At 50.4% G+C, this 69,355-nt stretch overlaps 3 protein-coding genes across 3 annotated transcripts; 1 reads left to right on the top strand and 2 right to left on the bottom strand.

Annotated features, from left to right (window-relative positions):
* The first annotated feature begins 25,843 nt into the window (after positions 1 to 25,843).
* ZBTB47 (zinc finger and BTB domain containing 47) lies at positions 25,844 to 32,894 on the top strand. The gene is made up of 5 exons (XM_062493357.1): positions 25,844 to 27,205; positions 30,443 to 30,590; positions 31,115 to 31,230; positions 31,620 to 31,764; positions 32,527 to 32,894. The coding sequence occupies exons 1-5, from the start codon at positions 25,919 to 25,921 to the stop codon at positions 32,892 to 32,894; spliced, it is 2,064 nt and encodes a 687-aa protein (XP_062349341.1). The 5' UTR covers positions 25,844 to 25,918.
* Positions 32,895 to 40,809: 7,915 nt separating this feature from the next.
* Positions 40,810 to 49,872, bottom strand: KLHL40 (kelch like family member 40). Its single transcript, XM_062493346.1, has 6 exons — positions 48,727 to 49,872; positions 45,155 to 45,315; positions 43,696 to 43,803; positions 42,444 to 42,629; positions 41,716 to 41,862; positions 40,810 to 40,921 (listed from the first exon to the last, which is right to left on the bottom strand). Exons 1-6 carry the CDS (start codon positions 49,870 to 49,872, stop codon positions 40,810 to 40,812), a joined length of 1,860 nt encoding a protein of 619 aa, XP_062349330.1.
* A 5,305-nt stretch (positions 49,873 to 55,177) lies between these two features.
* On the bottom strand, positions 55,178 to 69,124 carry HHATL (hedgehog acyltransferase like). Its single transcript, XM_062493332.1, has 11 exons — positions 69,016 to 69,124; positions 68,387 to 68,454; positions 67,960 to 68,073; positions 67,015 to 67,209; positions 65,753 to 65,962; positions 62,429 to 62,600; positions 60,296 to 60,440; positions 59,935 to 59,970; positions 59,052 to 59,253; positions 57,011 to 57,152; positions 55,178 to 55,302 (listed from the first exon to the last, which is right to left on the bottom strand). The coding sequence occupies exons 1-11, from the start codon at positions 69,119 to 69,121 to the stop codon at positions 55,178 to 55,180; spliced, it is 1,515 nt and encodes a 504-aa protein (XP_062349316.1). The 5' UTR covers positions 69,122 to 69,124.
* Between the last annotated feature and the right edge of the window lie 231 nt (positions 69,125 to 69,355).

The raw sequence follows: 69,355 nt of genomic DNA, 5'->3' as shown, positions 1-69,355 counted from the left end.
AGACCTGTGCTATTACAGAGATTATTGGGAATTTCTTCTCATTGTCTCATTCTAACCCAGTCCTCTTTCAGTTTAAAGCCATTCCCTGTGTCCTGTCCCTCCATCCCTTGTCCCCAGTCCCTCTCCAGCTCTCCTGGAGCCCCTTCAGGCCCTGCCAGGGGCTCTGAGCTCTCCCTGGAGCCTTCTCCTCTCCAGCTCTCAGCCTCACTCTGGAGCAGAGGAGCTCCAGCCCTTGGAACATCTCCGTGGCCTCCTCCAAGAAGGCATTTAAAGGGAATTCTTGTGAAGTTTCGATTTCTTGCACGTTCTGGGAACGGCCATGGAGGTGAATTTGATGTGGAATGAGCTGCATTAGTGATGCAGAGCAGGAGAGCTGGGTACCTCGTTGGTGGATTTGGGATGGTGGGGGAGCCATCCTGGAGGCTCTGAGGACAGAGTCCTTGTGTGGATCACAGAATCCCAGAATGGATTTGGGTTGGAAGGGACTTTAGAGCCCATCCAGCTCCACCCCGTACCATGGGCAGGGACACCTCCCACTATCCCAGGTGGTTCATCCACCCTTCTGATATATCCTATTATTTTCCTACAGTGGAGGATTTAGGGATAGGGAAGCTCAGCCCAGCCTCTCCCCTTTCCCAGCTGGATGGAACAACGTGGGCTGGTTTTTCAAATCTACAGAGAAAGGAACTGGCAGCCCAAACTCCAGGCCCTGAGAGCTGCTCCTGCAGCTCCAGGTCCCTCCTGTGCTGGGACCCCAGAGCTGGACACAGCGCAGCAGGGTGGGGTGAAGGGGCACAGTCCCCTCCCCAACAGGGTGTTAGAAGTAGTCACCAACCTTTTTTTTAAGCACACAATGTTTTTGATGCTTCCAGAGCTGTATTCCCTGCAGGAGTCCACCCTGGGGATGCCAGGGCTGCTCTCAGGTGCTGCTGCTGTGGAGGTCACGCTGTCACCTTGAGCTGGCTCCAGCAGCAGGCTGGAGGCAGGGCTGGAGCAGTGCTGGGTAAAAATAGAGCGGTGACACCTGGGTACAGACTGCTCAGGATTGAAACAGGCCTGAAATCCTGCGGTGAAGTGAAATTAGTGTTCAATTAGGAGTGATTTCATCCAAAAGAAAAAAAATTTCAAAGCAAGGCTTGGTGTGCGGGTCTGGGGTTGTTTTGGGAATAGGTTATCCACAGGATATTGTGGAGTGGCTCTGTCTTCAGTTGCAGGTGAGCACCTTGTCTCAAATAAGACAATATTAAATGAACCCTCTGCCTCTCCAACAACTACTTATAAATTAGATTTACAAAGCCACAGCATAAACACACTTTCCCTGCAGTATCTCTGTGCCAAGAGATTTCCTTCCCACCCTGTCACTTCCAAACCAGGGCTATTTGTGTCCTTGAACTCGAGGGGAAGGAGCATTCCCAGTGCTCTTCCCGAGGGTCCCTGGGTCTGTGGCCGTGGGTTAAATTTCTGCTCTGGCTTTGTGTGGTTCCTGATGATCCCACTCACAGTTCAGAGCAGAGCACAGTGTTTGGATGACCTTGAGCTGCACCCTGGAATCCCATCTGGTGTCATTCCCAAACGGAATGCTGCCTGGGATTTAAATCAGGAGGAGATCAAGCTCTGCCTGCCCCACCCCTGCTTCACATCCACGTAAATAATTCTTTTTTAGGTGGTGGTGAAACAGGAATGATTTTCCACCTGGTACATTAAAACTGCTTACAAATCGTCTGAACAATTAAAGGGACTCAGGCCTGGATTTCATCATATCCATGTAATCCCTGGGAAGGGGAAGGAATTGCATGAGTGATATCAGAGGGCCTGTGGCAGGTTTGGGGAGGTTTCTTAATGAAGGTAATAAATTTATGCATGGTGGATGCACAAAGAAGGGATTGGCATAAATTTGGGATTAATTGATATTTCTGCCATGTCTGTGTCCTTGTGAAAACAGGGTGCAGTCCAGGGAAAGTGGCATCCTTATCCCAGGGATTCTCTGACTTTGCACCTGGAATTTTGTGTGCCATCTTGGGCCCCTCACCACAAGAAAGACATTGAGGAGCTGGAGCGTGTCCAGGGAAGGGAATGGAGATGGGGAAGGGTCTGGAGCACCAGGAGGGGCCGAGGGAGCTGGGAAAGGGGCTCAGCCTGGAGAAAAGGGGGATCAGGGGGGACCTTGTGGCTCTGCACAACTCCCTGACAGGAGGGGAGAGCCGGGGGGGATTTGGGACCTGCTCCAGGGAACAGGGACAGGAGGAGAGGGAATGCAAGTTGCACCAGGGGAGGTCTGGATTTGATATCAGGAAAAATTTCTTCATGGAAAGGCTGGTCCGGCATTGGAGGAGGCTGCCCAGGGCAGTGGTGGAACCACCATCCCTGGAAGCACTCAAAAGATGTGTGGATGTGGCACTTGGGGACAGCGTTTGTGGTGAACACGGCAGTGCTGGGGAAATGGTTGGACTCAGTCTTGGAGCTCTTTTCCAAGAAGCTGTGATTAAGGATTCTGTGATTCTGACACGGAGAGTTCTGAGCTCAACACAGCTTGTGAACACTTGTAGCTCCCACTCTGCCATTATGTCCTAGTCCTGGCCTCAGGCTGCAAAATTCCTTAATTAATTCCTTCAGTCAGGAAGGGGCTGCCCTTCCTCTTGGGGCTGCTTTTTCTTCCAGCTCATAGTGCACCCTGTGAGGGAGGATGAGGAAGATCCTTCCCTTCTCTTGGTGCCTTCACCACCCACTTGGGCAGCATCCACATAAATTTACCCCAGTGAATTTTGGTGAATGGAAAAGCATGAGGAGGTTTGGGAAGGTCTTCATCAAGGGGAGAGGGAAAGGATTGCTGCACTTCCAGAAGAAAAATCTGGCTCTTGGGAATGTGAGGTGAATCAATGAGCAGAGCAGGACCTTCAGAACCAGGACATTTGAGAAAGAATGAGAAGAATGAACCCGTTCCATTGAGAGGGACGTGAGTTTTGGCATAAAGAAAGATTTTTTTAAAAGAAACTTTGTGAAGCCATGTCAATTTTATATATTATACCCCCTGTCACTTCATCTCCCTTATGCCCAGTGTGTCCCCAGAAGGGCCAGGTGAGTCCCTGTGTTGTCCTGTGATTGGAGCTGTGCAGGGCTGTCCCCAAGAGCTGCTGGTGTCACCCGGTGTCACCGGCACAGGGCAGCTGCTGCTCCCCAAGTGGCCTCACTGCTTGGCACCCAGGAAAGGCTCCAAGGACTGGTTTTGCTCAGCCTGGAGGAGAGAGGCTCCAGGGTGACCTCACTGTGGCCTCCCAGCACCTGGAGGAGTTCCAGGAATGATGGAGAGAGACTTCTCAAGGGTCTGGCGTGGCAAGATGAGGGACAATGGCTTCAAACTGAGAGAATAGGTTTAGATTGGATTGGATATTAGGAATAAAGCCTTGGCTGTGAGGGTGGTGAGGCCCTGAGAAAAGTTTCCCAAAGCAGCTGTGGCTGCCCCTGGATCCCTGGTAGTGCCCAAGGCCAGGCTGGACATTGGGATTGGAGCAGCCTGGGACAGTGGGAGGTGTCCCTGCCATGGCAGGGGTGGCACTGGGTGACCTCTTAGATCCCTTCCAACCCAAAGAATTCTGAGATGCTGTGATGATTTTAGGGAACATGTTAGAGATCTCATATTCCACACAGACCTATGGGTTCTTCTCCTCTGGCTAATTAGGAGTCACCCTCAGCCCATGAGCTCTAGACCCTGGGCCTTACCTCTCCCCTCTTCAAAGATCAGATCTTTCCCTTATGACCGACATTTGTTCATTTCAAAAATGAAAAATTGCACAAAAAACCCAAGAGAGAGGGAGGATATCAAGGACTCGACGTTCTCATCTGTGGGAAGCAGGGCTGGTGAGTGGGAGCCCTTCCAGAGACTTTGAGGTGCATGTTGGTTTCTCTGTGCCAGCAAAGCCACCAAATATCATCTGGGACAATTCTCTGCTCCTGAGAGCTCACAGGTTGCTGTGAAGATGTGATTTCCTTCTGGGCTTGGCAGGATCAGTTATTACAGAAGTGAGAGCTGTCTAAGGAGAATTTGGTCAACAGCAGGGAATCTGGGAATATGAGCTCACATCATCTCAAACTCAGGCTGCCTGGTTGTGTCTCTGGTGTGATTTTTGATTTCAGGAGTCCAGCAATACACCTCTCTTCTATTAAACCAGGAGGGAAAACAAAGCAAAAAAAAAAAAAAATCTGTTTTATCAAAACCGCTCTCTGTAACAAAACCCACATATTGATGGAGGAATCCAGCTTTAGCAATGGATTTCCTACTGACTTTCTGCAGGAAGCTGTATAGATTCCATGCTCATCTTTCATTTCCACGAATAGCTCTGAACTGACACCTTTCACAAGGAGTTTGTGCCAGGGAACATGGCAAAAGGGGACCTTTTCAGCTCTGCACAGTTTCCTCCTTTGCAGAGTCAGGATCAACTCCAGCTGTATAAATCACAGCAGTTCTTATCCAACCAATCTACAAAAAAAAAAAAAAATCAGGGCTGATATTGAGCAGTTGGACTGCCAAAACAAAAATTGCCTGAACTACACACTCTGTTAAAAAGAAAAAAAAAACCAGAAGAAAACCAACCCAAAAAACAAACCAAGACAAAATTTTCCCCTTTATATTCTTTTTCTTTGTCTCAGTTAAATCTCCTTTTCTGTTGCATAAGCCCATCACTGCTGGTCACAGAGAGGAAGAGAACGACCTGTTTCCTTCTAATAAAACTGGAGAATCTCTGAATGGTTTGGGTAGGAAGGGATCTTAAAGCTCATCCAGTGTCACCCCTGCCATGGGCTGGGAACACCTTCCACCATCCCAGGCTGCTCCAAGCCCAATGTCCAACCTGGCTTTGGACACTTCCAGGGATCCAGGGGCAGCCACAGCTGCTCTGGGAATTCTGTTCCAACCCCTCAGCACCCTTCCAGAGAAGAATTCCTTCCCAATATCCCATCTAACCCTGCCCTCTGGCAGTGGGAATCCATCCCTGGCCCCTGTAATCCCACTCCAAGCCCCTGGAAATATTTAAATAGAAGGGAGCAGACTGCCTGCCTTAAATGTTTGTAAAAGGTCTAAGGTAGCAAGGTAGCTCTTGCCCAAACCTGGTCTTCTCTGCAGTAAATAACTCCAAATCCTTTGATTTTTTGGGGGGGAGCTTGAGGGGGTTTTGGAGTTTGGGTGAGTTTGTTTTGATTTCTTTTTCCAGCTTCTGTGATTGATCAACCCCTGGGAGTCCAGCACCAGCCCACAACCTCCCCAAATCCCCATATCTATGCAGACAACCCACTCGTGGATCCTTGGAGCCACACGGCTCTAAATCCCCACCCCCCGTGTCCTGCAGGCAGCATTCACCTGCCCTCACCTGTGGCTTGCTGCTTTTCACTCAGAACAAGGAGAGCTGCTCATCCCAGGCAGGGATGCAACTCCTCTTCCACATCCCTGCTCTGCAGCCCAGCTCCTCTTATACAAGCAGCATTTTCCCTTTGTTTCTCCTAAATTGCAGACTTTTTTTTTTTTCTTTTTTTTTTTTTTTTCTTTTTTGCCAGGCTAATTCTCTACTGCGTCAAGATTGTTTTGAAGTCCCAGCCCATCCTCCAAAACCCTTCGAGTCCCTCCCGGCTCGCTATCATTTGCAGCTGTAAGAAGCAAATTTTCTATTCATGCAAGTAATTATTAAAAAAATATTTTGAGCAGTACCAGGCCTGGGACAGATCCCCAGGGAGTCCCAGGCTGTGTATCATAAATAACTCCTGTGAGCAATGTTCCCTCCTTGCAGCACTGCTTTCCTTCGTGTCATCTGTCCCTGCCATCCTCCCTGTTCCAGCTGTGCTGGAGCTGCAGGGATGTGAGCAGGGAGTCTTAATTTAATCTGAACTTCAGCTTCTCTGACTTCAGCTTCTGCATTTGGGTCTCACAAAACCGTGGCTGAAGGTGCCCGTGGCTTGTTTGCCATACCACCCTCTGTGTTTCTAAATCCCCCTGGAAGTTTATCCTTAAAAAGTTGGGTTTTCTGCCCTGAGACACCTCTTTGAGGACTTCACTCCAGCCCTATGTCCTTAGGATCATAGTATTATGGAAAACCTTGTGTTGGAAGGGACCTTAAAAAGTCATCTACCCCTACCCCACTGCCATGGGCACAGAACCTTCTCTGCTGAATATTTCAGCACAAGCACCAGCAGTTAATGGGATTTTTGGCACCAATATAAATCAGACTATTTCTGTGTGATCTTCATCTTGGATTTTTTCTTCTTTTAAATTTTGGGTTTTTTTGTTGTTGTTTGGTTTGTTTTTAATTGGGTTTTTTGGGGGGGTTGTGGGTTTTTTTGGTTTTGTTTCTGGTTTTGGTAGGGGTTTTTGGTTGTTTTTTTTTTTTTTAGTTTGGGGGGTTTTGTGGCATTATATAACATAGCTTAGGCAGGGGAGGAAAATTCACTGGGTATTTCCTGTATATGAAATATTTAGAGATTAAAATGGTTTCTTGTCCTTCACGTTACCAATTTCACAGAATCACAGAATGGTTTGGGTTGGAAGGAACTTTAAAGATCATTCAATCCCAACCCCCTGCCATGGGCAGGGACCCCTTCCACTATCCCAGAGTGCTCCAAGCCCTGTCCAACCTGGCTCTGGACACTTCCAGGGATCCAGGGCTGCTCTGGATACTCTATTATGATGGGTTGTTCCCTGTGGATTCTAAAAGCCAGAGGGGAGAGAAGGGGCTGTAAAATTATTTCAGTTCCTATGTATCTGCTTTGCAACTCCAGCATTTCCCCCAGCAGCCTTAAAAATCAGGATTATCTAAAGAAGAAAAAGTAAGAATCTGTTCCAAGAAAAAAGGTAAAAGGCAGGACTGATAATGGGGGCTTTGAAATGGGGGGTTTCATTTGGCAGTGCTACATCCCTGAACAGAAACTCCTATCTGGGGCAAAGTTTCCCCAACTCCCTGGAGGCTCTCTTGAATATAAATGCATCTCTGGGTATTTCCTGTAATTCTTGATAATTATTTCAATCAAGGTATCAATTTATAACTTCCTGACTAATGAAAAGCTGCTTCTTACTGCATTCTCCTTTGATATGCAAAGCTGCCTTTGAGCTGCCAGCCCCGTGCTGGGCAGCCCATGCAGATCCACACCTGGCAAACCTGGGGGTGACACCAACGCCCTTCGGAGCTGTCACAGGAATTCAGTCCTCAACTCTGCACAAGATAACACAGGAACCATTTAATCCACCTTGGGACTGCGTGTCGGGTGAGGGATGAAGTTTATTGCTCCTAATTGATGAAGTCTGCAGGCGGCGAGCAGTGATCCAAGTGCATCTCGCTGCATTTTGGAGAGTCTGGTCCTGTAACTGCCCCATTTTTCTGTGACTTTATCAAACCTATCGGTCTTTTCCAGAAGCCAAAGGATGTGACACTCCAAGACCAGGTTTGGAGCAGCCTGGTCTAGAGGGAGCTGTCCCTGCCCATGGCAAGGGGTGGAATGGGATGAGCTTTAGGGTCTCTTCCAACCCAAACCACAGGATTCCGTGATCTCTGTAATTTGATCAACAATCTCACATTCTCTGACCTCATCGCCTTCAGGATTTGCTGCCCCTGGTTCATAAGCTCCCAAGAGCCTTCCCTTCTCCAGGCTGAGCAATCCTGAGCTGCCATCTCACCTCGTGAAGCAGCTGCCCCATCCCAATGTCACTGACTTGTTCTTTCTTCATCTACAGCACCACCACGCTCCCCTTGGAGATCAGGGCTACAGAGTGATGGAAACGAGGATCCATCAGGATTTCCTGCAGCAGCAAAGTGATGCCTTGAGCATTGGATGTGCACAGGGAAGGCTGAGAAATAACAATTTCTTGTCTCTTTTTAGCTGCCACCTTGAACACTCCTTGGCCACACACACTGAGCCAGTGATTTCTGGGGGCAGTCCAAGATCTCAGCTCATGGTGCCAGCCCCAGCCTCGGCATAGCTCAAGAATTGCTCAGATCTTTTTTTCTCCAGATGCTTTATCTATTCCTACATCAAAGTTTATTTGAATTTCTTCCCAGAGCCTTTTGGAGTTTCTTGCCCTCAGTGTGGCACTTGTTGCCCTCAGAAGGGTGTCTCCTGCAGAAATGGAGGTGTGGGGCTGCTCTTGCTCCTACAGGTTGTGGGTGAGGATGTTGAAAACCCTCAATCTCTGCTGCATCACACCCTGTACTCATTTCCATCCCAGAAATGACTGTTGAAACCTCTCACTTTCTGTCTTTTTCACCAATTTTCAAGCAACAAAAAGACCTTCTCTCCAGTCGTGTGACAACATAGTTTCTTTAATTGTATTGAGAAGGGCTTTAAAAAAAAATGCTTAAAATCCTGTCATTTTCCCACCCAGATCACAGAATCCATATGCTTTATCAAGAAAAGGTTAAAATTTACTAAATTTACTTTTGCCCAGTGCCCTGAACATCATAGGGGTTAAATTGTTCGTGCAGGAAAGCAGTAGCCAATAACATCTGGAGAAAAGCCTGGTGGGAGAATAAAAATATTTCTTTCCCCAAGATGTTGAAACTGCCAAGTCGAGTTGTTAATAGAGATTGTTCCTCCAACACAACAGCAGTGAGGACAACTTGGCTTGAGCTGCTTGGCTCGGCTTGCTAGGTGCATGCAGAGCACAGACCTTGGTCGTAAAACCTGCTCTTAAATAACTCTCAAAATAAGCCCTTTTCCACCCAAAACGAAGACCCGGCAATGCTCTGCTGTAACTCATCCAAAGGGATGAGCAGAGCCAGCTCCAAAAGCAGGGTCATGGCTGCTGCTCCACGATCTCCTGGCTTGTGACACATTTAGGTGACCCACCTGTCCCATCCCTGGCAGCGCCCAAGGCCAGGCTGGGCAGGGCCTGGAGCACCCTGGGATAGTGGAAGTGTCCCTGCCCATGGCAGGGCGTTGGAATGGGTTGATCTTAGGGTTCCTTGCAGCCCAAATCATTCTAGAATCCCATGAAAACGTCCCCCAAGGCCCCAGTTCTAACGAGTCTCGCTGCTAACGAGTCGATGTCTGCCAACATCTACACAGCTGGGGATGTGCAGACACTGAAGCCACGCTGAGCCAGGCCGAGTGCAGAGACACAGCACAGCCTCACCTGCCTCCAGCTCTGGTACCCAAGAAGTACTTCTTGAAGTCCAACAGCTGGGCAGATGTTTGGGCTGTGATGGATGCAGCTCCAGCACGGGCCAGGAACCTGTTCCAGCATGGGCTCATTCCTCCACAGACGCACAGGTCCCGCCAGGAGCCTGCTCCAGCCTGGGCTGAGCATCCCCCAGCTCCAGCATGGGCTCCTCCATGTCCTGCAGGTGGATCCATGGGCTGCAGGGGCACAGCTGCCTCTCCACGGGCTGCACCATGGAATGAATCTCAGGGGAATGGCAGCTCCAGCGCCTGCAGCAGCTCCTGCCCTTCCTCCTGCCCTGACCTGGGGCTCTGCAGGGCTGTTCCTCTCACATATCCTCCCTCCTCTCTCAGCCTGCAGCTCTTTTCCCCAGAGGTGCTGCCACCATCTCTGATGGGTTTGGCTTTGGCCAGCGCTGGGCCAGTCCTGGAGCTGCCTGGAGTCGGCTCTGCTGGACACAAGGGAAGCTTCCAGCAGCTTCTCATAAAAGCCAGCTCTGTAGCCCCCACTACCAAAACCCAGTCACCAAACCAAATTCACTCCCCCAAGCATTTTTTTCATTAATTCTTGGATCTTCTCATTGCTGTGCTATAACACAAAGGTTAAAATTTCCTAATACTGGTGCTACCAAATATAAAATTAAACCTGATGATTGCAAAATTGGTTAGAAAAAATGGCCTAGAATCCAATATGGGCTCCTCTGAGAATTAAAACCTGGTTGCTGCCAGATCCAGAAGACACCCGTGGGTGAATAAATTCTTGGGTGCATGAAAAATACATAAAATAAAAATTCACTGGGGTTTCTAAGAGTCAGGGTCTTACTTGCAGTGTGGAATCCCCTCCCTGCCTCAGCCAAGCAGAGTCAAAAAGTTATTCCTGATGAAAATACCACCTGCCCCGGGGTAGAGTGGCTTTTGCAGCTTTGGGAGGCGGTGGTTCCCTCCCAGGCAGCAAAATTGTGGATGAGCCAGGGCTGGGGTGAGCAGCAGGGGATGGATGGGCTTGGCACACAGCATCGTGCTTGAGAGTGGAGTAACAACGTCTTCCCTGCTTGGATCCCAGCCCTTCCACGGCCCTTCCAGGGCAGGATAAACACCGGTACAGCCACTGCTCTGCTGCCTGCAGGGAGGGGAGCAGCTCAGGGGGTTTCACCCACCTCTTCCCCCAACCCTCCTGAACCTGCTCCCCACCCCGTGATGGGAGGGTCTCACCTGGACCCAGCCAGCCCTGCCTGGATCATCACTTTTCTTCTTAAATGTTTAGGTTTTCTGTTGGGTTTGTTTGTTTGTTTGTTTTTTCTCACCACCCCCCCCCCCCCCCCCCCCCCCAGTTTGGAGGCAGAAGTGAGAATTCAAAGAGGGAGGAAAAAAAAAAAGTTAAAAAAGAAGAGAAGAATTGGGGTCAACACGAGCAGCAGTATTTCAGTCGTCCTTTGAGAGCTTGTCTATACTCACTGTGGGTGTTCTCCTTGCAAACACTGAGCGGGAGATGTTTTCCCTTAGTAGGGCAGGATCCTTTGCTCGGCCCTCCTTGCCTGGCCATAAAAGGGCAGCGTTTTCTGCAGGACCCCCGGATCCTCCGAGAGCTGACGGGTTTTTGGGAAGGGGCCTGCCCCGGCACTGCTTGCTTTGGACCTCACAACCCTCGTGTTAGTATTATTTTGGCTCGTTCTTTCCTTGTGCCTTTTGTTTTGTCTCTCTGCTCCTCCTGCTCCTCTCAGGAGGCTGGAGGGAGAGAGGCCAGAGAGCCTCCAGGAATGTTCTTGCTTCCCCTATTTTTTATTCTTTCTCTCTCCCTCCCTTGGCCTGATTTGATCCCTTCTTTTCCATGATCCTGCTCAGAAAACCAGCTGCTGAGTGAAAACCACTGGCCAAGCCCAGGACATGTCCCCAAAGGGCTGACCATGTCCCCAGCCTCCACCCTGCGTCCCGAGGGAATCTGGAGGGCTCTTCCCTCCTGCTCTGCCCAAGCCCTGACCCGCTCAACAAGGGTGGACGCCACAGAACCTCCTCTCACCATCTCCTGGAGCAGCTCTCCATGGGAATTCCAGCCTACAGCAGATGCTCAGCAGAGCACAGCTGTAAAAGCAGGGAATTGTGGATTCCATCATGGTCCCACCTTGGAATTCATAATTCCACTTGACTCTTCACAGAATCATTTAGGTTGAAAAAGACTCTCAGGATCATCAAGTCCAACCATCAGCTGCCAAGCACTGCCACCTCCACCCCCAAACTCTGTCCCTAAGTGCCCCATCTACACAAACACCTCCAGGTTCTTCCAGGGCTCCTCACAAACCCAAAGCTCTCTGAGCTCTTACAGGGTCTCAGCTTTCTCCTTGCCCCTTGTCCTTCTTGACACTTCCTTTGGAGAAGTCTGAAACTATGGAAATGGAAATGCAAATGGGAGTGTCAGCTGTCAGTTAAACCAAGGAAACAGGACCCTCTCCTGGTTTCCCTGAACATTTTCCTTGGTGTTGTTGTGGCTGATCTTTCATTTAAGGCCCTCTGTGACCTTGCAGTTGCCATCTCATGGCCTGGGGAGAGAAAGGCAGAGTTAAAGCTCCAGGAGATGTCCCTTTTGTGGCCACCACGCTGCTGGGAAGTCCCGGGGAGCAGACCCAGCACTTCTGCTGTCTCAATAAGCTGGCTCCATGTGCTCCTTGCTGCCAGTTTCTCCAGCACTTTGCTTTCCTGGAGAACCTGTTCCCTAACAGGAACTGAACTCTGGACCCTCAGATCCCTCTGTGGATCCTGTTAACCTTTCCATCATCATTTTTTCACAATCGATGATGTTGTGCAAGGTATGCCAGAGCCATTTCCCAGCCCACAGCTTTCCAGGAAGGTTCCTGAACTTCCAGAACTTTGTATGAAGGCACCAAGAGCTTGGAGTTACCCTCAGCCAGAAATCCCAGCAGCTGAAGAAGCTCCAGCGAGAGACCAGACGCCCACATGCCCCATTAACCAGCACAGCAAAGCCAGTAACCAGAGCAAAGCGCCCAACCCAGGCTGGGTGGGATCTCACCAAACTGGGTGGGATTTGCGGGGAGCTTCAGGGAGTTTTTTTCAGCAAACCCCACGTAGTCCCTGGGTGGCTGTGGCCAAGAAACCACCTGTGTTTTGTCTCTCAGGAGCACTGCTGTGGTCACTGTGCTCAAAGGGTTTCACCCAAGTGTGTCATTTCCTGTGCCCCTTCCAAGGCTTTTCCCCTTGTTTTGGTGGCCACTGCAGAGACAGATGTTCTCATCAGGAAGGAAAAACTGCGTTTGGCAAAGACCTGATCTCCATGTGGGAGGTGGGCTCAGCTTCTCCCAAAAAGCCAGGAGCTCTTGGTGAGCCCCTCAGAGTGGCATCAGGGCTTTGACCACCCCTGCAGACCTTCATATTTCAGAGCTGTGAGGACACCAGGTTCTGGAGCTCCCTGGTCCCCTGTGCCACATCCATGGACCGGGCCCCTGGAGCAGAGCTGAAATCCCTGTCTCCCACCTCCAGCCTCATCTCACCCTCACCCCCAGCACTGCATTTCCAGGAGCTTATGTAGCTTTTTGGAAAAGTTTCCAGGGTAGGAGAGATGTCAGACAGGCCAAACACTCATCTCACAAAAAGCTTTCTGATAGGGACGACGTTCTGGGGGCACTGGCCAGGAATTTTTTCCTGTAGAGCAGTTCAGGGTTGAGAGCGAGAAAGGGCATTCAAAAATATATTTAAAAAAACATAAAAAATAAAAAGCTCTGAAATGAACCCAGCACAGGCAGGACGTGGCCACGAGGATGTTATGCAAAGAGCTGCTCACATCTGGAAGAAGTTACTGAGCACAGCAACCAGGGCTGAGTCTAAACAAGTGCAAGACGTTACCACAGGGGTGTCTGCAGCTGGGAGTGACTGGGGGAACCAGAGGAGCTGGGATGGAAATCCCTGGGGTTCTGGGGGTACCCCCAGTTGTTGGAACCCTGGAAAGTGAGAAGTTTAAACTTTCTGTGCTGATAGGCACTGACTCTCAGGAAAACACTGCTTTTGACCTGAGGCCATGAAGAAGGCTTCCAAAATGGAATGACAGAACTGGGATCACCGGTGTGTAGTTTGAATCGAATGTGTTATGTCACATGGTGGAAAACTTAGAATTCGAGGTTTTAGAATATAGTAGTATATAGAAGGTAAGATGGAGGTTCCAGGGCGGAGGTTTCTTTGTTCTTCACCTTCTTCTTCATGGGTCTAGGTGGTACTTTTGTAATTGGATAGAAAATTCCACATTGCGGGTCACGGGTGTTCGGTTGTTGGGTCAAAGGCAGCGTTTACCAGAGGGCCAGTGCCTGTCAGCACAGAAAATCTAAAATTCTCACTTTCCAGGGTTCCAAAACCCAGTGCCCCTCAGAGCTATTGTGCTGCTCTGCTTTTAGGGTGCTGGGAGGGGATCCGTGTGCCCGTGACATGGGGCGGTGTCTGCAGGAAGGGTTGGGGGCAGGAATGGGTTTTGGGGGTGGTCACCACCCCCATGAGCCTCTTTGAGAACCTCCTGGGGCTTTTCCTGCCCAGGTGCTTTTCCTGTCCCAGTGCTGGAGGTGTGGGAGCACCGTGGGACTCTGCACTGGGCCTCCATGGACACCCTGGAGCTGCTCCAGCTTTGCCCCCTCGGTCCCCAGAACAAGGATTTTGGGGTACCCAGCTCCTGGATGAGGCTGGGGTTGTTGGGATGATAAAATCCATCCCTCACTCAGCATCAGGGAGAGCCAGGCAGAGCTGGGGGTGAAATAATGGAGCTTTGCTTTATTTTTTGGAGGGTGTTGGGGGCTGGCTGTGTCCCACAGGTCCTATCCCAGGTCCTGAGGGGTTTGGGGGATCCCTCTCCTGTAAGGAAATGTTCCTTAAACACCGTCCCAGTGGGGGGCCCCCATTTGCTCTGAACAGTGGGAGAACGTGCCAAAAAATCCCCTTTTTTAATAATTAATGTTGCCTCATGATCCCTCAAATTGGGGTTTTAAGCGCCAAAAATTCTTAAGGTCTTATTGCTGGGTTTTGGGAGAGTGTGAGGGGTCGTGTGCCTCAGTTTCCCCTCCACAGCAGGATCCAGAGGGTGCTCCCAATAACCAAATGTATCTTAAACACCTTCCCAGTGGAGGATCCTCATTTCCTCCAAACTGTGGGAGAACACCCCAAAAATCCCATTAAAAAAAAAAAAAACCCTATTCCACTACAACCCAAACTGAGGTTTTATGCCCCAAAAAAAGCCTTGGGGTCTTTTTGTTGTGTTTGGTGTGTGGGGTTGTGTGCCTCAGTTTCCCTGACCATAGCAGGATCCAGAGGGTGCTCCCCAGAATCAAATCTTCCTTAAACACATCCAGGTGGGGGAATGGGTTTCCCCATTTCCTCCAAACAGTGGAAGAACACTCCAAAAATCCCATTTTAAGTAAATTGCTGTTACTCCACAACACCCCAAATTGAGGTTTTATGCCCCCAAAAAAGCCTTGGTAGCCTTTTTATTTGGTTTGGGGAGGGGGTGAGGAGTTGTGTGCCTCAGTTTCCCCCACCATAGCTGGATCCAGAGGATGCTCCCAATTAATGCTCCACAAGGTGCCTTAAAACCCATCCAAGCGGGGCACCCCCATTTCCTCCAAACAGCGGGAAAACACTCCGAAAATCCCATTTTTTTAAACAAATCGCTGCTACTCCACGACACCCCAGACTGAGCTTTGGGGTGCCAAAACCAAAAAAAAAAAAAAAATAAATAAAACTCGGGGTGTCTGGATGAGGTTGGGCAGGGGCTGTGCGTGCCTCAGTTTCCCCTTCCCGGTGGGATGCAGGGGATGCTCCCGGGGGATGCTGCGCTGCAGGAGGGGCTCTGGAGGAAGGGTTGGGGTGCGGGGACAGGGGACAGGGGGTGTCCCCGTAGGGGTGGAGGTGGCTGCTGTCGCTTTAAAGGGGCAGCCACGGCCCCAGCTGATGCAGAGGCTCCAATCAGCGGCCCCGGGGCTCTTGGCAGCCGAAGCCGCCGCCGCTCCGCATTCCTCCGGCTTCCCAAAAGGGGTGAACATGGCGATGGGCAGGATGAGGTGAAGAGGAGGAGGAGGAGGAGGAGGAAAACATTTACCAAAAAGAAAAAAAAAAAAGAAAAAAAAAAGAAAGAAAAAAAAAAGGAAAAAATATTAAACGGGGAGAGGAAATATATAAAATATAGGGGGGAAAAAAAAGAAAGGAAAAGAGGGACGGGGATGCAAGCAGCGCTGGCGCGGTGATTTCCTCCTCCCCCCCCCCCCCTCCCCTCTCCTCCAAAAGGCGAAAGGAAAAAAGAAAAAAAAAAGCAGAAATAAGGCGGCCAAAAGAAAAAAAAAAAGGGGGGGGGGGAAGCCACCAAACCAGCTACCCACCCAACCCACCAATTCCTTGTTTTTTTCATGGAGAGCACAAACCCCAGGCCAGCGGAGGAGGACCGGGACTCCTCAGCGCGGAGACCTTTGCATCAAAATGGTAGAGCCTGAACTCCCCCCATTCCCCATTCTCCCTTTTCTCCTCGCTTTTATTTTCCTCTCTCCCTTCCCCTTCCTTCCTCCGTCGCTTCCTCGCGCTCCCGGGGCTTTGCGGACTTCCCAAAGGCCTCGAAACTTGCCCAAATCCCGGCCGGGATGCGGGAGGGGGAGGTTGCACGGGGGGATGCTGCATCCACGCCTGGGGGGGGGGGGGGTCGTGGATTTTTTTAATTTTTTTTTTTTTTTTTTTTTGGCTGGGGGGAGGCACAAATTTTGGGGCCGTGTTTGGAGCCGGCGCTGCACTGCCGAGGGGGCTGCATGGGGGTCCCCCCTTCCCGCGAGGCGAAATCGGGTTGTGCTTGGTGAAAATGGCATTAAAAACGCGTGCCCCCCCCCCCACACACACCTTTGGGGTGCTTTAGAGGGGGATGGGGGTGCAGAAGGGCTGTGAGGAGGGGTCTGACCCCCCCCTTGGGGGGACCCCAGCCCAGCTCGGGGCTCACCGGGAGGATTTGGGGACACGCACACACTTTTGGAGCCCCCAGGCCAGAGGATTCGCCGGTGGAGGGGAGGGGGGGGCGCACGAGCTGCCGCTTCCTCGGCCATTCCCATTCCCATTCCCATTCCCCGGATGACTCCATCCTTTTGCCAATTCCTGCCCGCCTTCCCCCCCGCCATGGCTGGTTCCCGTCGTGGGCCCCCTTTTCCCGGGGGGGGTTCTCCCCAAAATCCCGGAGAAGCGAGGCCGCAGGGAGGGCGCAGCATCCCACCCCTCTCCGGGTCGGGAAGGGGATTTTCCAGCCCCGCTTTTGAAAAACGATAACAATAATAATGATGATAACACCATCAGAGCTGGGGCCCTCGCCTGCAGCAGTGACCTATTTTATCGGCCGGTGGAGTTTTTTTTGTTTTTTGGTGTTTTTTTTGGGGGGGGGGGGCTTGCGGTTTGTTGGAGTTGCGGAGGGCAGGCCTGAGGTGGGAAGATCCCCGGGAAATCCTCCTGGGATGTGCCAGGACCGCGGGATCGCGGCTCCCGCTACCTCGGAACCTCCCCCATCCCCAAAAAGTGCTGCCTTGTGGTTGACCCAGCGCTGGCTCCGTGCCCGTCCTAACGCCCCGGGAAGCGTCCGAGTGGATTTTTTGGAAAGGGGAAGAAAGTGCAAGCTTGGAAAAATAAGGAAACGGTGATGGATGGGATGGTGGGATGGGGCTCGGCGCCCCCCCGACCGCGATAGTGGGGTTAAACCGGCCGGGATTGGGTTTGGGTTCACGCTGGGCAGTCACACTCCCTGTGAAATTCCTTCTGGAGTGAAGCCGCCCCTGCATCCCTTCCCAGAGGAGATGCTGAGGGGCCGGGGGACACCCGGGGTGTTTCGGGGAGCGTTTCATGCCCTGAGATGGAGATACCCAGAGCCCACCCAAGCGAGCAGCCCCGCGAGGAAGACGGGGAAAAAAGTTGGGAATCCAGCCTTCCTTCCACACCCTGCCTCGGCAAGAACCAGGGGAAGATTTGCTTTACAAAGCAAAATTCCTCCTTGGAAAGACACTAAGGGATTATTTTTTTTTTTTATTTTTTTTTTCCCCCGTGGATCTGTGGTGGAATCTTGCTGGGTGCAAACGTTCTGCCTCCAACTGCAGAGTTTCCCTGAGGATGCTGGCTGGGCTCAGCACAGCTCCGGGGGCTTTTCCCGAGGTGGCCGGAGGGTCCCTTGTGCCACCTGGGCTTGGAATGACGGCGGAGCTTTGTTCTCCCCGGGAGGAATTATCGGAGCGTTCGGTTATCAGCAGGCGAGATAAACGGCCCTGTGCTCCTGTCTCGGGTCTGGAGCAGAGACACTGTCACCCCCTCCACAAAAATAACCCGCTGCCGCCTTTGGAGATGGATCCTTTGGAAAAGGCAGGGAGAAAAAAGGGAGGTCGGTTGCCCGCGAGTTGATTAAATATTGGTTATTTTTAAGATGCAGATTTTTCTGCTCGAGGATAAATAAGGCGGGGGGCGGGAAAAAAAATGTCTTTTGCGGACGAGCTGAATGTGTGTCAAAGCATCAGAGGGTCTTGGATGGTTTTGGGGAAATTGCTGATTTTCCCGTTCTCCCTCTGTGCTCCAGCTGGAGGAGAAAGCTGAGGGCTCTCCCACGCTGCTGCATTTAAGCCTTTAAATGGGACCTGGTGGTGGCCGTGACAAAGTGACTCTCCAGGAAGAGCAAGGGATTAGGTTTTTAATTTGCTGCCACTTTTGCCTGGCCCTAGAAATGTGGATATCTCGATCCTCTATGTGCTTTGCATCCTAGCTGTCCCCTGGCATTCCATGGGTCCCTGGAAAACTGAGGGGGTGGACGTTGTGGGCAGGAGGAGCTCGGGGTCAGGCTCTGTGCCCCCTGCCCCTAATGTTTCCTTATTCCTAAGGGAGTTGTGATGTGCTGTTGAGGTGGTTTGCGCAGGGCAGGGATGGCCCCATTGGGTTTCCTCCCTGGGGACACCTGAGGACCTGTCCCCGTGTCCTCTGGGGCTGCTGTCCCCTCTTTATACACCTCTCCTGATGATGAAAACTGGGATGCCTTTGGATATGGGGAAAGACTGGCCATGGTGGCACAGATGCGATGGGTAGAAGACTTAATTATAATAAACTGTCTTTTTTATTATTATTTTTATGATTACATTTTTTGCCTGGAGCCAGGGCTGCTGACACCCTGTCTGAGTTGAAGCCCTGCTCCCCGAGCTACTGGGAAAATTGTGATAAAAATAAGGATAAAAATAATGCATGTTCATAAAAATGTTAAAAATGTTGGGCAGGAAGGATCTGGTGCATCCAGATCCTTGATCTGGGCAACTGGATTTAAAGGAAGATGGCCCATAGCAGGGAAGTTGGAACAAGATAATCTTTAGGGTCCTATCCAGCCCAAACCATTCCATGGCTGGATTAGAGGAGCATGGCCGGTGCTTCCCAAAGAGCCCTGGTTGAGCCTGGGGTTAGGATGGAACTGGAAATGGGAACTATCCCTGGGGTCAGAGCCATGGTTTGGAGAGAATGCTCTGGGATCCAAACTCCTGCCCAGGATGTTGGGACAGGTTCAGCCTTGGACCTCTGGCAAGTTTGGGTTGGGTTAGGAAATGTTGTGGGTTTAGGGTTTACTGAGGGCTGAGCGTGGGGCAAACCCTGGAAGTGTCGCATCCCACCACAGTGTTGTTCCACTTGGAAGGTCGAGGTGGCTGTCCCAGGGATGGGCACTGTGGTGCCAGGCAGGGGATGCTGCCCTCTGATGAAAACCTCATTCAGCAGCGCTTGGGAGGAGGCTCTGTCCATCCGTCCCTCTGTCCATCCATCCATCCCTCCCTCCCTCCTTTGCTTCTGGGGATCCTGGCCCCTTCCCAGCCCATTCCCAGCTGCACATGGAAGCGGGGTGGCTTCGATGGGGTTACAATGCCTTCAGGCTCTGCACAAGTGACCTGGTGGCTGCCCTGCTGCACCTGTCTCTGCTCCCAGGGAATTTGGGGCTCCTGGGGGGGGATCCTGTGAGCTATGGGGGGCTCTGAGCGCTGCCTTCCCTCAGTGGCAGTGGGGACATCCCTGTGTCTCTGGGGGATGGTGCCTCGTCCCCAGCCTCGCGTGGTGCTTGGGGCTGGGCAGTGGTCTGGAGCTGGCCCCTGCTGCAGCTGCTTGGCTGACAGCCCGGCTGGGGAGGTCAGACTTGGGTTTTGTCCTCGTTTCCTCCCTCAATCTTCTCTCTGCTTATTTTTCTCGGGCAGGGGAGGGACAGGGACAGTGGCTTTGCGTGTGTGTGCGTGTGCCCTGGGCTCTTCCACCCCGGCAGTAACTCTGTGGGCAGTCCTGCATCCCGCAGATGGAGGGCAGCATCCCATGGCATCCCATCCCATGGCATCCCATCCCATGGCATCCCATCCCATGGCATCCCATCCCATCCCATCCCATCCCATCCCATCCCATCCCATGGCATCCCATCCCATGGCATCCCATCCCATGCCATCCCATCCCATCCCATCCCATCCCATCCCATCCCATCCCATCCCATCCCATCCCATGGCATCCCATCCCATCCCATCCCATGGCATCCCATCCCATGGCATCCCATCCCATGCCATCCCATGCCATCCCATGCCATCCCATGCCATCCCATGCCATCCCATGCCATCCCATGCCATCCCATGCCATCCCATGCCATCCCATCCCATCCCATCCCATCCCATCCCATCCCATCCCATCCCATCCCATCCCACCTCCTGCTCCCGTGCCAGCGCTGTGGCTCAGGGACATCTCCATCAGCTGGGTGTCACTGGCTGTGCCAGATGCTGGCAGGTTCCTCATGGCCTGGCTGTCCTGTCTGCCCTCAGGGTTTGCCAGGGCCATGCCAGCTCTGCTGAAATCCATCAGCATCCCTTTGGGATTTAACCCCAAACCTAGCTCTGAGAGGCTCTGGAATCACCTGCAGAGCTTTTGCACCATGTGTCGGGTCTGACTGAGCTCACTTCTTTCAGCCCTGACCGAGGGGACAGGGACACACAGATGGCTGAGTCCATCCAGGTTTTGGTGCCTCTGCTCCCTTGGAGGGATTAGCATTTGTCCTGGGATGAAATAATGTGGTGTTGCTGAAGGCTCTGTATTTTTGCAGCAGAGGTTGTGTCTGAGCAGGGGACAGTGTTTGACTTCCCACGTGTCAGGAAGGGCTCACACTGCCCTCACTGTCACTCCTGGTGGAACACAGGACAGTGTCCTCGATGCCATCACGGTGGTGGCATCCCCCAGGAGCAGCATCACCTCACTGGGACAATTTGGGCATGGGGGGGTGACAGCAGGGTTGATCATCCATCCTTGGAAGTGTCACAGTGACTTTGCAGCTCTGTGTGCAGAAGGAAAGGAGAAAAGCACCCAGAGTGTCTGGTAGGGTTTAAAAAATTTAAAAATATGAGAGAAATAAAAAAGCACTAAGCCATTAACCCTCTGTGGGCTGTGCTGTTGGAAGGCCGTGCCTGATCCCCGTGGATGAAGCTTTGTGTTGCTCATTCCACCTCATCCTGCTCCTCTCCTCACACACTGCTGGTGGCCATGGTGCTTCCAAAAAAAACCAAAAAAAAAACCAAACAAAATAACCTTTTCCCCATTGCAAAGGTGTCCTCTTGGTTGCAGGGAGACAGGGATGGGGGAAGGAGTTGTCCCTGTTCTGTTGCACTGCTGGGCCTGGTGCTGCTACCAACTTCCTGGGAAAAGCATCCTTGAGCCAAGCCTGTAAATGCTGGGTATCATTAATAAAAAATTGGGAACAACTTAAAGGGGGGGGGGGGAGGGGGAGGGCCTGGGAAGCATCTGATTGTCCCAGCGCTGATTTATGCTCTCCTTCACCCAGCAGAGGCTGCGAGGTGTTTTTTGGGGTGTCCAACACCCGGCATGAGACCAGCTCAGGGAGCACGGCTGAGCCCCCTTCCCCTCTGCTGCTCTGGCTGTAGCTGCACATTAGGCACCCTCAAACCTTTTTTAGACAGCTCAGAGAGGAAAAAAAATCACCACCTGGGACGGTGTCAGCAGCATCCATCCCGAAGCGCTGCGGAGCTGCCGGGCGGTCCCCGGCGGTGCGCGGCTCATCCCGGCTCATCCCGGCTCATCCCGGCGGGCAGGATGCTCGGGTGGGCGCTCGGGGCTGTGCCGGCCCGGCGCCTCGCCAGGCGGGGCTGTGGCCGGGCTATTGTTTTCCCTTTCCTGCTTGTTTTTCCGGACAACCCTCTCCTAATTAAATAAAAACACCAGTCGGAGGAGCGAGCGGAGCCCAGGGCCGGCGCGGTGCCGTGCCGAAAGCACCCACGGAGAGCTCCCCGGGGAGGGAGGGGACGGCAGAGCGGCGCAGGTAGGCGCTTTGGGATGTGGTTTATCCCTCTGCCAGGTTCCCGTGCTCCGCAAATGAATGGTTTGGCAATGGGATGTGCACGGCCCAGGCAGCGCTGCTCGTTCTTGGGGTGGTTTCGTGTCGCTGCGTCCCGGTTTGGGGGAGCCGGGGGAAGGAACGAGCCTCGCGTCATTTTGGGGGGAGAAAAAAAAAAAATCTTCTAATGGCGTCAGAACTAGGGAGAAAAGGCTGAAGGTTTTATGCAAGGGTCTGTAAGGCGGAGGGTAAGTTGTAGGAGGCCGAGGATTAAAACCGAAAGTGTTTGGGATTTGTAACGATGCCTCTTTGTGCCGTCCCAACTAATCTGTACAAACGGTGGTTTAATGTTATTTCTTTCTTCAGCAAAAGTCAAGTTTTGACATTAAATAGCTCCAGCCCAGCTCTTTTGTCCTCAAGTGCAGCAATGTCCAAATTGAGAAGAGGGCATGGGGGACTCCTTTTTTTCTGAGGAGCAAGTGCTGACATTGTATTTAGCTCCTTATTAAAGCACTTTTCTTTAATGTAATTTAATACTGAAGGTCAACTATGAATGCTTTGGTGGTTGGAAGTGATACAGAAAAGCACACTTTTTGTTTTTGTTTTTTTTTTTTCTTTAATGTACATCTTGAGGGTGAAAAATTTCAAGAAATCCCCAAATTTTGTGCTGAATGGAAAGTGGTTCACAGGCAGCTGGTCTTGTCACCACTTAAATGTGAATTTTATGCCCTTAAACCCCCTGTCCCTGTGCTTGTGTGGGAAAGAATTACTCATGGTCCTCGATGCTGTGGTGATGAGGGCTCTAGAAATGGATAAATAATTAATTAAATAAAGAAGAGACTGGTGAAGGTCAGGGATGGTCTTCCGGGGCACTGAGTACCTGAGTATTTAAATATATCTAGAGTGGCCCAACCTTCTGGTCCTTTGGGGAGGTTTAGAGCTGCAGGAACATTTTAGGGATCTTGTTCTCAATAGCTGCTAAGAGAAAGTGCTTTTTGTGTTAGTACATTGATTTAAATCCAGCAGCAAACACCTTTCAGGACAGGTGGTCGGGTGCTGGCGGGGCTGTTTAGGGAAACTGAGGCACATGGAGCGGTGCAGGTGGAAATGGAGCTCGGGCTCCAATTCCTAAGGTGGGGTTTTTTGGCTGTAGAGAGGGTGCCCTGCTCCAGGGAACATCAGCACCTCCTTCCAGCGCCATCCCTTCCTCATCCTTTCCTCCATCCCCTGCTTTTGGAGCTCATCCTACCCCCATCCCTCGCCCCGAGCATCCTCCCCAAACTCCGTCCGCCCTCCTGCCCCAGCAGCTGTTTTGGGATGGGACTTGGGCAGCATCACGTGAAAACTCTTAAAATAGAGCTGGAGGGCAGCATCAGGGCGGGGAGCGCTGGCTGGAGGCGCCGCCGGCCCCTCTGGGTGCGAAATTCACGGCCACGCTGCTTTCTAATAATTTTTAGGGGTGTTTTTGTGCGCTGATAGTGCCAGAACCTCGCTTAGAGGTTGACAGTTTGTGGTGGGGGCCCGCAGTTTTAGGGTTCACCCTGGTTTAGTGCATCCCGTGAGCTTCCCAGGTCCTGCAGGGGATGGAGATGGGATGGCACTAAACAGAGCCAGAGGGGCGGGGTAGTGATAGTGGAAAGAGCGAAGCTCGTGTTTCTTTTCTTTTTTTTTAATATATATTTTTAATTTAAGAAATATTAAAAGGGATATATATTTCAAATATTTGCGTTTTCCCCGAAGAAGAGCACTGGATTTAACCCTCCCATTAATCCCCATTAATCAGACTTCTCCGCTCCAGCGGAGCTGCAGGGACGGGAGCTGCCGGAGGGGCATTTTGGGGCAAGTTGGGGTCTTTCTCGGCATCTCACCCCGGCAGGCGCCTCTTGTCTCGGCCGGGGCTCTGGCTCCGGGCAAGCTCACGAAAAGCATCTGAGAGCAATAAAGAGCAAAAGGCTCCCGCTGACAAGCCCGGGCTGAAGTCACCGGCGGGACGCGGCCAAGACACGCATTGTCCTCGCCGCTGCTGGGACTGATTAGAGCTGCCTGGCGAGGAGCGGCGCTGGGTGAGGGATCAGCCCCTTCTGCCAAAAATCCTCCATGCGGAGGGGGAAAAAACCCGCCTTTTGTTTTCCAGGCTGGGCGATGCCGCCCCGCAGACCCATTTCCCTCTATTTCGCATCCATTCCTCAGTGGCCGTCTCTATGCCAAGCTTGGGGTATCCTAAACGGGGAATGAGGTGAGATGGATCCCCGGAGGAAAAACCTGGATTTAAGGTTTTTTTCAAACCTGGCAAACAGCAAACGGCTCAATTCCCGCTGTCTCTTCAGTTTTTGATATTTATTATATCCTTAATTATTTTCTACGTGTCTTGAGGGGGGTTGAACCATCCAAGATCTCATCAGAATGTTCTTGGCAGTTGTGAGAGGCTCAGAAAATGGTTCGGTGGATGGATGTTCCAGCTGGGATACAGCATTTTGTAACAGATACCTATATAAAGGTTTTTTATGTATTTATATATTTATATCTTTTTATATATAAGTAATTTATCTATATATAAGCATGAATGTATAAAATATTAAAAATATTAAACATGTAAAATTATAGAAAGTATATAAAAATATATGAACACCCAGTGCTTTTCCTACCTCTTTGCCCCACTCCAGGCTGCAGAGCCAAGAATTTGGAGCAGAAGAGATTTTTCCATGTTTTCCCTGGGTGCCAGCACTTGCTGGGTCTCTCCAGGGCTATGAGGACCATGCAAAGCTGAAATCCCAATTGGTTCAAAGAGTTGGTTGTGGAGCAAAAATCCAATGAAAATGAAGAAATTTGGCAGGGAGGTGAAAGTGCTTTTTTGCTGGTTGGGAAAACAGAAGAAAACACCCTTTTTTATTATTTAAACATTTTTGTCTGTGTGTGCTTTTGCCTTTGGCTTACCAGGAAAAAAAAAAAAAAAAAAAAAAGACAAACAGTACATATCTTGCTGGAATTTGTGTGTTGATCAAGAGTTGCCATTTGTTCCAGAAAAAAAATGGGAGCTGAAAAAGTCTTCCTGGAGCAGGAGGTGTGGGATAAGCCTGGCAGGTTGAACCCTTCCTCTCTGCCACTCTTCTGTACCATGTCCTTGGTCACGTCCTACAAAGATCAGGAAAGAGGGTGTCATGGGGTCTGGATCTGTCTCCATCCAGCATCTGGGTCTTCTGCAAAGGAAGCAGAGGGAAAAGGTCTGTCCCACCTTCTTTTAATACAGGACACAGGATTTAGGGTGAAGAATATCCCTTGGATTTGGGATGGAGCAGGCAGCCTCATCCTGGGGCTCAGGTATGACCAGGAGAGGGGATGAACAGCAGGGTCTGGACCATGTGAAATACATGGGAGTTGGATTAAAGACCCAGAAAACTCAGCCTGGGGAGGGTTGGCAGTTGCAGCATGTCCCAGCCTGGGGGTTGCTGCTCCCTGGTTTGAATTTTTCCAGGTAGTGTCTTTCCCCAGGCAATGGAATATGAGCATTAAAAAGTGCATAAATCACCCCAATGAATCCAGCTGTGAGTGAGCTGCTGTTGTGAGCGAGAGCACACAGCGTAATTCAGAAACATCAGAGGATATTGGGCTTTGTGTCATTATCTGTAGAAGCAGGGAACTATAAAATCCTAATTTCCTTTTATTTAGGGGGTGAAATCTCAGCAGGTGTCTAAAATTAGTTTCCTGCTTGGGCCAAATTTCTACCTGGATCTCCATCTGGTTCAAGAGGTCAAGGCATCCCCTCTCCTGTGTGACATCTCTGAGTGAGTGTAGACACCTGAGCCTGGCTTTGGACCTCCTTGGTGGTCATGGTGCCTCCTACCCACCTTGAAGGGATATCAGTGGGTGCTCGTGTGGCCCTGACCTGGCCCTTCACTGGGACTTCTCCTCCTTGGTTGAGTCTCCTGGACTCAAGTTGGTGATGGAGCTTCTTGGTTGGTGTCTTCAAGCTGGGCCTGGTGGTGGAGCTTCTTGGTGTTCCAAAGCTGGGGCTGGTGGTGGAACATTTTGGCTGACATGTCCAAGCTGGGGCTGGTGATGGAGTTTCTTGGCTGGTATCTCCAAGCTGGGGTTGGTGATGGAGTGTTCTGGTTGGTATCTCCAAGCTGAGGTTGGTGATGGAGTGTTCTGGTTAGTATCTCCAAGCTGGGGTTGGTGATGAAGTATTTTGGTTAGCATCTGCAGGCTGGGGTTGGTAACAGAATGTTTTGGTTGGCACCTCTAAGCTGGGGCTGGCAATAGATCTACTCAGGTGGCATCTCTGGCTTGGGGGTGCCTGAACAGGGTTGGACAGCATGGCCGGAAAGGTGTTTGTTTGGGAAACAGCCCTGAATGTTTTTATTTTTTTCCTCTCCACAGCTGATAGTCGAAAAAACGACTGACTACCCTTCGGCTGAGTACTCCCTGGTGGAGGATGTAGCCCTCCACTTCACGTGTTTGATGGACAGACTGAACGAGCAGCGCCTCTTTCAGCCGGACCTGTGCGACGTGGACATCGTGCTGGTGCAGCACAAGAGCATCTTCCCGGCGCACAAGGGGGTCCTGGCAGCCTACAGCCAGTTCTTCCACTCCCTCTTCACCCAGAACAAGCAGCTGCAGCGCGTGGAGCTCTCTCTGGAGGCCCTCACCTCGCAGGGCCTCCAGCAGATCCTCAACTTCATCTACACCTCCAAGCTGCTCGTCAACTCCTGCAATGTGCAGGACGTGCTGAACGCGGCCGCCGTGCTGCAGATGAACAACATCGCGTCGTCCTGCCAGGACCTGCTGGACACTCGCTCCCTCAGCCTGGCCACCGACATGGCCCTGCCCGCCGAGGGCTGCGCCGGACCCCCGCCCTACTACTGCGAGATCAAGCAGGAGGTGGACGCCCCCCACCCCAAAATCTACGCCCGAGAGGGCAACGACCCGTTCTCGGTGCGGGTGGAGGATGGGACAGGCAGTGGGACTCTCCCCCCCGGCCCGGCCAAGCAGTACTACAAGGAGGAGAAGGATGGAGGTGCTGGTGCTGTCTGTAAGATGGAGGGTGAAGAGTCCGAGGAGGATCTGGACAGCCAGGGCTCCTACAACCGGGAGCAGATCATCGTGGAGGTGAACCTCAACAACCAGACCCTCAACGTTTCCAAGGGCATGGAGGGGAAGGCGGCTGCCAGCGAGGCAGCCGTAATGGGGCGGCCAGACGGGGATGGGCATGACACGGAGGAGGATGGGGAGGAGGAGAATGAGGAAGGGGAGGAGGAGGAGGAAGAGGAGGAGGATGCGGAAGTGGGGGAGGAGGAAGAGGAGGAGCGCAGCGAGGAGGAAGACCTGGAGGAGACGACAGAAGAAGAGGACGACGACGATGAAGATGCCTCAGAGATGAAAAGGGAGAAGAGCGGGCAGCCCCGCAGGGGCAGCCGGGCATCCAAAGCCACTAAACCTGCCATGGCAGCCAGGTCCCAGGAGATGGCCAAGGTGGAAGAGGAGGAGGAGGAGGAGGAAGAAGAAGGCCAGAGGGGAAGGAAGAGAAAGAAAGAACAAGATGGCTTGGGCCAGAAGGTGAAGCTGGAGGAGAAGCAGCATTACCCGTGCAAGAAGTGTCCCCGGATCTTCAACAACCGCTGGTACCTGGAGAAGCACATGAACGTCACGCACAGCCGGATGCAGATCTGCGACAAGTGCGGGAAGCGCTTCCTGCTGGAGAGTGAGCTCCTGCTGCACCACCAGACTGACTGTGAGAAGAACATCCAGGTGAGCATGGATCCATCCATGGATCCCACCGGGGTGAGCATCCCACCAAGGGGGAAATGCCTTACTGTGGGGTGGAGCATCCCGCTAGAGATGAATGTTCCACCACGGGGGAAAATACTCCTCCAAAGTGGATGGATGTCCCATCAAGGTGGGGGCATCCCACTAAAGGAGGAGCATCCCACTGCTGCGGGACATCCCAGTGAGGGTAGGGCATCCCAAACACTATGGAGGTCATCCCATCCAGCTGCACCATGGGATGGGCTCGGGCTCCGATAATGTTGATGTTGCAGTTGGGAGGGAACCTTCCTTCACCCATGACTTGTATTCAGACTCAGGAGGGTCCCACAGTGGCCTGGAATCAGAGGATTTGTGCTGGGGGGGCTGCGGTTTCTCCTTGAGTTGCTGGGTGGAAACATGGAGTTAATTTTTGAGGAGTAATTTTTCTTTTGAGTTTATTCAGTTAATCTGGATAAAACACTGTGAGCCCCTGATGGAGACACACTCCAGCATTCCCACCCAGGCTGAACCCATTTTAGCTTAGTTTGAAGATTTGCTGACAGGAGTTAAAATGGTTTTAATCTGCCTTTTGTGCTTTTTTTGTGTGTATTAGCAACTTTCTGAGTGTGTTTGACATCCATGAATGGCTCGGTGTGGCCTTCCCCTGTGCCAATGAGATCCCATGTTAGCAAATTCACTTTGTTAAATCAGTGCTGGTTTTGGGGGCACAGGGAGGCACCCAATCAGAGCAGCAAGCGTGTGTTCCTGAAGATCCCTCCAAATTCCCGTCTCCTTATCCCTGCTGAGCTGTTTTACAGGATGCTGCTGCTGCTAATAATTGCAAATATGCCAATTTATGGAGAGCTTTTTCCATCACCCTTCCCACCAGCAACCAGATTCTGAATGATCTCACAGCTCTCCTTGATGAAGGTAACATAACCTAAGCGCTGCTGGGGTCCTCCACTGATGGCATCCCAAACAAAATAGGGAATGAGGCAGATCTTGGCAAGCAGGGAACATGGAAGCAGGTACGGTCTTGGCTTATAGGTGAAGCAGTCACTGACCCTTTGGTGCATCTTCCTGACAAATTCACAGCACTGAAGTTGCTTTTTTTGGATGCTTTTTCCCAGAATGAATGAGTGTAGCTCCAATGCCTGAGTGGTGGTGGCTCTTTCAAAGCCTAACATAAAACCTGGGCAGTTAAAAAGGAGTTTTACCAGAATGTTTATCCAGCTTCATTTGCTTTCCAGGTAGATAACATGGGGCGGTCACCTCGTTGTTTTTTTGTTTTGCCCCCTCCTTTTTATCCTTTTTCTAGATGATTTTGGAATAGGATCAACCACAGTTGCCTGTGTAGTGACCTCCTTCTGCAGAAAAAGGGATCATTGTCTCCCACTTAATGAAGCATTTTTAATTTTACAAATAGCCAAATCCATTCCATTTGCTCTGATAATATTTAATAGCTTTATCAACATCCCATGGAATTATGTCTGGTTGGAAAAGGATTTTTTTTTGGCACTCTGCTTGTAATAGTTTTTATTTTTTGTGTTTTAATCAGATCTATGGAGGGACTATCCATCTTTTCCCAGTTTGGTCTGCTTCTCTCTTGCCCTGTTTTGTCCCCAAATTTCATCCACAAAGCTTTAGGATTAGAGCACCATTCTGATCCCTGTGTTCATTCCTCATTTCCATAATGTGCATCCTACCTCTGCCACCTGAAAAGTGATCCATCCTTTGTTTTATTGAGTTTTCTCTCAAACTCTTTTTTTTTTTTTTTGGCCAGTTTCAGTATGGTTTTCCTTTTAACTTGCAAAAATTTATATCCTCATTTTCTCCCCCCTCATTTGGACATTATTTCCATATTTTTGAGTGATGATTTTCAGCAGTGAGGACACAGAGCTCGGCCCTCCAGGGTGTTTGGTCTCAACCCTGCGGGTTCTTCTACCTCTGCTGCTTTCCCTCTACCTTTCATTTTGAAATTCCCCTGCCTCTTTCATTTTAAGTGGAGAAAATGGATATTGATGTGTCTTTGATATCAGGCTCTAGTCCTGAATTTGCCTTGAAATATCTCTTAAAACAGAGATAAAGCTGTTCTGACCTATGGAAATAGAGGCTTGGGAGCAGTGGGACTCAAAGGACTACTCATGTTGACATTTGAGTATGGCAAGATGAAGATGATGAAGCTTGAGAATGGCTCTGTGACCCTAATTTTTCCTTTGGGGCACCTAAATATGAATATATATGGAAAAAAAACAGTGACTTCACAGCATAATGGGGTGTTTTCCACAGTATCACAAATTGGTAAAATTTGTGTTGAAGCCCATCAGGGAGCATCTGCTCCTCTGGGAAGGAGGAGAAGTGGAGGAATCCCTCCCCAGGTTCACCAGTACAATTCAGCCATGTTGTTGCAAGATGCCTTCAAGGCATGAATTATTTTCTCAACAAATCTGCAATGAGAGAAGGGAAGGTTTTATCCCTGTTTATTGCAAGAGGAATGTGAGCCATGGAAAGGTAAAGGGGAAGGAGCTGACCCTTGGCTCCTGGCATGGTTTCCCTTGCGGACATCTCTCTCCTGTGTTTCTCTGAGCACTGAACTGGTCTCACATCCTGCCAAGAGGTCTCACACAGAAACTGAAGCTTTTCCTGGGAACTTCCAGAGGAACATTGAACTTGTTGGAGCTTGAAGTGATTCTCTACATTAACTTTTTGGGGAAGACTTTGCATGTTGCGTTGTTCTCCTTGTGCTGATGGACTAGTGGTTTGGATCCATTTTGGTCCTTTTGGATATCATGGAATCATAGATCTGCTTGGAAAACCAATTTAGTTGGTGAAGTATCCATAAATCTGCTGAAGACTGAAGCTGTACTGCCATGGCTTGGGATTCTCTTCATTTTTATATTTTTTGCAAATTTCCAATGCATGGAGAATTGAGATTATTTTATGTAACATCTTCATTTAGGAATAAAATTCCCAGTTGGGAATAGGGCATGAGCTGTTGCTTATCCAAGTCCTGATACAGCTATTGATGGAGACTGTACATCCTTCCCTGGAAGGTCATTGTCCCTTGCTCATCCCATGGATAGAAATATGAAGTTTGGAGGTTTTGAAGTGACGAGGTCTGTATCAGACTTGCTGTTTGTTACAATTTTTGATCTCAGCTGTTGCTTTCACAATCATATTCCCTTTCCACGGATGAAGCTGGTTCCCCTGCTTCCCTGACCATCTCCTGTGTCCTTGCAGTGTGTCACATGTGGGAAGGGGTTCAAGAAGCTCTGGTCTCTCCATGAGCACAACAAGATCGTCCATGGCTATGCAGAGAAGAAGTTCTCCTGTGAGATCTGTGAGAAGAAGTTCTACACCATGGCCCACGTGCGCAAACACATGGTTGGTGAGTGTGGGAGGCACCACAGGGAGGTCTTGTTGGGGCTGTTGGTCCATCAGTTTGGCAATGAAAGGTGTTTTCTGTTGTTGTCATGCTGGGTGTTCAGGGCTGGACTTATTCTTGGTGAGCTTTCTCACATCCCCATCTTGAAATTTGGCCTGATATTCTATGCTGAATGTCTGCTCAGTGCTGGGTTTGGACATGGTGCTGGGGAATTCCATTTGTTTCAATGATCAGAAGTGATCAGAGGAAGGTTTGAAGTGTAACCAGTGTAAAAGGACCAGACCACACCAGCAAATTGAAAAGCAAATTGCACCTGACAACGGTAGTTGGGTCCCCAGGCCTTGGAGCCACCAAAAGATCCAAAAGGATGGGGGTTTGGAAGGGAAATGCTTGAAACGTTGCTGCCATATGTCTTCCAGAGATGCCTTGGGTTTGCTGGGGTTGGGCACTGGGATCCACACCTGGGCTGTGGGGAGGTGAATGGTGGAGGTGTGTGGATGCTTCTGACCTGCCCCTGTCCCCACCAGCACACACCAAGGACATGCCCTTCACCTGTGAGACCTGCGGGAAGTCCTTCAAGCGCAGCATGTCCCTCAAGGTGCACTCGCTCCAGCACTCTGGGGAAAAGCCTTTCAAATGCGAGGTAAGGTCCTGGCTATCACCCCACCCCTCAGCCCCTCAGCCGAGGGCTAAAACACCAGTCTGAGGAAAGACCTTCCACTCCTTGGGGCTTCCACTGGGCTTTGTGCCAACGCAGCTGTAAGGATGATCCCAGGCTTTTCCAAACTTTGTATCACCTCCTGGTTTGAGGGTCCACTAACTTTATGATGAAACTTGTTTCAATGTCAGGATCTGTCCCCGAGTGCCCGGACTTTGCACCCACCCCAAGCCCATCCAGCCTGCAAACCTGGCTGGGTATGTCCCAAAAAGCCTATTTTGGGAGGGAAAAAACAGGGATTTCTTTACTGCTGGTGATTTGAGGGGAATGGGGGGATATTTTGGGTGCTCATCAACAGCTCCTTGCCCCCACAGAACTGCAACGAGCGCTTCCAGTACAAGTACCAGCTGCGCTCCCACATGAGCATCCACATCGGCCACAAGCAGTTCATGTGCCAGTGGTGTGGCAAGGACTTCAACATGAAGCAGTACTTTGATGAGCACATGAAGACGCACACAGGTGAGACCCCCCTTGCCTGGCCCCGCATTGCTGCAATCAGGCTCTCCCTGGAAAGAGTGATGGGATGGGGGTATCTTTGGGGGGGATGGGGTTTTGGGGGGCAATGATAAGGCCCCAATCAACTTGTTAAGTGTGATTTTTGGGAGGGTTCTTGATCTCTGAACTGGATGCACAGGATAAATACCAACAAGATCTTCTCAAGAGGTCAAAACAACACAAAGGTTTGATGGCAAACTTGAGAAAAATCAGGGAACTTGGGCAAAAAGTACAGCATTTAACTAACATAAAACACTTCTCACAGCATTAACTTGGCCCATTCAACTTAGCAAACGTTAAACACATTTGATGTTAAGGTACCCAAAATATTCCAAGCAGAGAGAATTAGGAGAGAAAGACAGAAAATATGTAGAAAAGCACTATATAGTTACTAACTCCTGGGTTCAGACAGAACTTCCAAGGCCAGGGTAGGGTCTGGATGAACGTGATGACCTGGTGTTTGGCTTTAAATACCCCTTGGCCCTCTCTCACATGAGACTTCTGGTCATTTGGCCCTTCTGGAGGTGGATTAGGGGAGAGCGGAGCATTGGCAGACACTGCCAAGCTGGGATATAGGCTCCAGGGCTTGGATGTGGGGCCGTTCACTGCTTCACGAGAGCAAGGCGCACACACACGCACCCCGAAACGTCTTGAGACATCAAATCTCTGCAGAGCCTGGCACGCGGCTTAACCAGCAGCTTCTCACCCCTCTCCTCCCGCCCTCAGGGGAGAAGCCCTACATCTGTGAGATCTGTGGCAAGAGCTTCACCAGCCGCCCCAACATGAAGCGGCACCGCCGGACCCACACCGGGGAGAAGCCGTATCCCTGCGACGTCTGCGGCCAGCGCTTCCGCTTCTCCAACATGCTCAAAGCCCACAAGGAGAAATGTTTCCGTGTCAGCAACCCCTTGGCTTTGGACACGGCCGTCCCCCAACCCGCCACCAGTCCAGCTCCGCTGCCCCCCGGCCCCGGCGTCTCCCCCCTGCCCCTGCCGCTACTCCATCCTCTTCCACAGACCCTCCCTCCTCCTCCTCACCTACCACCACCCCCTCCCCTGTTTCCCGCGGGGAGGATAAATTCAAACAACAATTAGGTGCCCCCCTCCCACCCTGGCCATGTGCCTGCACGGACTGCTCTGCCCTTCGGGAACGCCTTTTCCCCCGGGGAGCCAAGGCTTTGCTTGCTCTCTATACCCCCCCTTCCTCCTCATTTTGGGGTTGTTTTGGGTTTTTATTCCTTTTTCTCACCTGTCATTTTCTGCAGAGAGGGGGAGCAGGAGGAAGCCCCCCCTGCGAGGAGCGTGGGTGTTGGGGGCGAAACCGCCATCCGTCCATAAGGGTGTCACTCTCAGTTTCACCTTCCCACATGCTGGCTTCATCTTCCTGGTGGGGTGCTGGTGAGGCTGGGAGGAGCAGGATATCTGGGCTTGAGCTTGCTGGCCAGTGCACCAATGTTTCAAAGCCAATTCTAGTTAGTGGTGCTTGAATCCCTGTACTGTAAAGCTGGTCTTTCAAGTCAGGCTCTTCACCCACAGGGTTGGGAGGTGGGCACCCCAGAGGAGCCTACTGCCAGCCCCAGTGGCCCGTGTGGAGCGAGCAGATGTCCCCATTGGAAAGCCATTAGCATGCTCTCGTTAGCAGCCCTTGACATGTCTTCCTTCCCTACAACAGGTTTTCTTCCTCCACAGGCAAAAGCACAAACACCCACCTTGCATCTCAGGGCATCTGCAGCTTGCTCTTGGCTCAGTTTTGGGGTGCCCTAAGGGAGCTGGGTTCTGGTGTGCCCTCTCTGCTCATCCCAGCAGGAGCTGGGCTCCTGGGATGCTCTGGAGTCAGAGAGCTGTCCCTGGGAGAGCCCAGATCCTTTTGGGACTGGCGGGAAGGTAGCCTGGGGCAGAGGAGCAGGACACTTCTCTTTCTCAGCAGAATCGGCCCAGAATAGTGCCTTAACAATCTGAATAAACCCCTGAGGGACGGGTGAGCTCCAGGGAGGTCCCTCTGCAAGGTTCAGAGCTAAAGCAAGAACGTGTTCAGCCTGGGGATGATGATGTCCCAATCTCCAATTTGTTGCCTGCGTTGCTCTCCCAGGCTTCGCTTCTCCTTGTGGTGCTGGCATCCGTTGCCCTGTCCTGGTTTGGGGGGACCAGAGGGGACCAGTGAGGGCTGTGGTTGTTTTGGTGATGCCCTGTGGTGTTGCTTAGTGCTTACTGAAGATGTTGAAGTTGAGCTGGTCTTTGGTTTCACTTCCAAATAATATGTCTGGATTCATGCCGAGGAGGAGAAGAAGAGGAAGGCTTTGCTGTCACCTTTTTGTTGGGCACGGAGGTCCCAGCAGGGTCTCTTGCTGCTGTGTTGTGCCCCAGGGTGCCATGCATTGTCCTAACCATGGCTGTGTGGTCCCTGCCTGAGGAAGTGTCCCCTTTGGGGTCAGAGAACACCCAGCATGGGCAGAGAAGGGCTGGAAAAGCGTGAGACTGTTCCAACAAATCCCGTGCTTCTAAAGGTAGTGTTGAGGTCACCTGGGGGTCACGTCATGGAAGAGGTGGTGGAAACACTTTTGGTAGGTAAGAAGGAAAGAGGTCACTGATTTGGCTGCAGGAGCCTCTTCTCATATGCAGCTTGTGCTGGGTGACAGCAGAGTGCTGGGGACAGGGAGCCATATCTGGCTCTGTGAAAATCTTGGTGCTTCGTCTCCTGGACCAAATCAGCAAAGCACTTGGGCAGTATTGAGGCTGTCTCTGCAGAAACAGGAGGATTCAGCCACATACTCAAGGGCTTTGTTGACTGGGGACATGCAGGAGCCTGACAGGGACAGAACCAGGGAGCACCTGTTCATCTCCTGAGTGTTCTTTGATGTGACTGCTGTCACCTCCTGCTGAGTGGCGCCCCACTGGTGCCTGGCATCTTGGGAAAGCCGACTGATGTTAGCATTTTGGAGCCACGAAGTCCTTTTTTTCTTTGTGTTGGCTGAGAACTTGTGGATCCTGTGGATCCACAGCACAGTTCTCAGTACCAGTGAGCTCATCCCCATCTCCATCTGCTCCAAGCACAAGGAGGTTGCTATGGCAGAGCTGCCTCACCATATTGAACTTCTCAGGTGGGTTCCAATGGCTTCTCTGCTGTCTCCCTCCATTACTCTGGGGCTCACTGGGATGGTGCAAAGCCTTCTCAAACACACCTGTGAGGGATGAAGGCTCTTGGGGCCATTGGCTGTCCAAAAGGACCATGACCTGTACTGGAAGATGTTTGCTTTAGAGAAGCATTCAATGAAATCCGTGGAGGTGTTGGAGCGGTCCATGCTGTCTCCTCCTCTGCTGCCCCCCAGGTCTCATCCCCTTGGGCTTCCTTGTGTTTTTTTCCCTTCGTGCTCAGTCTTGAGACAGAGTGGGAGCTCTGTGCCCCGAGGAGGGCTCCGAGAAGGGCTCACCTTGCTTTTATGATCTGTGATGGAGCCCATCAGCTGATAGTCTTCCCCCCCATGTAACACCCATGCCATCTTTGTGCTCCCTTATTCCACTCACCTGGAGGTGGCTTTCCCTGTTCCTGTCCTGGTTCATTCTCTCCCAGTGAGGACCTGCCGCCCTTGGACATCTCTGTGAGATGAGAGCACTTCCTTGAGGCTGGAAGCCCAGCAGAAAGCCCAGTGACTGATCCCAGCCGTGTCCAATCCCCTTTGAGAGCCTGTTCATGGAGCCACTTGGAGACGTTGAGATGTGACCATGCACACAGCACTTTGGAGAACCAGATCCCTGCTGCTCCCTCCCCTCTCCAAGGCCTGGGTAGTTCCCAGGAGTCCTACAAGGCCTCTGAGCCCTTTTGTCTGCACCCTGACTCAGCCCCAGTGTGTCTTCATGTCTGGTTTTCATTGGCATACTAAGAGCTCAGACGAGTCGCTCCTGCAGTGCCTCGTCCATCCCGGATCCATCCCGGCCGGCGCTGTTGCACCCCTTGGTGTTAGACAGGGCAGGAGGCAGGAGAGTTGGGTCCGTTGTTTTCAAGCTTTTTATGTTTTTTTAATTTTATTTTTTTTTTTTACTCTTGCACCTTAATCTCTCACATCCCTTCTCTGACAGACCGCGGGGGTGGAGAGTGGCTTGATTTCCATTGCGCCATTCCTGAATACGCTGTAGAGCAACGTTCAGCTGACAGCTCTCCCCACGCACCTAAACTCCAGACCTCTCTGGGCTGGAATGTTTTTTTTTCCATCCCCACTCCACCCTTCATTTGAACCTTGGGGAGGGAGGGAATCATGTGGGGAGGGTCATTTTTGGTTTATATATTCCAGGAGCCTGGTAGCACAGACCAGCTTGCCTCACGTATCCATGAGGCACAGCTGGCCCTTCGGACCACAGCCATAACCCTGGCGCGGTGGGAAGGTGACAGATGGATGGATGGATGGATGGACAGGTGGGAATGGCTGTGACAGTGCAATAGAGATGAGCATCCGCTGCTAGACAACTCCTCTGAGGTGACTCTTTGTTTGCCCGAAGTCAGGAGGGAAGGACAGACGGACAGATGCCCTTTGTTCACACGGACGGCTAAGATCTTCCCCACACGCAGCCCTGCCTAGAGACACGGAACCACAACGGGAGTTGGGTTGAACTTGCAAAGGAAGAAAATAATAATTTTTTTAAAAAAAGAGAAAAACAAATAGGAATAAGAACAACCTCTGTAGCATGGAACTTGAAGGAAATCAATGAAACCCCAAGCACTTGCCTCAAAACTAGTTTCTCATGCCTGGTGTTTGGCTCTGTATTATTTTACAGCATTCAGTATCGGTTGCCCAAACATGCCAAGTTAAGAGTGTATTGGTGGCTCTACAAGTGTGAACAAACTAAACAAAGCACTTTATTCTGTATAGATTAAGGGAAGGCGGGGAGGGGAGGGGAAGCTTGGATGCTTTTCGGAAGCGTCTTAAGTAATGTTCTAGGAAATGTATTATTATTATTATTATTATTATTACTTTTTTTTTATGACCATGTGTAATCAATATATGTTTATCTTTAACTCCAAGTACAGCAGTTACTCTCTTTGGGATGGTGTGAGGAGGGGGAGGCTGAGATGGTTGGATTAGTCCATCCCCATGGGGCCAGCCAGCTGAGGCAAGTCATTGTCTACCGCAGGAACGGGTGAGTCTTGCTTCGTCGATGGTCCCGTTGGCCGATGTCCAGGAGGTCGCAAAAGGTTCATCAAAGCCACCTCCCAGGGCACAACTCCCAGTCAGACGTCCCCATCCCGAGCCATCTTCTGCCTGGGGGTGCTGGGGCTGCTCTCTGTGCTGCCCGTGAGTGTGATGAGTCACGGTAGGGAGGCTGGTTTGGGTTGTCCCTCGAGGCCAGGTCCTTGGCCATGCTTAGAAATCTGCTTTTGGCCTCTCACCAAGGCACGCTGGGGCTCGCCGAGCTCTGAAATTGGTGTGAGGTCAGAACTGGACCTTTCCACTGCGTTCTCCCAGTCCAGAAGCATTATGACTGTTACCAAAGAGGTTGCAAGTGGAAGGACGGAATCAATAAACGATTTGTCTTTTATAAAAGAAAGCTGAAAGCTCCGCCATTTTCTTTGTTACCTTAATTTTGCTTTATCTTTTGCTTCTCTCTCCTTTTGTTTTTTTCTTTTCTATTGTTTTAAAAGGGTTTTTTTTTTCAGGCAACTGTGTGAGCAGTCAGAGATGGGGAGGATGAGCTTCCTATGGAACACTGACTGCTTCACATGTATAGGCTCTGTGTAGGGTTTGGTGGGAGATGTGTGTGTGTGTGTGTGAGACAACTTGCCTGTTGTGGGGCCAACAGAAAGGCAGCTTTTCAGGGAAGGGTGATGAGTGGGTAGAAGAAGGAATTTGGTTCTTACAGCTGTGGGGTGAGGATTGAGTACCTGGTCCTACAGGCTCCATCAGGTCAGTGTACACTCTGAGTAGGGGCTCTCTGATCTCCTCTACTGGCAGTGGAGAAACCAAGGAGCACATCCAAAAGCACCCAGTGCGCTTTTATTACTTTAAAATGGAGCAGGGGGAACCTCACCAACAATATCAGCATGGATATTGGGAAGATAATGGAAGAAGAGACAGTTTTCCCTCAGCCTTTGGATGTAGACTTTGCCACTGTCATTATCTGTTTTGGGATCTGTGCCACTGAAGCTGATGCATCCAAGACAGGAAAACAGCAGGCAGCAGGGAGGAGTGATGTCTCCCCGAGCATTCCTGGTGGCATTTCTTATGTTTAATGGCCTTTAAACTGACACAGCCTCTTGGAGATGTGGAGGAACGTCCCCAGGCCACACTTTCACTTGTCGATGTCCAACTCTGCCTCTTTCCTCAGACCGACATGTGCTGAGATTTGTCTCTTGTTGCTCAAGCAATGGGATATTTCAAGTTTTTCTGGGCCTTTTCATACAACAGCTATTTTTGCTTTTATAGTTTCCTGCCCTTTACCTGTGGTGGCTTCTCCACAGCTTTATAATTGTGTTAACCACACGTGAGCACCAAACTCCAGTTTATTTGAAACATCTTGAACCTGTGTCAGAGACCACATCACCAACCCATGGAAGGTCAGAAACATTCTCCTGCTGGCTTCAAAAAGCTCAGAATTCCTCCAGGAGAGGCAGGAGGTGAGCGGGGATTAAACCTCTATTAGGATCATCAACACCTTTCCAGGCTGCATTCAGCAAGAGAGTTGGAGCAAAGGTCACGGAATCACAGAATCATTAGGGCTGAAAAATACCTTCAAGATCATTGAGTCAACTTGCCACCTATCACCACCTTGTCAAGCAGACCAGCACTGAGTGCAACTTCCATCCTTCCAGGGATGGTGCTGCTGGAGGCAGGATGTTGTATCCTGACACTGCAATAAATTACTTTGTAAAATGGTTATTCTATACAGTGATTTTTTTAAAATTTTTTTTCTTTGTTTTTTTTTTTTTCTTCTCTTCTGCCAGCAGCTATCTGGAAGATTCATCTTTAATTAGCTTGGGAATTGTCTACATGACTTTTTACAGAACTAGGCAGAAGGTGTTTATTTCTTTTCCGTGCATTTTTCACACATTTGATTGTTTCAAAGATTTATGTTCTATTTTTTTTTAAGCTACTTTGTGACAGCAAGTCACCTTGGATTCTTTTTTGTCTTCTGAAATATTTCATTACTGTTCTGATGTGATTGTCCTCTAAGGAGCTTATCCTGTATCTTCCTAAATCCTTCAGATGAAACCAGGACAAGACTCTGGTTCCTTTACTTCCCTGGAATTCTTTTTCCTTCCAAACATGTTTTAGTTTCTCCACAACTGCATTTTGGTCTAGATGAATCAGCCAGGTATGACTTGTGACACCAGAATTTTCATACCATGTGGAGGCAATTATTTTGCAAAGTTTGTATTTGTTCTTCTTTTAAATTTTTATTGATTATCACCCCTGTGAATGGTACAATCACGTCACAGAATCATAGAATTGTTAAGGTTGGAAAAGACCTTTAATCTCATTGAGTCCAGCTACCAACCCAGCACCAAACCATGTCCCTAAGTGCCACTTCCATGTGTTTTTTGAACAATTCCAGGGACAATGACTCCATCACTGGAACTCCACTGCCTCTTCCAGTGCTTTACAATCCTTTCTGTGAAAAAACTCATCCCAATATCCAATCTAAACCTCCCCTGGCACAGCTTGAGGCTGTTTCACCCTGTCACTGTAGGCACTGAGCTTCCTTTTAGTCCTGGGTAAACTCCTACCTGTGGTATCCATGGGGAAGAGCTGTAAGGATATAGATCCTAGCATTTCAGCCCTCAAATGGGGGAAAATAAGAAAATATGGGGCTCTCCATGGGGCTGTTTTGCTGCACGTGTCCATCACAACTTGTGCACAGTCCTTGTTTTGGTTGCTGTGAAAGATGAGTTTCAGCTCTATCAGCATGCAAACACAAGGATTTCTTTTGGAATAGTCACATTTATTTTTAAATAAACCACTGGTCACATGGTGTGGGCATCAGGAGACTTTTGCTCTAACAGGTCTTTGTTCTTGCTGCCAGTACAGTTGTGTCTCTACCAAAATTTCACTATTAACAACTTTAAAATAAATATGCATTTTTCCTCAGTCAGAAGCTCTCTTTGAGCCAAACACATCTGAGATCTCCTTAGCAAAGTAAAATAATCTTTTAAAAAAATCTGAACATTAAAAATAAGAGAAACAGCAAAAATATAAAACCTTTCCCTATAAAACAGCATTTGTCCATCCATAGGTGAGGACACTGTGATCTGTGATTGAGGATGAGGAGCCCAAAAGGCTGGAGATGACCACATGGGGCATCCCCTGTCCATCTCTCCCGCTTTCCCACCCCACAACTTCCACAACTCCTCCCTTCCTTAGACTCAGCTTCTGTCTTCTCATCACTCTAAAGTCACAGTGGAGGCAAAGAACTGAGATTATTTCCTTTTCATTACAACTTCCAAACTGCTTCTGCTGCTTACATCATCTTTTAACTGTCTCATCCCAACAACCCTCTTCACTCAGGAACTCATCAAATTCTTTCAGGTCTCTCTTGTACCACTTGACTTTACCCCTTCCTTCTCCTCTCCAAGGAACACTGTACTCACAGGTACCTTAGGCTGGGAAATGCTTTGTAGATGCTTTTCCCCGGGGAAGGTAATCTCAACCCCCACTTTTTGAATCTGTTGTTTGTTGGAGAGGTCCAACAGCAGTTGAAAAGATGGGGAAAAACAGGGAAAAAGAAGTTAAAAAATGTATGATCTATTTGTGCTATCTCCTGAGACTGGAGTAACTAATTTTTCTGTGCTTCTCAGTCTTCTCCAGCTCCTTGCAGGCTCCAGACCCCCTCTCTAATTGCCTTGTGAGCACCTTCAAGTTCCCAGTGGTTTTCCAGATACACTCCCCTCTTTCCCTCTTATCCAAAAAAGTACCAATCACAAATGCAATGTCCTGGGCAGTGTCCAGATGCCACATTTCTGATAAGCATCTCCCCATCCCTCCTTGCCCCATCACCCCGTGGAAAGAAGACCAATCACTCCTGACTACATCTTTGTCAGGCGCAGAACATTGAGGCGCACGGGGAGGAACGTGGCACCGGAGGCGTACTGGATTTCCTGGAGGACCCCTTCCCACTTCTTCTGCTCCTCATCATACCTGGGGAGAGGCAGACAGGCACTTAATGGTGAGGAAAGGTCTCCACTCCCTCCCTGCAGCTGCTCTCCATAGTGGTGGGAGCCCTGGTGTGTGGCAAGATGTCCCACAGGAGTTATTTGGCCACAGGAATCTGCACGGGGACTTTAAATCCTGGAGTGCTCTGGTTTGGGGGATGTGGATATCAGCACACGGTCTTACAGGGAAGGGAATCTTTTTCTTCAGGGAATTGGGTTTATGGCACCAAGGTGGAACATCCATGGTGAAGGACAGCAGCATCCTGCTGAGGGTGCCAGAGCACTGACATAAGGGACAGGAGCAGCCAACGTTGTGTTAGCAGCTGTCACTAAGAGCTTTCTGCCCACTCCTCTTGCATGTAAGACTATCTCCTTCCCAGCCCAGACTCTCTGCTTCCCAGACCAGACTCACTCTCTCCTTCCCAGCCCGAGCACTGGCTGTTCCCAGAGAGAGGAAGCATTGCACAGATGCTGCTCCACACCAAAGGGGAGGCTGGAACCAGCTCCAGGCAAAATGTCAATGCACAACAAAGCCAAAGGAGCAAGTTTTCCCTGGTCTGCTGCTGTGTGAGGCTGGGACAGATCACTAAAGCACCAGCGTGCCCTCCAGCACAGCACAGAGCGAACTTCTCAGACACCCTGTGCTGAGCCTGCAGCCTCATGCTGGGGGTGGCAACCTCCATCTCATACTGACAGCATAAAAGAAAGACAGAAATAATCCATTTCATTACTAACATCCCTCCCATGCTCCCTTGGGCAGCCCTGGGGAAAGGTTGTCACCTCCAAACATCGTTCAGCTCCGTTGGTACCAGCTCTCCTGACTCTGTCTCCACGGTGGCGAAGCCCCCGAGCAGGTAGAGCACCCCAGACAGGCTGACCAGGCTGACAGAGCTGCGCTCCTGAGGGAACTCAGTGAAGGTGTCCCACCTGCCACATCCAGAGAGGGGACAAGTTAGAGCATTCTGGCCACCCACGCACACACTGAGGATGGCATCAAATCAGGATTCAGCAGCTGAGCTCGCTAGTGGCAGATCCAGGTGTGTGGGTCTAGGTGGGATGGGACCATACCCTGGCTGTTTTTGGGGAAACTGTTCCCATCATCTTTGTTCAACTTTGTTTTGTTTCGGGTACAGGGACCAGTATGTTCCAGTGCTGGGACTGCAGCTGCAAACACCACCCAGACTCAGAGGGAATATTATGATGGGTGAAGCTGCCAGGGAACCCAAGGACAGCACAGTGGGTGAAAACACTTTGAGGATGATCCTGAGATGATCCACAGCCCAACCACAGTGACTTTGGTGATGCCCAGCTCTCTGAGGAACCACAGAATTCTAGAATGACTTGCGTTGGAAGGGGCCTTAAAGATTTTCCAGTTCCAACTCGCCTGCCACAGGCATACAAACTGAAGGAACTGACACCAGGAGTCACAAACAAACTCCAGGATGGTTTGGAAGTTGCTGAACGTGCACCTGCCCCTACTGCCTGTGTAACCACAACTCAGGACATACTTGTTAGTGGCAATGTCGTAGACCTCCACCGAGTTGGTCAAACCAGAGTCGGTCACACCAGCTGCCACATAGATTTTGTCCTTGTGCACGGTGGCTCCGAACAAGGAGCGGGCAGTTTTCATGGGAGCCATTTCCTTCCACTCAAACTTGGCTGGGTTGTAGACACACATCTTCTTCAGGCACTTCCTGGAGAAAAATGAGAAGGAAAAGGGGCCTCGATGACCTGCCAAGGGGTGGTTTTGCACGGCAGGTGTTTGGGGGTGTCTGCTGGAAGAAGTGCCTAGGGAGGATTTTGAGTGGAGGGAAACACCCCTCTGTTGGGTGTGCACCCAAGGATGTGCGTGCCTGGAGTCGCCATTTGTGTGTGTAACACCTCCCCTCCTGCTGTGCCCACTTTGAATAGGAGTCCTGAGAGCTCAGCTGGGTGCTCACATATCTGGATAGAGGTCCAGGCAGCCAACAGCCTCTCAGGACCCCTCACAGCCATCAAGGCATTGTTTTAGTGCTCCTGATCCAAGTGATGCTGCAAAATACCCGAAGTGATGTTCCTGTGCCAGGTGAGCACTATGAGGTGTGAATGTGTGCACCTTCACGCCTTTCAGACCAAAACCCTTCCTGAGCAAGGACCAATCCTTACTGGATTGTGGAGTGTTTGATCTACAAACACTCTCATTTGTTCCCTGCAAGGTGGCCACTGGGATGCTTTTCCTGCTGAGCTTGTCTCCTACAAGTGGGCAGGATGATGAGGATTTTCCCTCCTGTTGCAAATACACGTTTGGATTTGACTATGGTGACCACTGTGCTCCACAAGTCCAAGACAGGAGACCCTAAGTGAAGAGGCTTCTTGCTCTTCAATGCTTCTCCCAGTCAGTGTGGCATTTATTTTTCTTTTTGTGAGCAAAGGGCATCACAGAATGGTTTGATTTGGAAGGATCTTTAAAGATCATCTCATTCCAATCCCCAGGGGCAGGGCCACGTTCCACTAGACCAGTTTCCCTTAAAGCTCCATCCAGCCTGCCTCCAAGGATGGGGCAATACATTCTCCTGTAAGGACACTGCCATCTTCCTGATGTCCCTGTTGGCCACCTAAGGTTTTGGAAAGGGCTGCAGGCACAAAGGTGAACAAAGAGGGAAGGATCCACATCTCCCATCACATCCAACCCTCCTTAAACCAGTCTGAGGACGTACAAGTTGTGCACTCCCACTGGTTTGGGGGATTGCCTCCTTGATTTTCTCTTTCCCTTTAACTTACTTGTCACTTCCTTTGCCTCCAATGACGTAGACAAGGTCCTTGTGTGACACCACTGCGTGGCCATAGACTGCATAGGGAAGGGGATCGGCCTCACCCCACTTGAAGGACCTGGGTCAGAAAAAGATGGGAAGCAAAAGGATTTGTAGCTGGCTGGGTGACACATGGCATTTCCCAGCCCTAGAGGTGAGCATGGGGTTAAACTCAATCTCAGAAACACAAGATCTGCAATGAGACGGGCTCAGGCTGTAAATGTTATTATCCTAAAAGGGGGTGACAGTGAAATAAATAGAATATTTATGCTAATATCCATTATTTTCTTGAGGTCTTCAGGTAGGTATAGGGAACAATAATGACCCCTTGAACCTCCTTTTCTCCAAGCTGAGCCCCCCCCCTCCCCAGTTCTTTCAGCTGTTACTGGTGCTCCAGACCCTTCCCCAGCTCTGTTTCCTCATTTGGGCTCACTCCAGCCCCTCAATGTCCTTGTCATGAGGGGCCCAAAACTGGACACAACATTTGAGGTGCAGCCTCGCAGTGCCCAGCACAAAGGAGGGAACATTCCCCTGGTCCTGCTGATCCTGATCCAGGATGCCACTGGTCTTCTTGGCCACCTGGGCACACACCTGGCTCAGGTTCAGCCACTGTCAATCAGAATAATATCAACCAAATAAAGCCAGAAATAAAGTGGTGCTGGTCACATCTCTACCAGCTTCAAACTGATACTCAAAGCACTCTCTGAGCTCTTAGCAGGGGCAGACAAATTCTTTCCCAGTGTCTGCAGGGGCAGATAAATGCCCTGCTCTGTGGGAATGGAATTGGTTTCAAATCTCTGCCTATAAAACAGACTTGGAAGCACATACATCTAAATATAGACCAAGCAAAGGCTTGTTGATGCCTGCTGCTCTGTCTCTTTGGGGCAGAGAGCAGCAGGCTTTGGAAGTTTCTGTCTCCTGAGAGAAGAACAGGATGATGTCTTTTAATAAAGCTCATGAGCTAGCATGGGTCAGAGCCCATTGTCCAAAAATAATCAGATATTAAGCCTGATATCAATCAGCATGAGCCATTCTGTGACACATCTGAAAATTTTAAAAACAAGCTTTTCTGTTCAAACCCCTTTTGGTGAGACCACAGTGACTGTCACTGAACCTTTAATCAGTGAGCAAGAGCAGAAGGTTTAACAGAAGAAAAACTCCTCTGTACATGTCTCACATGAACATCTACTAATATCAGTCCCAGAAAACAAAATATCCCCATAAAGGCTTCCCTCTCCAGGAGGGATAAAGGGAGCAGCTGGAGCAAGACAGCTCAGAGCCCCAGGGCACAGCTCCAGACAGTCCCAGCATCCACAGACAGAGTTCAAGCCTTTCTCCCAAAGCTTTTGACCTCTGGAGAGCTGGAGTCACTGCATGGCAGCTGTTCCACCTTCTCCTCTAAGTCCCCTCCCACCCCACTGAACACTCACAGCCGGTCGTAGCACAGGACTGAATCCAAGGTCTTCTCTCCCTCCTTCAGTTCCTTCCCTCCAACCACAAAAATTGAATTTTCTGCCTCCCCCAGGCCGAAGAGGCAGCGAGGGGAGGGCAGGGGGGGCATCCCCAGCCAGTCTGCATCCAGATGGTCGTACTGGAAGGGAACACATGGTCATTAGTGTGTGCCCATTTGTTTAGTCAGGGTCCAGACGAGGAGGACAAAATCTGTTCCCATGTGCAGCTTGGCCACCCCAGCAGCACTCTCTGCAATGTCCCTGTGACTGTGCCTTTGTCACCTGAGAGATCTGAGAGCAAACCCAAGTCACATGTTGTATGACAAACCTTTTGTGACATAAGAGCAGAGATGGGTCTGCAGCAACAGGTTCTGCTCTATTCATCAAAGCCTGGACTTTACGGAACCACAGTAAAGTTGGAAAATACCTCTGAGATCACTGGGTCCAACCTTTCACCAGTCAATTCCAAGGCACTGAGTGCCACATCAGGTCATTTCTTGGACACCTCCAGGGATGGTGACTCCACCACTTCCCTGGGCAGCCCACCTCAATGCCTGAACACCTTTTCAGTAAAAAAAATTCTCCCCTCTGTCCAACCTGAACCTCCCTTGGTGCTGCTTGAGGCCTTGTCCTGTCATCTTGTCACTGGCTGCCTGGGAGAAGAGGCCAACCTGGTTACATCCTCCTTTCAGGGAGTTGTAGAAGGATAAACTCTCTCCTGAGTCTCTTCTTCCACCTTGGAACTTGGAACAAGTTCGGTTGTCTTTGGGTGAAAGGCTCCCTTTCTGGACTTGTAATGGATCATTCCTGGGGCTGGAGGAATTGAAGCATTTCAATCCTAGAAATTTTCCTGAACCTTTTCATGAATAGAACACTGCACAGTATTTCATCCTGATATTTTCCATCTCTGCCAGGTAACAGTGTGCTGCCAGCAATGTTGCACAGAAAAATAATTTACACAGAAAAAGGGGTGCCAGACCCATCTAACAGATAAGCAAGCTGCTGCATCAGATCACCAAAACCTTGGACATCTGTAGATCAAGGCATTGCCTCATGTCCCACCAGGAGGGGTAAAAAAATGAAAGAAAAATTCTTATACAGGAGACTCTGAGCACTGGGAACTGGGGAGAAAAATTTAATGTAGCTTGACAGAGGAGGGAGGGGTGTCTTGCAGCCAGTTTTGTGAGACTGCAGGATGAAACTGTGACGCAGCACTGCCTGGAGCATTGTTTGCCATGGGCTTAGGCCAAAGAGCTTCAGCCTGATGGGCCAGCTCCAAAGACTCGGCCTCAGCTGGGTGCCTGTGGTTTTTATCCCTTTGTAAGCTGTGGTCCACACATGTGTTATTTATAGTGTAACCCTGAGCAGTCCAGTCATCAGGATAGTTCCTGCTTCTTGATGGACTCAGCATTGTTTTCGAGTCATAAATCTTGCAAGTGACAAAGAAAGGATACCCTTTTCCACCCGAAATGTCAATGGAATCATTTTGCTCCTGCCAAAACCTGCAAGGCCTCTGGGATTTATCAGCATTTTTGTATTTTGGTGCCTGTCCTTCAATCTAAATTATCCCTGACCTAATGCCCCTGGCTTCAGCAAGGAGAATGTGAAATTTGGGAGGATAGAAAGAGTCAGGAGGTGTAGGGAGCTGTGGCACACTGGCTTGTCATAGCTATAGCTACATCATAAATATGTTGTTTGAGCTGAAAAAAAGGGCTCCAAACCTCTCTTGCTCATACAGCAACTGTGAGCTGCATAACAACACTGGTGTAATAAATTAAACACTTGCAAAGTGATGGCACTCTCCAATCCCAGGCTTTGTCTGATTCTCCCAAGCACAAGTGACATGGTAGCATGTGAAGAGACCCTTCTTGTGGAGAAGAGCTAAAACTGGCCCCATGATGTTCAAGGTATTTGCCACTGAGTCGGTGGAAAACTAGGAGCTGAATAGAGAAATCTCCCCACAGAGTACTCTGGGGGGAAGGAGCACCAAAGGATTTTCATCCAACCCACATGTTCAAAGGGGCACAGATTGGGAGTTAGAGAAGTTTCCCAGGGTTTTGTACAGTCAAATATTAAATGGCTCTCAGGATGCTGCCCCACCTCTGGAAGTGTTCAAGGCCAAGTTGGATGGAGCTCTGAGCAACCTGGTCTAGAGGAAGGTGTCCCTGCTCATGGCAGGTGTTGGAGCTAGGTGATCTTCAGGGTCCCTCTCAATCCAGGCCATTCTATGATTTTATCAAGGTTCTGTGACCTCTCTGAGCCCTGCTACACCTCTGCTGGGAAGAGTGATCTTCAGGCACAGGTTTGGGCTGAATTCATCATCCTGCTCTTCACAGGTAGTTATGATGGGGCTGGCCACACCTCTGGCATCATGGATTGTCCAATGTGAAAGGCTGGATCTCAAACAGGACACCCCCAGCACTTCCTCAGCTTTCCCACTCCCTCCTGCTTTATAGGGCTGGGGTTTCTTCCTCCTGGTTTCTCATTCCCTGGACTTCACCTGGCCTGCACAACCCTCTGCCCCTTTCCAGGTGAGGACAAGCATGGTCCCTGCATGATGTGCAGCCCTACTGCTAAGGGCAATGAGTCAAGGGACAGATCAGGGCTCTATGTCTCAGCTTGGCAGCCACTCTCATTTTATCCTTTCGGCCTGGAGATGTTATTGTTTTCCTCAGAAGATGTGAGCCTGGGACACATTATTGTTTCTTCCCAGAAGATTTGAGCCATGGAGAGGAACAGAAAAAAAAAAAGGATTTCTGTGTATGAGAGGAAGAACAGAGGATTTACTGGATTCTTCGGGGTCAGCAGGAAGGGTAGGCACCTTGTGTTAGCTGTCTACAGGGAGAGAAATCTGGGCTGCAGCCCAGGCTGGGGTTCAGATTGCCTGCATGGCTCAATCCAGTCACAATTTGGTCACTGCTGAGTTAGAGCAGCCACTTTCCCTGAGGAGTATCCCCAAAACACATCATGGTGGTTTCCCCCTCAAAGGCTGAGACAGAGACTCTGAGCTGGACCAAACCCATCTCCAAGGGCAGGAACAGCATTAGGAATGGGGTATGTCCTGGGAGGCAGGGACATGTCCTGTGTCCTTGGGGTGTTTGTTCTGTGGCTGCACCTGCTGCTGCTCCTTTTTTTGGCACCTGACAGTGTCATCCTTGGGTTTTCCTGGGGTTCGTAACCAGGGGAAGCAGAGCAGAACCTGGGTCTGATGCCACAAACCTCGCAGTCTGTGAACCTTATGGCAGCCAGGGCTGAGCCAAATTCACTGTTCTAAATAATCCTCTCCTCAGGATTCGGATCAGGAAAGCTCATTCCTATTTTCTACTCCTTCAAACCTTCCTCCTCAACTACCACAACCACCCTTCAGTGGCATCTGCCTTAAAAATAAAGGAAGAAGAATCTCCAGTAAAGCAACCCAGATCATTCTCTTTCGTTTACAACTTACACGTTAACGTCATGTGACAACAAATATTATGAGCTTTGCATGGAAGCTAAAGCTTGGTGATGCTCCCAAGTGGTCAAAGAAACTAAAAGAAAGATAGACGTAGTACCTGTAGGAAGTAGGAGCTCATGGGATCCTCTTTGCTGTCCTCATTGTAGTACAGTCCTCCAACAATGAAGATCTGATTCTCTTTGGTCACCAGACTGATGTGGTTCTTTGGGATTTGAGTAGACAGGGAGGCAAAATAGCACTCGTTAGCATTGGGGTCATAGGCCACCGCTCCACTGTCGCTCACCATGAAAATAAGGTCCTGGAGGAACATCCCAAAGCGCATCGTGTCATTCAAGATCCCAGGGAGAGCATCCTCCTCTGTGTCCTCTCCTTCATCTACTGCTCCATTGACAACATTCTCCTTCACTTGATTCTCACTGATCTTCTTCACTTTCTTCTTCTTCACTACAGTGAATTTGCCTTTCTGGGCATCCTTCACCATCTGCAGCTTCTTGAGCAGCTCCGGGCTGGACTTGACCATGGTGTGCTTCTCCACGTGGTCCTTGATGTAGTCGTTGGGCATGAGGCGGAAGCGAATGCTCTCAAAGATAACAGGCAAGGCTTTCTGCCGGCTCTCACGGTCCTTGGTCCCCACCCACTTCATCACCACCTCAAAGACGTTCTCCTCCTTCTCCACGTTGAGGGAATCGCTGGAGATGATGGCAATCAGCTCGTCGGGGGAGAGCTGGTAGAACTCCTCGTCCCGGGAGACCAGCGCGAAGCGGTCGCAGATGAAATCCCGGGCAGCCACGGCCAGCCGGGCGCAGTCCAGCATCAGTCCCAGCCGGAAGATGGCCAGACAGTTGCTGAGGCAGAGCCGCTTCTGCAGGAAGGACACGCACACGGTGAAGATGGAGGGGATCTGGAACATGTTGGCCACGGAGAAGATGTCCTGCACGTTCTGCTCGGTGATCTCCAACTCAGAGGTGTAGATGTAGTGGAGGATCTTGCCCATGACATCTGGATCGACGTCTTCCAAGCTGACCTCCCTCTTCTTGCTCTCTTCCATGTCTGAGAGGAACATGGCCCGGAAATAGGGGCTGCAGGCTGCCAGCACCAGCCGATGGCAGGGAAACTCCTTCCCTTTCACTTTTAAGACACAGTCCAGAAACTTATTGTGGTCCAACATGTCTTTGAGTCCATCCTGGAGAAGAGTTTGCTGGTAGAGACGCAGTTCTTCCACTTGATCAAGAGGCAAACCCATGCTGACGAGTAAGCGCTCGTTCTTCGCCCCAACCCTTCTCTTATGGATAAATATTGGTGGCTGTACCTATACCTGAGCAAAGAAACTTGCTCAAAGCAGAGCTCACAGCCTCGTGAACTTCCAGACCTCCGGCACAGCAGGAATGTGAAACGCTGTCTACGCTCCCAGCTGTCTGTGCACTTCAGCTTCCAGCTCGGGGCTTTATATATAGACACAGCACTGCAGAGCTTAAGGAATCCATAGTGCAGCATGTGTAAGCCGATCACTCTTTAATATGACACATTGGACAAGGAGGAAGGGAGGGGGCCGGGGGAACAGCTGTAATTCCAGCCTCAGTAATTCAGGAAGGGTCCGTCAGCTCATGAGTCACCATGGCAGCAGGAGGTTTCAGTGCTGTGACACCACAGGGGACACGGGGGACACGTGTGACCCACGGGCTTGGGAAGCGGCCTCTGGGTGAATCTAACAGCACAATCTGCCTCTTGGGTCATGGGTGGTAAGGCTGGGGTTTCCTCCTGGTGATGGTAAACGGGCTGCTCTGAAAGTGCTGGACCTTTAGCTGGGTTAAAAATAGACCATGAATTCAAAGCTGGAAAGATGCGCTAAGGGAGGGTCTTGTGTGGGCTTTGTGGCATCCCCAGCTCCAGGCAGCTCCCACCCAGGGCTGCTTTCACCCAGGTTTGTCCTTTATTCTCCTCTAGAGTCACTTTTCAGGCGTCTGGAAGGAGGTGGGAAATGGAGATAGAGCTGTTTATTTACAGCCCTGTATGGGATACGAGATCTGTGCTGGAAGTTCCTTTAAAATTCTCACTAAAGCAGGAGATTTGAGGAATTCTCACTAAAGCAGGAGATTTGAGGAATTCTCACTAAAGCAGGAGATTTGAGGACTGTGGGAGAGGGGTGACTCTCTTTCCCTGCAGTAGGTGATGGAGTCACCATCCTTGGAGGTGTTAAGGGAAGACTGGACATGGCACTCAGGGCCATGGTCTGGATAAATCATAGGTTGGAGTCAATCCTAGAGCTCTTTTCCAGCCTCACTGATTCTGTGACTCTGTCACACACGCAAATGGGCCCCAGTGGCACAGTGTATGGGCACCTTGGTACCAATAAATCCATCCTTCCCAGATCCTGGTGACAGAGAGAGTGTCTGAGGCAGAATAGAAGTAAAGGAAATGCAGCAGTGGGCTTCAACTCACAGATTAAGACATCTAAACACAAATACCTTCTAGTAAATTGAGGATCTCCTGCTCAGTCTTCTGGCTCATCACCCCCATGATGAAGTCTAGAGCCACAGCAGGCCAACCTGCCTGTCCTGGAGCTGCTGCTCCAGTGTGGCTGAGCTCTCCTGCTGATCTTAGGTCCTGCTTGCCTACCCATGGATGATTAGGAAGTCCCCTGGGCCCTCAAATGGCCAGTCCAGGTCCAGCTATTCCCACAGAGCTCACAAAGAAGTAAATTAGTTTTGTTAGACATGGGCGAGCAGAGTAGCTATAATTATTTATACCCATAGTAAAACTTGCACATGAATCTGTTTTATCTCTTACTGTGGACCCTCTGGGCTGTCTGACACTCAGCGATGGTACAGATTTAATTAACGATTTAATTAAGTCTATGAAAAAATATTAGCCATTATTCTTGGTGTATTTAAAGCCATATAACCCCTTACCCTGGCAGGGATGTATTTATAAAAATTGCCATGATGGTTCTCTCTAGAGTGGGAAGAGGGAGGGACCTAAACCAGTATGAAGCCCTTCTGTACTGGTGTGGTTCCAGAAGCATCTGGGAAGTACCAGTATAGCAGGGAAATCATCACAAGCTGTTTTCAGAGCTCACATAAGCTCTTCTGTGCTGCTCATCCGTGACAGGATCAAGCTCTGAGTGCTGATCTTTGAACTGGGTCAAACTTAAGGAATCTTTGCTCCCTGAAATCTGGAGCTGGACACCCCCACCCTCCCCTCTCTTCTCCCTCTGCATGAACACTGTGCCATGCCAAATTTAATCCTGTGTCGTTGTGTTGCCACCAGCTGGGATTTCCCCCCCTCCCTCTGCCTTTAATCTCCCTCGAGCCCTGTGTTGTTTTCCTCTTTGTTGTGCTGCCACATGAGTTTTGCTTCCTTATCCCCCAACCCATGAGGTGCCACTGCCAAAATGCAGCCACAGCCCATCCATCAGAGGAGCTCTGGGACCTGGGGGGGGTCTCTGGCATCTCCCATCGTGGTGGCTCACCCAGGGAAAGGGCACTGTGCTGGTCCCAAACCTTCACTGGGGACTCCGTGGGCTTCAGTGGCTTTGCCCAGCAGCTGGAGCAGCTCCAAGGTTTGGGGAAACAGCTCTGGCTTTCCAAGAGCCTGGGTGCGCTGTCCCCTACATCTGACAGGGCCACAGCCAGGGATTTCCAATGACCAGTGGACTCCCACAGCCAATAGTGTATCCTCAAGTGGGGAATAATCCCCAGGACATGGGAGTGGGTGAACGGTTTTTTGTTTTATCTGGGAGAGTTATTTTTCCTCCTACAGTCCTCTGTTTTATCCTGATTTAGGATGAGGATAATGCTGATAACTCACCGATGTTTTGGCTCCTGCTGAGTCGTTCTCACCCTGAGTCAGGGATTTTCCATGTCTCACATTCTGCCAGAGAGGAGCTGCACCAAAAGCTGGGAAGGAACATGGCCAGGAGAGCTGACCCAAACTGGCCAGAGGGATATTCCATACCACAAAACATCATTTCCAGTCTATAAACTGTGAAAATTACCCACAAGGGAGCTAATTTGTTGTCTGGGGACAGGCTGGACATCAGTCAGTAGGTGATGAGCAACTGTGCTGTGCATCACTTTTTTCTCTTGGGTGCTGCTGATTTTTCTCCTCTCCTTGCCATTATTTTTATCATCATTATGTTTTGTTTCAAATGTTAAACTGTTCTTATCTCGACAGAGTTACCTGTTTACTTTTCTCTCTGATTCTCCTCCTTATGGGGTGAGGGGGAGGGAGGGAGTGAGTGAGAAACAGTGTGGGATTAAACCACAACAGTGAGGATACACAGACACATCCTATAGGGATGCAGTGTTCCAGGATCACTCCCACCCAGACAAAACATTAGAACAAAAAGGATGGATGAAGGAATTCTAGCCATGTCAGGCTGAACAAGAAAGAGTCCAGTGTAGGGTTATTATCTGAGATTTATAATTACAATAAGAATTTGCTTTTCTTGGCTTCTTGATAGACCTTTTATGAAGAGGCAGGCAATAACTGGAGCAGGTGAGATGCTCTTCTCCAGAGAGATGAGCAGTGGATAAATCCCATCCTACAGAGGCATTCAGTGAGGCTGAGGGTGCCCTGTGCAAGGCTGAGCTGGTTGAGACAGCACCAGGGTGCTCCTGGCCCACCAGGCCTCCAGGGCTTGTCAGAGCAGCAAAAGCTGAAGGGATAACTCCTGGAAAAGGAGGGCAAAGCCCAATTCTCCCATGAACTGTCTCTAACACATCACTCTCTCGGCTGGTGTCTAAGATTAGCTCCTTCTGGCAGCTTCAGCAGATGCAGCTGCTGGGTAAATATAGACCCTTAGTGAATGGGCTATTTTCTCTCCTGGAGTATCCAAGTCAGGAGGGCAGTGCAGAGTCACTGGGCTTTGCCATGTGAGTCACCCACTTGGACACTGGGAGGTGACTCTGTCCTGCCAGGCAGCCACAGACCTGAGCTGAGCCACCACAGTGACAGAGCCCCTGGTGTCAGCACCCCAGGCTGGTGCCACCTGTGCAAGGACACCCCTGTGGAGGGGAGGAGATGAATTTAACCCTGCAGGAAGCACACGGTGGCAGAGCTGGTTTGACGGAAAAAGTAGATCTGAAATAACGGACATGCTAAGAAACACCTATGAAAAGTCCAGCAGTGACACATGTGTCATAAAGGGATGTGGCGAGGTGCCACCAAGGCACAATACCTGCCCTTACTCCCAGAAGTGTTGGTCAGGCTCCCAAAAGTAAAACCAACCTGGCTCCTAACCCAAAACCCACAGGGGTGACAGTTTGTTGGCCACAGGGTCAAGATACATACAAAAGCAGAGTCAAAATAAAGGTGAGCATGAATCCAGCTGCAGCCCAGCCTTCAGTCTGGTGATGACACCAAAGTGGGTTTCTGTTGAAGTAAAAAACGTCCTGTGTCACTCTTTTGCAGGGCAGGTGAGGACCTGCAAACAGATCCTTGTCCTCTCAGCTCTGGTGGCCAGGGGTGTCACCTGCAGACCAGCAGCATAACAGGGATGAGCAGCAGGTGCCAGAGTTATCCAACATTTATTGGCTACATAAATAAGTGACATTTACCAGGAACTTCACAAATTACTTTGGCAGAGCTGAAAGCTGGCTAGGAACCCATCCTGCTTCATCCACAGGGATGTACCAAGCCTCTCAACCCCTGCTGCAGAGGGGTGTGGATACTGCCCTCACCAAACAGCAACATGATTCAGACATAAGGCCACTGAGAGTAACTCTAAAGTGCAAGAGAGCCAGAGCTATTTTTGTGTTCCAAACCCACCTTTCCCTCCAAGGCACCGTGTCTCACACGCTCCCAAAATCTAATTCTCCAAGGAGCCTCCCATGTGCTTTCCCTCCACCACCCAGCCCCAAGTCCCTGCCCTTCATCTGGGGATTTTTTTCCTTGGATTCTATTCACCTGTGTGCTCACTCAGCCCTACAGCTGTGCACACCAGAGGCAGCTGAGGAAAGGGATGGGTGGCTGGAGATGAGCAAGGGCTGGCTACAGCACATTCCGTCCCTCAGCCGTGGGCAGGAATGTGAGCTTAGACCTTTGTCCATGGCATATAAAAAAACAAACTGAGGTGGGCTTTGGCTTGAGTCCCAGTGGGCTGGTCGTGGTGGTCACATCAGTCTCGAATCCAGCAGCGCAGGACCCTAAAACCTCCAGCCATGGGACCTGGAGAATCTCCTCTGGGAGATAGGGGTTGTGGGGGAGCCCAGTGCTGGTGGACCAAGCCTTGTGGGAAGCAGGGGGTGGAATCTCTGAGCCTGCACAATGTCAGAGGGTCAGAAAAACAATGAGGACAACTCTGGCGTGAAAAAAACGTCCTGGGAGCTGCCTCAGCATCCTGGGGAGACAGTGAAACACCCGCTGTGCCTGATGGAGAATCTTTCCTGCAGCAAGGGGGTGACCTGTGCCTTCCAGGTGAGTTCTACGTGGATGAGCTACAGCAGTCGGATTGTCAGGAGGGCTTGGAGAGCCCTGGCCAGTGGCTGGCCTGGCAGCAGTGGCTGGAAGGGAGAGGAGGCTTTGGGACAAGCCTGTGGTGCCTCCCCCTACTCCACCTTTGCCTTGTCACCCTTCTCCTCCTCCTCGATGGCCAGGATGCGCTCACGCTCCTTGATCAGCTGCACTCCGCAGTACGTGATGAACCAGATGGACAAGGTGCTCACAGGGAAACCTAGAGCAGGGAGGGACACATGGTCATCCAGCTGTGGCTGCTCACCCAACAAGGACAATTCTTCACCAGCACAGCTGCTTCTCAGGTGGGTCTGGGGGTCCCACAAGCTCATGGTGGCCAAGGACGTTTTGTTTTGGTTTTTTTGTTGTTTTTTTTTTGTTTTGTTTTGTAGGTCCAGCCCTGCAGCTTCACCGAGAGAAGAGGGAAATCCTCAGATTAAATGAAGCTGTGCCTGAGCCCACCAAGGCACCATGGAGTGCAGCTAATGTGGGGACATGCTGGAGGGGCTTTGAGCCCCTCTTACCCCCAAAAATCCTTCCCCAAGTTCAGGAATCATGGTTGACTTTCTGCCCATATCCATCATTGCTCAACACTGTGACCTTCTGGAAGATTTTGGGCCCCACTGATGGTGAGGATCAACCCCAGCCTTGTCCTGCACTAAGTGGGAACAGAATGTCCACCCAGGAAAATACATCTTTTTGTCACCTACGTCAGTGACAGAGCCTGGAGCTCTCCCTCCTCTTCGGAAGGGTCTGATGGTGTTTGCAATCACAAATCTGGTATCCACAGCAGAGGGGTGGATCCAGGGTTTGTTCCTGCTAAAACAGGAGCCCTGCAATGAATAATGCAACCAGCAAAAGCCAGCGAGCTCAGCGGGCAGGCACTCCTGGCACACCAAGTGTGACATTATCCATCCCCTGCGCCAGCCCCATCCCACAGAGGCTGCAGCACGCTGGCTCCTGATGGCTATTTATACCCTGGGCAGCTCATGAAGGCTTCAAAGCAGTGCCACAATCCACTGTTAGAAATGTACAGACCACAGGATGAGGATTTGTACCTGTCACCTTCAGAATGATGCAGGAACATCTGCTGGAGCAGAGGAAATGAGGCAGGATGAGTCAACCCCTTTCTCCAGCAAGGGGAGCACTGCACAGGCAGGGACTCAGTCCTGCTTGGTGAGGGCTTAATGTGGCCCTTGCAGTGCTCCAGGGAGACTAAACCAGTGTCAGGCTGTGCCAGGAGCTGTACTGATGCCTTAATTTTTAGCTTCCATATTTTTCAGACTCTGTAACTTAGTGTGTGACTCTGAACTCCATATGAAGTGTTACAAGTTCTGCTCACAGCTCAGTCACACAAAACAATCCTTTTCCAGCCCCACAGCCAAGGACACCGCTGCAGCTCCAGCCCCAAAAAGTGCAAACAGCAGAGAATTGAGGGGAGAATCTGGGAGGGTGGGACTGCAGAACCTGGAGCTGGAATTGGACAATGAACCCCAAGAAGGAAATGGACCCAAACTTATAAAAGTGTCAGAACTCATGACCCAGGGTCCATCTCGGGTGGAACCACGGCTGTGCTCTTGTACTGCCCAGGGTGTATCCTGTGAAGGCCCTTCAATAAATCCTTATTTTATTCCTCTAACACTGCCTAGCCTTTGTTCCAGGGAGCCTCTCCAGGCATCAATCCAAGCACAGCAGGAAGGCAGCTGGCACCCCAGAGCACGCAGTGAGGACCTGGTGGGGCTAAGAAACCACTGCCTGCACTTTTTGCACATGAATTAAGGACATTTGGAGCAGCCACACCACAGGCCAGGGGCCAGGGCACTTTGGACCCTAAAGGATTCAAAATCCCAGTCCTCAGGTCCCGTACCAATGTGATCCCCCCCAAGACAGGGGTCTCAAATGGGGAAGGCTGGCAGGCAGCACCTTACCCATCACAAGGAGTCTCTTGGTCACCAGCAGTGCAAACTCCAGGCTGTTGAGGGCCAGGATGTTGTAGAGGACGATGGCCCAGAAGTTCACTGCCCCAAAAGCTGCCCTGATCCTCCGAGACATGGCCCCTGAGAGCTTGGCCTGGGAGAAGAGAGGGGCAGAGGGAAAAGCATCTCTAAGGAAAAGGGGTGACTGGTGCAGCTCCAGCAAACCCCAGCTGGGATCCCAGAGAGGAGGCAAAAATCAGAGCAGCTTTTAGTGCCTCTGGAATGAAGAAATACAAGGACAAGGCAAAAGTGCTCTGCTGCTTTAGGGACTCTGGGTCCCATGGGTAGGGGCAAGGTATTAGACACAGTTTCATGACAATTGTAGAATCACAGACACATGGAAAAGTTTGGGTTTGAAGGGATCTTAAGGATCATTCATTCCACCCCCTGCCATGGGCAGGGACACCTTCCACTATCCCAAAGTGCTCCAGTCCCAGTGTCCAGCCTGGCCTTGGACACTTCCAGGGATCCAGGGGCAGCCACATCTGCTCTGGGCACCCTGTGCCAGGGCCTCACCACCCTCACAGTGGAAGAATTCTTTCCCAGGATCCCATCTAAACCTGCCCTCCATCACTTTAAATCTATTACTCCTTGTCCTGTCCCTCCACGTCCTTGTCACAAGTTCTTCTCCAGCTCTCTCAGAGCCTCTTCAAAATGAAATGGTTGAGTCCTTCTTTCTCCATCTCTTACCTTGGGTAAGCCACTCCCCAAGGCAGAAGAATCTGTTGTATTCCAGGATTATTATTAGCCCTACATGCAATTCGCTCCTGGGTCCTGGAAAAAACGTTTCTTAGGAATTAAAAAGAGAAAAACCTGCTCAAAACTAATGACAGCAGCAGAGTGGAATTGTCACTGGCACATAATCTCCAGGATCAGCTGCTGTGAGTGGAGCAGGGAAGGAGTTTATAGCAGCCTTCAAAGAGCATGGTGAATCCCCAGGCCACTTAGTGCTGGGAATTGTGGTGTTGCAGGGAAGGAGATTTCACTGCCTGTGAAAGCCTTAATCTGATTCAGAGTTCAACAAGGAGAGCTCTCCACGGTTTTTATTCAAAATAGATCTTTAGGACCTCCAGACTTTAAATTGGGAAAAAGAAATAAGGAACATAATTGTTTCCAGGGTGGAAGTTTTAAAGATATTTTTTCCAGTATGTCCCTGAGACACCTTGGTCCCAAACAGAGACAGGCACTATGCTTTGAAGTGTTTTTTAAAAAATTGTTTTAGCATCCAAACACTTGCATTTAAAAGAAATCAGATCAAACCCACTGAGAATGCCAAGATGCTTTGTAGAACAAGAATAACAAATTATTCCCATCGGGAAATATATAAGCATTTCCCTATAAGCTCACAGAATCTGGATATTCCCCACAAATATTCCCCATGTGCATAAATGTATTCCCAAGGACAGACTTCATGTTTTGTGTCCGTTTGTGGCACTTTGATGCCTCACTGGAGATGCATTCCTGCTTCTCTTGGACTTCTGGAATTTCCACCCCAATCTAAATTTCCTGTGAGGCATCATAGGGGCAGGAGTTTGTTTGCTCTGGGTGGGTGACAAAGTGCACAAAACAAAGGGACACAGAGCACCAGGACCGTGCTTCCCTTGCACAGCTCAGTAGCTGATCCCAAGGATTGCCCAGGGATATCACCATCCCTGAAAATGTTAAAAAAAACCCCAAAAAACAATCAAACAAAAACCAGGTGGATATGTCACTGAAGGATGTGGTTTAGTGGTGGACATGGTGGCGGTGCTGGGTAGACAGCTGGACTTGGTCTTTCCCAGCATAATGATTCCATGATTTTAAAGGCTACAGGAAAGAGCTTCAGGTCTCCACACAGGAGGCCAGGCTGTGGAGCCTCATGGCATCCTCAGGGATTCTGCTCTCCAGCCTCAGCCAAAAATCTGACTCCTTCCATCCAGTGTGAGCTCCCTCCAGCACTAGAGTTTGTCCCCAGCCCCCTTGACCTCTCCCCATCCCCCTTGCAGCTCCTCACCTCCAGTTTGGCAAAGGGCCCCAGCTGGAAGAATTTCTGCACCCAGAGCTCAAAGTTGAGGCCGAAGCAGTTGACGAGGGACCAGATGTAAACCACCTGGCAGGGCCCCAGCCACAGAGTGGTGATGGCAAAGGTGCTGATGCTGGCCACCAGCTCCTTCAGGATGCTGTCGTGGTTCTCTCCAAGGTGGTCATACACATATCTAAAAGCCAGGGAAGGTGGTTGGTGCTCCTTGTAACCCAGGAGACCTCTCTGGAATTTCTTCTCCCAAACTCCCTCACAGACAGGTCAGTCCAGAACTTCCCAGTAAAAGAGGAAGGGTGCTCTGGCAAAAAAACTGATTTTTGCTGTGCCCCAACCGCTTGTGACTTGTGTCCCTACAAACCTATAAATGCTCAAGGACAAAATATCCACCTTTCCCCCTCTGGCAGGTAAAACTTGGGGGTCTCCAGAGCTGGAGGCTCTCTCAGATTTGGTGGTGCTCAGGACTTTATCACAAAGCAGCCACCAACCCTCTCAGCAGAGGTTTGCTGGTGTGAACTCGTGGATGAAGGGAGGTGAAGGGCTGAGGAGGATGCAGATGGAACTACAGCTCCCTTTTCCTCCTGGAGAGACAGAATGCTGGCTCTTCCTCCTCTGAGGGAACATTAAAGCCACCAGACTTAAAAGGATTTTGGGACAGCACTCCCAGCTTTGGAGGAAGGGGCTGTTGCTCTTCGTGCAATTAATTTAACGGGTTTGGGGCTAAACAGAGCAAATAGTGGGATTTATCCAGAAAAGAGGACACCCCAGCTTTGGGATGAGCAACATGTGATGCTTCATAGCTCTGGGATGGAAGGGAAGACCCTGAACCAAGACTGGAGGTGGTTGACTGAACACTTACTTGCAGAGCCAGTCATTAATCCCTCTGTCAAAATGCCTAAAATAAGATAAGAACATGTTGAAACGCACAGTGACAATAAAAAAAACCCCTGTTGAAACAGAGAAAACACCCAACCCCCTGGCAAGGCACATCTTGGACCTTGCTCACAGAAGTCCTCCAGGCTCCTTCCTTGGACAGATGCCACTAGAGATGTGGTTTAACTTTTCTCCTTATCTATTTCTCCCCACCTAAGAATATTTCCCTGGGTTCTGGCCAGGTCTATACAATGGTTTTAGGTGCCCAGGACAGCCCAGGTGTCCTCCCCTCCACACAAGCCCTGTCCAGCTCAAACATTCTTTGCTCCTGCTCGTGGGGTACTCACGTTTCAGCAAAGATGTAGAGCATGGTGATGCATTTTGGGGGCTGGGGTGGGTCCAGGTGGTCCAGTCTGGCGATGGTGTTGATGACCCCAAACATGACAGCAGCTTTCACCCAGTCATACACCAAATTGGAGTAGGCCAGGCCAGCTGGAGCAAAAATGGGAATCAAATGGGGAAAAAAGGAACAGGAATCCATCAGAATTTCTGCAGAGCAAATCCTTTAAAATCAAGATTTTAAGAGGCTTGAACCAAAGGACAGTTTTTTTTCTCAGGGTATTAGGGAGCAAACTGCTTCTTGGTTTTAGTAGTGCAAGAAGTTCTGTTTATAAAGTCATTTATTCCATCATTGTGCCTTCCCTCTGAGGCTTGTTAAGCTCTGATGAACTCCTCACAGTTCTCAGGTCTCGTCTCTGAGGTTTTATTGGCATCTCCATCAGGATTCCCCCCACCCCAGCTCCCTCAGACCACAGATGTAATAATGTACATGCTACAGTAGAGCCAGGGTCAGAACCTCTGACTTAAAGAGGTCTCTGACACTGGGAAACAAACCCTGCAGGGACAGCGCCTAAACACTTCAAATGCCTCTGCAAAGAGCTGCTAAAATGCCCCTGTCTTGGTGGGATCCAGATTAAGGGATGCTCCCACCCTGGGCCAGGCAGGTGTGGTCAGTACAGTCAGAAGAGCTCAGCCCCCTCTGGAATAACACGGGATCCATGTAGCCAGGGCTCTTGGGACACCCTAAATCCATGGCAGCACCACTCCAGCTGCATTAGGATTTTATCCTGGCCTCAAGCTGCCACTCTAGAGAGACATGAGGCTGCTCCAGCCCCTGCTTGGCTTCTGCTGTGTGGTAGTGTCTGAAATGCTGCCACCAGACAGCATTTGTTCATCTGGAATCCTCCACCCAGCTGAAGGTAAGTGCTGCTTCCATCACTTATCATGGGGGCTTAGGTTGCAATTCAAGATGTAACCAGCAGTGTGTATTCTATCATCATTTAAAACCAGCTGGGGCAGTGCTCTTTATCATTTCCTCAACCCATCCTTCCACCAGGGAGATAATTTCTGTTAATTGGTCATTGGCCATTGAGTCCCCCTGCACGACTGATAAAACTCCATCATCCCATTGGGAGATGCTCCACCCAGGGGGAGGATCCAAGCATTTCCTACCCAGATAAAATCTGAGATTTGGAACATCAGAGCAGCCTTTTCCCACTGGATCCCAGAGGAAAAGCAGACCCTTCTACATCATCACTGGACCTTCAGAGGAAAACTGCACCTTCTCCAGGAGCACTGCTCCAACAGAACCACATCTTTCACTGCAGGAGGATGCAGCCATCATTTAATGGGACTGCTCCAACACCCTGAGTGACTGATGGGGCGTCAGCTTGGATTCTCACTCTGGCAGTGCTTTGGTTTTCTGTAATACTGTATTTTTATTTTAATTTTCCTAGTAAAGAACTGTCATTCCTATTCCCATATCTTTGCCCGAGATCTCCTTAATTTCAGAATTATAATAATTTGGAGGGAGGGGGTTTACATTTTCCATTTCAAGAGAGGCTCCTACCTTCCTTAGCAGACACCTGTCTTTCAAACCAAGATAACCTGGGAATTTTCCTTCAGGAGGTCTCTCGTCCAGCCATGGAGAACACCCAACTTTAGGTAGAGATTATGTTTCCCCTGGACATTGTCCATTTAATGTTGAATATGTCTCTTTTGTGACAATCCCTAACCTCTCTGGGTACCTCTCCCAGTGTTTCACCACCCTATGGACAACTTTCCTTGCCTGCAATCAAGCTTGGCATTGCTGCATGTGATTTCTGTGTCCTGCTGATTTTTCAGAGGTGCTGAGCTCCCTTCCAGCCCAAAGGTAACAAAAATATCTTGGTGCTCAGCTTCCTAAACCCCAAACTAAACAACTGACACCATGAAAAGGTCAGACCAGCACCATGTGCTTCCCAGGGCTGCCCAACCCCAGCTCTGTGCGTGGCCAGCGGGAGGATGAGGGGCTTTTACTCAAACCTGTCCAACACAGGCATTCCCAAAGCCTCTCAAGGGGGATGGGTGGAGATCTGGATCACTCACAACTGCCTTGGAGCTGAGCAAAGGGGTGAACATGCCCAAGCACAGCCACTCACCCAAGGACCAGTCCGAGAGGCGGTTCACAAACTTCAGGTCGGAAGGGAGGGTGAGGATGTAGAAGAAGTGGAAGAAGATGTCCACAGCCACGATGGCCCCCACGTGGAGCAGGGCATTGACACGGATGTTCTTCATCTCGTCGTCCTTGCGTCGCAGCTCTCGGGTGCTCACCTGAAGGGAGGGACAAACCAGGGCAGGGCTGAGCCCAGGGACAGGGTGGCCATTGTTCCTTCACCCAGAAGGATGGTCAAAGTCCAACTAGGGATGGAGTCATCGTTCTCCTTCAGAAATCACGCCGTGGGCTACGTGGCCCAAATTTCCACTGATTAAGGAAGATCCAAGGGCTGGCTCAGGTGGGCACATCCACAAGGAACAGGACGTGTCCCACCCACAGCAGTGGGATCATCATCATTCTGCTTTCCCAGGGATTTCCCAGCAGAGCGGGCATGTGGTCACACAAGGGTCTGGCTGTATTCAGGGACTTCAGGGGGGTGAAATCCACTCTGACCAGGGAGCTCCCAGGGTTTCATATTCTGCAGCAATGTACTCAGAAAACCAACTTTGCTTAAGGACAACCCCTTCCAAAGGACACTAAGAGGGAGAAAATGCTTGCACCCATCCCATCTCCAGGATGGATTCCAGGGTTGGAATCCCAACCTGACATCTCTCAGGGCCTGGGGTATTTTTGTCCAGGGTCATCTGGGAGGAGAACAGATGATGTCTGAGGCTTCTACTGCAGACTCCTGCTGTAAACAAGAGGGTCTGTCCTGGATCGGTGGGACCTGATTGATGGGGAGTTCATCTCTGCTGTGTCTTGCACAAACAAGGGCTGGGGTTTGGCTCCAGGAGCTGCCACATCTCTGGTCATTGTCATAAAAATATCACCAGAGTGAGCTCTCAGGATTACACAGGGCAGAGCGATGTCCTTGCTTCCCCGCATCACTGTAAAATTGCTGCTGTATTCAAAATCCTCTTATGTTTATTACTTCCCTTTATTCCCTGTGAGAGGTGGGAGCTCTCCCTGCATAATCCAGAGGCTGCTGCACCAGCCCTGTTGTCAAGTCCAGATGATTCCTGAGAATTAAAGCCTTTGACAGATTTTTTTGGTGTCTGTTAAGTACCAGGTGCTTTGAGGATACAAAAAGGTCGCTGGACCCTGATCTGAGGGAGGACCGGGTCTGGCATGGAAATGTGTGGGAGGATACAGAACCCTCCTTGCATGGAATCATAGAATGTCTTAGGCTGGAAAAATCCATTAAGATCATTGAGTACAAGCATTGACCCAGCACTGCCAAGCCCACCACTAAACCCTGTCCCTAAGTGCCACATCTACGCATCTTGGAAATATCTCCAGGGATGGTGACTCTACCACTGCCCTGGATAGCCTGTTCCAATGTTTAACAACCATTTCCTTGAAGAAATTATTCCTAATATCCTGTCTAAGCCTCCCCTGATGTAACTTGAGGTTGTTTCCTCTCATCCTCACATCTCTGTGAGGTTCCAGCACTTGGCCATCACCCCCTTTGGATCAGGGCTGTGTCCCCCACACTCCCAACCCTAGAGAAGGGGATTTGTTCCCTTGATCTCAGTGAGAAAGATGCTTCTCCCAAATGTGGCTGGCCAAACCCTGTTATAGATGAGTTCCCATGTCACACAGGGATACGAGAGTTCCACCAGGATGTAGGACCAGTGGGATCCAAAAGGGACAGATCTGATCTCTAACTGGGCCATACATCCCACCCTGAGGAAGGGTTCTACCTGCCTCCTGCCCTAATTGCTCTTGGGCAATTAAGAATTCACCTCTGCAGCCAGCCTCATCTCCAGCAGTGCAGGGGGATGTAGCCAGGAGATGGCAGTGGTGGTCAGGCCAAGCCAGGACCCCTGGCTGGGGCAGGGGAAAGGGGCTGGGGACTTAATCCTTGTGCTTTTGGGGTGAGCGTTTGGAAGCAGCAGAGAGGGCAATTACTCATTAAGTGTCTCTAGACATTCTGTTTTGGGGTCATGCAAAGGAGCAGGAAATAAAACTCCCTCTGGATCCAGCTCTGCAGGAACAGTGGGAGTTCAGGTGTTGGAGACATGAGGAGTTTCATGTCCCCATTTACAGGTACCTGGCTTCATCCCTGATGGGGACACCAGAGCTGACTTTATGATCTTGAGGGACGAATGCTCTAAAAATCACTTTTTATATGTCCAGGAAAAACCGAGGGCCCTTGCTCCTTTTAGGAAGTTGTTAATTCCAGAGGTGAAGAGCAGGCAAGGAGTAGGACTGGGATCATGGTTTGTCCTGGAGGAAACATCGCAGTGCAGACCCTTTCTTAAGCAACCAGAACCAGCCCCACCTGTGAGAGAAGGTGCTGGGCTGGTGGGTCTTTGGTCTTCTCCTCACCATGAGGCTCTGGCTGCTCTCCCCCACCCTGGGCTGGATTTCCTTCTGAATTCACAAATGTTTTCCCAAAACATTCTTGTACCCAAGTATTCGTGTGTGTCCAAAAACTCTGTGTAGCAGTTCTTCTGCAAAAGGAACCGTGGGTGGTGGTGGGAATCCTCCACAGCATCACTGCTAACCAAACGCCTCCCTTTGCCAGCATCACCAGTTTGCTTTGGTGGCCAAGGCTGATCCTTGGTGCAGAGGGAGGTTGAGGTGGGAAGAGTGAGGGGGGATGCAGCACTGCTGGTTTCCTTGATCTTGGACTGTGGAACAACTCCAGAGGTTCCAGCCCAGGTTTCTGCTGGTGTTCTCCAGCTCTGTTTGGAGTCTGTTCATCCAAAAGCTCTCTTGGTTATGTGGAACAGGCAAAGACCTGGGGAATCAGGGAGCCCCCAGTTGCTGGAACTCAGTCTTCCATCTGATCTTATTTATTTCCTGAGAAAAAAACTTGATCTAAAGACACACAAGCCATCCCTGGAAGCTCCTGCTCCCTGGGTGAAGCAGCTGGACAGAAAAGGACAAGAAATGTCCTTGTTGTTACAGCATGCAGAGGTCCCATGGGTGGGCATGCCCATGAAGGTGCTGGGGTGACAGTACAAGGAAACTGAGGCACCAAGCAGTGCAGATGCCAGGGAGCAAAGACATCACAGCAAGATCTCCCATGGTGAATTAGTCAGTGAAAATAGCCAAATAAAACAAAACAAAGGTTAAAAATCCAACAGTTTATGACCCTCCCCACAAAAATGCACAGCCAAAGACTGGAGCTGACCACAACAAGTACTACAACCATTTGCATCTTCACTGTGGCAAAAGTTGGGGGTTTTGTAGGCATTAACCCCAAGCAAACAGATTTTGGGGAGAAATCCTGCTCCAATCTGGCCTCAGGATCACTCACCTGGGCGTGGAACTGGTCAAACGTCATGACAGGCCCGAAGAAGAAGAATGGGAGGTAGAAGTTGTACTTGAGGAGGTCGAAGATGGAGTAGATGCCCTCTTCCTTCTCAGAGCTCTCGAGGGCAAAGCTCATGCAGCGCACGATGGTGAAGGTGCATCCCCCATAGAAAAGTACATCTTGGAGATCAAAAGCTCCCGTTACAAACCCGCTCTGGACAAGAAACAGGGAGTTACCACCAGGAACGTGGTGCCTCTTCTGTGCTGCCTTGCTTTGTGAGGGACACCAGTCCTGGGGCAGCAGGGAATGGTTTGGGTTGGGGGGACCTTAAAGCCCATCCAGTTCCAACCCCTGCCATGGGCATGGGCATCTTCTGCTATCCCAGGTTGCTCCCAGCCCCTTCCAACCTGGCCTTGGACACTTCCAGGGGCGGCCACAGCTGCTCTGGGCACCCTGTGCCAGGGCCTGCCCATCCTCACAGGGAGGAATTCTTTCCTAACATCTTCTCTAACCCCGATCTCTGTCAGTTTAGTTTTCAGTTCAAGGAAAACCTCTAATTATTCCCTGACACCAATTGTCTCTGAAGTTAATGAGCTAGAAAGAGAAAACTAGGGCTCTATTTCCCAGCTGGCTCCTGCAGCTCAGAGCAGTCAGGAGCTGGGTAGATAGAGGTAAATCCTCTTGACTGTGTCACCAAGCAGCTGTTGGTCACAGACTTTGGTTTAGGTGGCAATATCACCCTGTCGTGGGTGACAGAGCAAAGCAGAGCCAGCATGGGGTTGGTGGAGAAGGAGGGAGCACATCTTTGGAGGCAGGGAGAGAGAGCACTGTCCTGCTGAGGGACCGAACATATTGATAAGGTCCTTTCTGGGCTTCTCTCCACCCACGAGTGAGATAAAATCTTAGCTGGGCTGTGACCTAAGAGATGGACATGGCTGAATCCATTCCAGCTCTGTAACATCTGGGGAAACTGAGGCGCAGGGCAGCAACAGACTGACAAATTGCTGCCTGGGCAGCAAGAAGGACTCAGATGTCCTTTGTTCTGGAGCAGCATGAAGCCACCAAAACATGACATAAGCACTGTGGGATTATTCCCAAGCTCACACCTCAACAGTCCCTTCCCTCTAAAATGCTGTGAGAGCTCTGATGCAGCCAGGAGAAATGGCCAGGGCCTGCCTGGGGCTGCCCTCCCTGGGGATAACCCCGAGGAGATGGCCAGCAGTGGGCTGGAGACAAGGCACACACACGGCCAGGACAACACCTACCTGCCATGAGCCAAAGGGCTCCACCTTGAAGGAGGCGAGGCAGCAGAGCCCGGCCACGTAGCAGAGCCACTTCTGCTTGGCCAGGGCCACCGAGTAGAGGAGCAGGCAGTGGGACAGGATGATCATCAGGTAGACCAGCCCCATGCTGGCCAGCACAGCCAGGACCCCATAGATCATGTACATCACAGCCCGGTGCTGCAGAGAGAGAGGCTGTGGTCAGCATGGTGAGAGCCACAACCCCAGAACATCCCCCAAAACCCTTCCACAGCATCTCAGGCCACCCCTGGTGCTCTCAAACCCAATGCCAATACATCCCTGCTTGTTGGATCCCATAAACCTGGGGGTTTTGAGCTTCCTGTGCTTTCTGGCACTGACCCCCAGGTGAACACTGCTTTTGATCTCAGGCCTTGGAGAAGGATCCCAAAATTTGAGTGATGGAGTTGGAATCACTGGTGTGTAGTTTGAACAGAAGTGTGTGATTTCATATGGTGAAGGACTTGGAATTTGAGGTTTTTATAATGTAGTAATAGGTATGGGACAAGATGGAGGATCTTGGGTGCTGTTTCCTTTCTGTCTTCTTCCTCCTCCTTCATGATTTCAGGCAGTACTTTCTGGTTGGACAATTAGTGTCACACTGAGGGTCATGGGGGTTTGGTTATTGGGTCAAAAGTATAAATAATACAGGTGTTAATTCTCTATTGGACTGCTTAGCTTTAAGAGACCTTGCAGCAGCTGGATCTCTCTCCAATTTGCTCACTTCTAGCTGATAGCTAGAAGTGTTGCTGAACTTTCTGTACTTTAGATAAGATTTAATAAACAACCAATCCTAAACACAGGAAAATTCATCTTCATGTCTTTTCATCCTGGCTCTGAGTGAAGACAGGAGAAACTTCTAACAAACCACTAATTAAGGGGTGAAAATTCCACCACGTTACACCTGCTCACCTGTGGCACGGTCATGGAGCAGATCTTGCCGAAGAGGACGTGTCCCGAGAGGGCGAAGATGATGATGTTCCTGAACGAGGTGAACCACATCACCCACTCGAAATCGGCCACGTCCTGCAGGAGCAGCACCAGGCACTTCACTGCCCCCAGCCCCACAGCTCTTACAGCTTTTTCTTGCCCTTTTCCACCCAAGGGCTCCCGAGCACTTTAGGTTGGACATAAAGCCCCAGGAGGGACGTGCAGAGGTCGCACGCAAAGCGGAGCATCCACAGCCCCTCAGGGCTGGCATTTTCCCTGCTACTTCAGGGACAAAAACACAAATCACGTAGACATCACAAAAAGTGTGTCAGTAGCAGAAAAAGCAGCTTTGTTTCTCCCCTGACCAGGCTGTCTGTAGCTGGAAAAGCCCAAGCCCTTCCTCACTCACCATCTTCCTGCCAAAGTAGTGCCAGCCTGGCTTTATGCCGTCCCGAAAAGCCTTTCTGTTCATGCTGTCTGCAAAAGAACCAGAGTTACAGGGAGAGAAACAAACAGCTCTGGGAAACGGGATCCAGGTTCAAGCCAGCCCCAGAACCTTCAGCGTTGTGATAGTGAGCCATGAGGGCTCAGGTACCCCGTCCCAAAAGTGCCTCATTGCCAAGGACATCTAATACAGTCAGTGACTGCAGGTTTCTGTGGGAATTTTCACCAAAGCTTTTTTCTCATTACACACTCCCTGGCTGATCCCATAATACTTTCAGGTTTGTGGGCTTCCAAACAAAAACAAAAAAACAGAAAACGAACACATAAAACCCCAAAAACAAACAGCAAAGGAAATCAGCCCTGCACAGGCAGGGTGGTTGTCTGGTGTGCCACTGCCTGGAGACCTCTGACATCCTGCAGCCCCTTGCCCTGAGCAGTGGAAATAGGGACAGAAAGGCAAAAACCCTTTTAAAAAGGATTTCCAAGCTGTTCTCTGCTAAAGTCAAAGCCGGAGATCTGCTGGTAGTATCAAGAGCTGTAAAAGCAGGCAGCTGACACTCTGGACCCTCCCAGGGGATGTGGTGGCAGCTTTACCTCTGGATGCCTCTAAGATGCCGCTGCCGCTGTAGAGCACAGCACAGATCACCACGAGGGCATAAAAGCCCAGCTCGTAGCTGGGGAGCATCGCTTTAACCCCCATGGTGGAAGGTCACAGCCCCAGCCGGCACGAGGGAGGGATCCACACCTGGGAAAGGGAAAGAGAGGAAAACCGGGAATGAGAGCTCATCTGTCCTCCTCCCCTCCAACACCCTAAATTCCTGCTGCTCTCCCCCCAGCTCTGCTTTATTGGCTTCCCTGAAGGCTGAAGGGAAGAAGAAGAAGGTCACACCTGGGGCTGAGCCCCGGGGTACCACTCAGGTGCAAAGAGGGTCCT

This window comes from Cinclus cinclus, chromosome 1, assembly GCF_963662255.1.
Source record: "Cinclus cinclus chromosome 1, bCinCin1.1, whole genome shotgun sequence".
NCBI lineage: Eukaryota > Metazoa > Chordata > Aves > Passeriformes > Cinclidae > Cinclus > Cinclus cinclus.
This window is presented reverse-complemented; position numbering and strand designations above follow the sequence as displayed.

What these genes read in the sequence shown, in the direction of transcription:
- ZBTB47 (XM_062493357.1), top strand. Translation starts at nt 25,919, where the DNA reads ATGGACAGACTGAACGAGCAGCGCCTCTTTCAGCCGGACCTGTGCGAC. An exon ending in ACTGTGAGAAGAACATCCAG is followed by an intron (nt 27,206 to 30,442) that starts GTGAGCATGGAT and finishes GTGTCCTTGCAG; the next exon opens with TGTGTCACATGTGGGAAGGG. An exon ending in GCACATGAAGACGCACACAG is followed by an intron (nt 31,765 to 32,526) that starts GTGAGACCCCCC and finishes TCCCGCCCTCAG; the next exon opens with GGGAGAAGCCCTACATCTGT.
- HHATL (XM_062493332.1), bottom strand. Translation starts at nt 69,121, where the DNA reads ATGGGGGTTAAAGCGATGCTCCCCAGCTACGAGCTGGGCTTTTATGCC. An exon ending in CCTCTCGGACTGGTCCTTGG is followed by an intron (nt 60,441 to 62,428) that starts GTGAGTGGCTGT and finishes TTTTTGCTCCAG; the next exon opens with CTGGCCTGGCCTACTCCAAT. An exon ending in CTCTACATCTTTGCTGAAAC is followed by an intron (nt 59,971 to 60,295) that starts GTGAGTACCCCA and finishes ATCTTATTTTAG; the next exon opens with GCATTTTGACAGAGGGATTA.
- KLHL40 (XM_062493346.1), bottom strand. Translation starts at nt 49,872, where the DNA reads ATGGGTTTGCCTCTTGATCAAGTGGAAGAACTGCGTCTCTACCAGCAA. An exon ending in TGAGCTCCTACTTCCTACAG is followed by an intron (nt 45,316 to 48,726) that starts GTACTACGTCTA and finishes GTTCCCTTCCAG; the next exon opens with TACGACCATCTGGATGCAGA. An exon ending in TACGACATTGCCACTAACAA is followed by an intron (nt 41,863 to 42,443) that starts GTATGTCCTGAG and finishes TGGATGTGGCAG; the next exon opens with GTGGGACACCTTCACTGAGT.